Below are 72,089 nucleotides of genomic sequence, written 5' to 3'. Positions count from 1 at the left end.
TAGAAAACCTCACTTATTTACTTCTTTCACACAATAAGCTAACTGTAATGGAAGGGGAAGGTAGTAACTCTTCATCTACCTACCTATCTCAGCTCGTGCACCTAGAACTTGCTAGTTGCAATATAGCAAAAATACCAAACTTATTGATGCGTCTTAACCACGTGAAGTATCTAGACCTTTCAAGTAATAAAATAAGTGGAGATGTACCAAAAAGGATATGTTCACTGGCACGGGACTCAATTCATCTGTTATCCCGTTCAATAATACCTTAGCTATTTTGGATCTTAGTTACAACAGGTTTGAGGGGCAAGTTCCTATGCCACAGTCGTCAACTAAACTCTTGGACTATTCAAATAATACATTCTCTTCCCTTCTTCAAAGCTTCAGATTATAACTTAGCAACACTAGTTATCTTAGGTTGTCAAACAATAATATAAGTGGTCATTTACCACATTCAATTTGTGATTCAACCATGGAAATCCTTGATCTGTCATATAACAATTTTACTGGACCGGTACCATCATGCCTGATGGAAAATGGAGTTTTGAGAATAATAAATTTGGGGGAGAATCAATTCAAAGGGATGTTACCCTCCAATATTTCAAGTGCATGTTCTGTCCAGACAATAGATTTGCATGGCAATAAGATTGAAGGTCAGCTTCCAAAAGCACTCATTGCACCGACTTGGAGGTTCTTGACCTTGGAAGGAATAAAATTGCGGATACATTTCCATCTTGGCTAGGGGGGCCTTTTGAATCTTCGTGTCCTTGTCTTGAGATCCAATCAGTTCCATGGTTCAATAGGTTCTCTTGAAGATGAGAAATCGGGAGATCAATTCGCAAGTTTGCAAATAATTGACCTAGCCTCAAACAATTTTTCTGGTGAGTTGCATCCACATTGGTTTGAAAATTTGAAATCAATGAAGAAGTATAACAATTCAGGACAAATCATTGGCCATTGAATCCTAACAAGTGGATTTTACCATGACTCTGTCACAATATCATATAAAGGGTCTATGGTGACATTTGAAAGGATCTTAACTACCTTAACAGCAATAGACATATCAGATAATGCTTTGGAAGGTAGAATTCCTGTGTGAATTGGAAATCTTTGTTCTCTACATGTACTGAACTTGTCTCACAATGCCGTCAGTGAAGAAATTCCTCCCCAACTTGGTAGCATCGCTGCTTTGGAGTCTCTCGACCTATCTTCAAACATGCTATCAGGTGAGATCCCACAAGAGTTGACAGATCTCACCTTCCTTAGCATCTTGAACCTGAGCAACAACCAGTTGGTAGGTCAGATACCACAATCGCATCAATTCACGACATTCCAGAATAGCTCATTTGATGGCAATGTCGGACTCTATGGACCCCCTCTATCCAAGCCATGTGGCACTCCGACAAATACTCAAACTGAAGAGCATCCACAAAACTCCTTTGACATTGTTTTGTTTCTCTTTGTTGGTGTGGGATTCGGAGTGGGATTTGCAATAGCTATTCTAATGAAGCAAGATTGGATGTGGAGGTGGTTGCATATTTTAAGGATTCTATGAACTTGTCCTGAAGCCGACCAGTTGTTTGCAACTTTGATTTACCAAAAAGGGATGATATAAAAGAGGTTGCTGCTCATACAGTTACGTTATCCTTAGCACATAAAGATAAAGTGTTAGTTCTTGTGTGTATGTAATCTTGTGGAATCTTGTAATTGTTGGTATTTTTGCTTACTACTACTTTCTGGTATTAAATATGTTACAAGTGATCAGAATTATTCATCACAGTGGCATCCTCGAGATGAGAATTAGACCTTTTTTTTTTGCACACATGCATTTCAAATGGAAAAGCTATGTCCCTACCACCGCCGATCTGTGGGTTGGACTAATCGGGGGAAGGAGGTGGTTTTGGGGATCGGCGGCGGGAGCAGCGAGCGGCGCAGGCAGGTAGTGGTGAGGAAGATGCGGCCATGCAGGAGCGTGCGCGTGTGCATGTGTGTGGCGATCGAGGAGGTGCGCTGTGCGGCCGGCCAGGAGCGTGCGCGTTCCGAGATGGGCGCCATGACGCGCAATGGCGCCGGCAAGGAGGAAGACCTCTTGGTGATCAATTGATCCATTCCTCTCACGAGCACCTCAGATTTTGAATTTCCCCCAAATTTCTCCCCTTCTAGGTTTTTCCCGAGATTTGAGTTTTTCGCAAAAAAGCTTTAACCTTGCCGATGGATCTTGGTGAAACGAGTCGAAGCTGCATTTAAATCCTTGTTTCTTTGCTTTGAGATTGGCTCAATTCTGTTGAGTTCTGGAGGTATGCAGTTTTTTCCCTGCACTCCTGTATCTTTTCTGAAACGCATTCAGCGTGCAGCAGCAGTTCTGTATCGTTATTTCAGACCTGCACTTCTTTTAGTTTCTCAGCATTCACCAGTTCTGCTGCTCTATTTCTTTGCTCTGCTCTCAGTTTTATTTGTTCTGCAAGTTAGTCTGTGCAAGAACAGCAGGTAAGCAGATCGACAATGGCTTCGGAGTAAGTGCAGAATCTCAGCCTATCTATTTTCTCAGATTTGTGACAAGTCCTTTTCAAGATACACTGGTAAATCGTTTAAGTAATCATTGCATACATCTTTTTGGTCAGCAGCTCTTTCGCTCCTTTTGACATAGGATCTGTGTTATGTTTCCGTAGTTGTCTGAATTAGCTGCTCTCTCTGCTTTTCAGTTAGTTCAAAGGCTCAAAGCTTCTCTGTATTCCTATTAATTATCAGTACAGTTCTGAACCTGTGTTATGATGTTCTTCTTGCAATAGTGTCGCATGTTTCTGTTGATTCGAGCCCGTACTTGTTTTTAAAAAAGAGTTTGACCTCTGCTTATAAGAAAGCACCATGTTTGATACAAGGCTGGGGTTACCAGTTTAAGTTGATACAAACATATAACAGCCTCGGCAAACACTAAGCAGTTCAAAGCAAGGCTAACAAAACAGGGAACATAAAGCCAAGCTACAGAGGCCCTAATTTTCTCCGATGTCCGACAGCTCCACCACGCTAGGCTTGAAAGACTTCATCCATTGGAGCACCTCCTCCTTCACACTCAGAATTCGCTCCCCGTCTACCTCCTTTAGCAGAATACTCCATTTCTGCAGTAAAGTCAAAGCAACATATACCACATCAGTTGGCGCCCTTGCAGACCTCTTCTCAATTGCCATCTTGTTTCTAGTAGTCCAAATAGCCCAACTAAAACCTGCAAAAACAAACATAAGAAGTTTAACAGGTAACAGCCCCTTGCCCTGTAACCACACCCCAGAAAAATGATCCACCGATCTTGGATATGTAACAAGGTGAAACACCTCCTTAGCAATACCCCAAATTAGTTTAGCCATTAAACACCCAAAAAAGATATGATTCACTGATTCCAGCTCCCCACAAAGACAGCATCTGTCAGTGCCGTTCCACCCCCTTTTGGCCAAGCTATGGGCCACCTGAAGTTTGTTGCTAAAAAATTGCCACAAAAAAATGATTTTCAAGGGAACCTTACATTTCCAAATGATTCCAACCACCCTACTTGCAACCCCCCATCAGACAAAAATCTATACAGGGATTTCGTAGAGAATTAGCCCTTCTTCTCCAAGGCCCATATCACACTATCAGTAGAATGCCTTTCCAAGTTAACCTCATCCAAGTCCTCCAACAGCTCCTTGGCTATGCCGTCCAGATCAGGCAAACACTCTGCTTACACTCAAGCAGTCTTTCAGCTTCCACCCAAACGGAAGGTTCCCACTCGACTTGAGTCCACCACCACTCTTCCGTCGTGGAAACCTGGCACGGTCTGCTGTCTCTGGGAGGGCGTCGGCTGCAGCTACTCGTCCTCAGGCCATCATGTCGTCACAGCTCTCGACCTCAGTGGGTTTGGATTGAACAGTGATGGAATTCACCCCGTGCTGTTTAATCTCACCTCCCTCAGGATGCTCGACCTGAGCATGAACAATTTTAGGGGCTACGACATCCCATCAGTTGGTTTGGAGAGGCTCGTTTTGCTCAGGCACCTCAACCTCTCCAGTTCAGGAATCAGCGGTCAGGTACCTATTGGCATTAGCAACCTCACAAACCTTGTCTGCTTGGATCTTTCCGATCGTTATATATGTACTGATGATGACTGTACCATCAGCGGCGCATCTAATGTCCTCTGGTTACCCGATTTCGAAACCCTAGTGTCAAATCTCAGCAATTTGATAGAGCTTTACTTTGATCTTGCTATGTTTATATCTTCGTCTGCAGAATATTTCTTCGAAGCTCTAGCTAAATCTGTGCCGCATCTGAGGGTTCTTAGCTTGAAGGATTGCAGACTCCATGGTCAGATTGGCAGCTCTCTCTCAAGGTTGAAGTCTCTGACTGTGATCAACCTCAGCAGCAATGACGATATCATCCCGGGTCCATTTCCTGAGTTTCTCATGAATTTTCCCAACTTAAGAGTGCTCCTACTGGATGGTATTAATCTTCAAGGGTGGTTTCCTCGAGGAATGTTTCGATCAGAAAATCTAAGGGTGCTCGACTTGTCCTGGAATTCAAATCTCTCTGGCCACCTGCCAAGCTTTTCTAATGCCGCTTCTTTAGAAGCACTATGGATAGACGGGACCAACTTTACCTATGTTAAATCAAGCTATTGTAGTGGTTTCAAGGCATTAACAGAATTGTCTATTGATGGAAAAATTATTTTCACGGATTTCCTCTATTCATTTGGTATGCTTGCATCCTTGCACGGATTGTTCGTGACACAACTAGATTCACCAAGACAATTGGAGTCACTCTTTTCTTGGTTTGGAGGCATCAAGAACCTGAGAAGCTTGGGGTTCTACTCCTGCGACTTCTCCATGACAATACCTTCATCCATTGGAAATCTCAAAAACTTAACAAGTTTAGTCATTTCTGAGAGCAACCTCACAACACAAACATTATCATCAATTACCAATATTATAGACCTAAAATTTCTCGAAATCGAGTGCTATGATAGCTTCTTTGCTATTCCATCTGCTATTGGGAATATGACTAACTTGGAAAGATTGCACATCCTGAATTTGTGGAGTTCTCGGCCAATAGGACCAATACCACATGAAGTTGGCGCACTGAAGAAGCTGGAATCACTTGTACTACATTATATGGGTCTTTCTGGCAGAATACCAAGTACAATTGCTAATTTGACTCAGTTGACTGAGCTGCGGCTTGAAGGAAATTATCTCAGCGGTACGGTTAGCTCACTCGCTCATTTACACCTAGTTTTTGTAAATAAAAGCTCATTCCGTACTATTTGGAACTCCTAAATTGCTCTTTTTGTTTGTGTTTCCTATACTGATTCTTCTGATCTTGTATCGAACTACAGTAATAGAGCCAGTGCATTGGTGTAGAAATTTGGTTGTTTAAAACCTTATGAAATTTATATTGAATAGTTTGAGTGTGAAAGGATAAACTAGGACTAAATTTCAATGTGCATCATTCATTGTTTTGCGTACGTAGAATGTAATTACTTATGCAAGCATAGTATCTCCTTGGAGGGGCAATGCATTATGTGCTATGGTGATTGCAAAGTGGAAGGGATTCAAGGGGTTATGGTATAGCTATTGCATAATTTTTGGGGGGTTGGTCCAAAATGATTCCTTCTGTGATGCAAATAACCATGCAGTTAATTTATTAGGGCAGTTCAATTTTTCAACCTGGAAACCGAATTAGGACAAACTGGCCCCCCGCGTCGCTCCTCCTTGGGGCGGAAACCTCAATCCCCAGCGCTGGTGCCCACATCACCTCCCTCCCCTGCCTCGCTGCCGCCCAAGCGGGTTGGGTCGCCAGAGGCTCGTGCGCCCGCGAGGATGGCAGTGGCAGTTTTTTTTTCTCCCGCAAAGTTGAGGTCCAAGCAAGCTCCAGTGTGGTGGCGGCTCTTTTGGCTCCGGCGGATGGATCCACTTTTCCCCTGGCCGGATCTACGAGGGGCGGCCATATCCGGTGGGTTGGAGCTTGATTCCGGCAATATCGGCCTGGGCAGCAGCGGTGGAGCTCGAGCCACAGAACCCGCATGGGTGGCGTGGAAGTTGCCCTAAGTGGCGGCCGGCGGCGCCTGGCTCATTGGCACGGAGGCCGCGCGGGCGGCGTGCCCGTGCCTTGCTTGCGAGCTCTAGACGCGGCAGCGCAACAGCAAGCGGGTTGTGCGTGAGTTGGCCAGCAACACACGGTCACACATGGTGAGCGCGGTGGTCGATGACTCGGCCAACCGACGAGGCTTGGCATGGTGACGTGGATCTGGATGGTGTGGTGTTGGAGGCCAGATCTGGGTGTTGGTGGCCGGATCTTATAAGAAGCCGGAGAAGCATGGTGGTGCTGTTTATCCGGCAGTGAGGCCGAGCAGCTGCGCGTCAATTTCGTGGTCTCCATTAAGTTCTTCGTGCCCCTGCTCTGTCTTGCACTCAGTGTTCCGTTGAGGGTGCTCCCAGCTGATGGTGCGCAGCCTCGCTACTGGCGTGACTACGTTCTACGGGGGTTGGTAGGTTGAGGTCAGTAGCCTGTTCGGTCGGCTGGTTCATATCGTTGCTGGTTCGTGAAGAAGTACTGCTGGCTAGTTTGTGTGAGAGAAAAATATTGTTCCGGTTGGAAATTTACGATCGTTTACGACAAGCCACAGCCAAACGAACAGGCTGTAGGTTGAAAGCTCGGACAGCGACGTCTCTGGGCACCGCTTCATGCTTGGAGGCATCCACCCTGCCCAACCCTGCTGAGTTTCAATAGGTGAAAACCTAACCTATTTGTGGGCTGGCGATGGCGGTGTCGTTAGCACCGTGATCTTCCTGGAGGCATCGTCTTGTACATCTTGCATCGTGCTTAGTTCCTCGGCTGGTGGTGCACCTAATTACATCTTGTTGAGAAGTTGAACTACTGTGTTAAGGTGTAAACGAGCTCAACAACGATGACTCATAGTTGTGATTAGTCGTGGACAGTGGATAGAACAAGATCTTAGTGGTAGACTTCGTATTTTACCGTGCGTGGTAGCTGTTTGGTGCTTTGACGAGGTTTTTGTCTCGTGGTTGATCTAAGCTTTCGAGATAAGGCTGAGGTCCTTTGTTGGACGATTTCCATGCCCGGTTTCTTTTATAAACAGGATCAACTCTCCTCTTTTTACTAATATATACGTCGAATGGTTCCAGATCTTTAAAAACCCAAATCAGAAACATCGGTCAGTATCATTTTGAAAATCAAATAAAAAATATACCGAATATATTCCCAATACCTCATAGGAGCTAATATTTTAAACAAATCTTAGCCTTTGGTCTATAAAATACATAAAACATTTAAATGATTAATAATTAATTGAAATATTAGAAGAAAAAAAGGAAAATTAAAGGCGGGAAATCTCGGCCCATAGTTCAGTGTTGGTCTCCTTCATTATCCTCATGCTTTTTTTGAAGGGAAAAATTTCAAGTTCTCCAAGAGTACCTAATATTTTCTTCCTAAAAACATGGAGTTTTACAACTCCTAAAAAGTATTAAAAGAATAAAGAAGACCATCTCCAAGAGTTTCTAATAATCCACTCCTAAAATATAGAAGACAATTTTACATCAGAAATACTATACTATTTATAAATTATCATAACCACTTTTTATATATTCTTTCTCTCTTTACATTTGCTTCTGGAACCCTTTCCTACTCTTTATTCTTTCCACGCTCTTCCACCTTTAGATTGGCCGACAAACACGTTGGGTGAGAGAAGATATGCGTGACTCGGAAGCGCATAACTTTATGCGGAACAGGGTGGCTTTTTCCAAGTTCTAAAAGATTAAAAGGATGGATTATGAGTTGTTGGAGAGAGGTTTTTTCTCATCTTCCTAAAAACCAAGGATTAGGAATGGATTTAGGCAACTCTTGGAGATGCTCTAAAACCGGGTAAACCACCTCCCTGAACATTTAAAACCGTTCATTTTACCTCCCTAGCTCGTTATAAGCGGTTTTCAAAAATGGTTTTGTCTTTTTCTTTTTTATTTATTTTGGCCGAATCTTTGAAAAAATCATAGTAAATTATAGAAAAATCATAAAATGAAAAAAATTCCAATTTTGTTGGACTCCATATGAGTAGATCTACACAGTGAACATATAATATGATATGCTTTAGTACAAATTTTTTTGTTATCGCTTTGGATCTATGCTTTTCTATAATTAATTCATAGCTGCAGTTTCTATAATCCAATTGTGGTGAAATTTTTATGTTGGGCTAATTATTGTATGCTTGAACTGTAGTAAAAATTTCATACTCATTGGATCATGTATAACTTAGTTATAGATTTATTTAGGTGTATACTTGTAAAAAGTATTTAGAAATCCACAGTGTAACTAAATTTATTTTCTTTGTGCAGGAGAAATCCCAACATCTCTTTTCACTCTTCCAGCTCTAGGCTACTTAGATCTTTCAGAAAACCAACTTTCTGGTCCCATAAATGAATTCGATGCTGCATCTTCACGCTTGAAGAATGTATACTTGGAAATGAATAATCTGACAGGGCAAATCCCCCAGTCATTGTTGGTACTCCCAAATTTGAAGCATCTCCATATTGAGGGCAACAACTTAATGGGCTCAGTGGATCTTGCGTCACTATGGGGGAAGAACCTCACTTCTTTATTTCTATCATACAATAAGCTGACTGTAATAGAAGGCGAAGGTATTAATAATTCTTTATCCACCTATCCCTATCAGCTTGTGGAGCTAGGTCTTGCTAGTTGCAATATGATAAAAATACCAAAGTTAATAATGCATGCCAAGCACATGATTCATCTAGACCTTTCAAGTAATAAAATCAGCGGGGATATACCAAGTTGGATATGGGAGAGATGGAATTATGACCTCATGTGGATAAGTCTTGCAGACAACATGTTCACTGGTATGGAACTCAATTCATATGTTATCCCATTCAGTAACACCATGTATAATAGTTTCAATCTTAGCTCCAACAGACTTCAGGGGTTGATTCCTATGCCATACTCATCAGCTGAAATATTGGATTATTCAAATAATAGTTTCTCTTCCCTTCTTCCAAACTTCACGTTATACCTTAGCTCCACTAAGTATCTTATGTTGTCACACAATAATATAAGTGGTTATTTGCCACGTTCAATTTGCCATTCACCTTTGGAAGTCCTTGACTTATCGTATAACAACTTTAGTGGACTATTACCACGATGCTTGATGGAAAATAGTCTGAGCATAATAAATTTGAGGGAGAATCAATTCAAAGGGATGCTACCTTCCAATATTTCAATTGGATGTCCTATCCAGACAATAAATTTGAATGGCAATAACATTGAAGGTCAGCTTCCAAGGACACTCTCTAAATGCACTGACTTAGAGGTTCTTGACCTCGGAAGGAATCAAATTACAGACACTTTTCCATCCTGGCTAGGGGGCCTTTTGAATCTTCGTGTCCTTATCTTGAGATCCAACAAGTTCCATGGTTCAATAGGTCATCTTGAAGATGAAAAATACAGAGGACGACACTTCTCAAGCTTGCAAATCGTTGATCTGGCCTCAAACAATTTCTCTGGAAAATTGCATCCGCAATGGTTTGAAAATTTGAAATCAATGAGGCAGGATAACAATAGTGGAGATATCATATATCATCCAAAGATAGGAGTACTTTACCAAGACTCTATCACAATATCATGCAAAGGGCTTTCCATGATGTAACATCCTAAAATTTGCAATTCTTTTAAAATTAGTAAATATGATTTATTTAACAAAGGTGTGTGCATTAAAAGATAGGGAAATAATAAATTTTGTGGAATTAAAATTTAAAAAAAAGGGTTAGAAACTTTTTGATGCATACATGCTGCTGCATATCATTTTGTGAATGTTTGGAATTTATTAAAGATTTCAAAAAGAATTGAAATTTGAATTTAAAAAATGGATTTGGAAAATTGTAGAAAGAGAAAAAGAAAAGAATCATTTTCCTCTCCCTCACTTTCGGCCCATATGGCCTTTCTTTCCCGCGGCCCGCTCGCTCTTCCCCCTCTCTCCTTCCTGGGCCAGCCCGGCCGCGCCAGCCCAGCATCGCGCCAGGCAACCGCCGCGCCTCCTTTCCGCGCCCAGCCGCTGACCACCTGGCCCCACTGTCAGAGCTGCCCCCTTCCTCCCGTGTCCACGCCCGGTCAGCCGCAACCGCCGCCGAACTGCGCCCGCTCCTCGGCCTCGATTTAAAGGAGCCAGACCCCTCGCGCGCACCCGGCTGCTCCCCGCTCTCGTATTCGCGCTCGCCAAGCACCGAGGAAGCCCGCAACCGCCGCAGCCGAAGGTCGCCGGGATCCGCCATCGCCAAGCTCGGAACCTCCGCGCGAGCAGTCGACTCCGGGCCGCCCCCGTCTCCATTTCTCCCTTGGTGAGCTTCGCCTTGTTCCCCTATCTCTCCCGGTACCGTTATTTTCTCTTTTCTTGGCTTCTTGAGCCCTGGCCGCGAGCTCCGCAAGCCGTGGTCGCCAGCCATGGCGGCCACCGCGCTACCCGCTATTCCCAGCCGCCGTATCGGCATGGCCGAGACCCCCTTCCTCCCCCGCATCCCCTGGTGCGCTCGGATTTCCGTTTGGTGAACCCTAGCCCTAACCGCGCGCGACCGAGACCTCCACGCCGCCGGCAATGGCGCCTCACCGCCGGCGTCACTGTGTCCGGCCGGCCACCTTCATCTCTCCCTCCTCTGATCTAATCTGAACCGCTCGTTTCTAACCCAACGGCCGAGATCAGCCGATACCCCTTCGCGTGGCTGTTTTGCATAAGAGACCCTGGACTTTCCTAAGCCCTAACCCGCAGTCCAAGGCGTAGTTCCCCGAATGCGCAATCTCATTGGGAAAGCGTAAACTTCTCGGTTTAAGTCAAAAGTACGTTTTTAGTATTTACAGAAATGCCATTTGAACTGTTTCACTTATAAAATTGTCGTTTTAGCTCCGAATTGATCCATTCAAATCGCGTTAGCTTCGTAATTCCATAACCTACATGTTGGAACTACTGTTAGTCAAGTTTGGAACTTTTTAATTTCATGATTAGATTTAGTTAAATATATGGCTATAGGAAAACCCGTTTAAATCATAACTTTCGCATTTTAGCTCCGTTTTTCGTGAACTTCGCGTTGACGTGATCGTAGCGAGACGTAGATTATGTTTACAAACATTTTATCTTGATTTCAATACTGTTAGTGTACTGTTCTAATGATAGGAATGTTTGCTTTGCATGAATGCTTTTGGAATGTTGTATGTTGCTGTGTTGGTCACGATCAGACGGTGAGGAAAACGTTGGAGACCAAGAACTCTTCGACGACCAGCAGGATCAGCACGAGTTTGTGAACCAAGGAAAGTATAGCATGGGCCTTCCTTGATATCCTATTTCACTTTAATCAATTACTCATTTGCATGTGTCTAATTTTGATACCCGTAAGGACATCCTAGAGATTGTTTATCTTGTTCCTTGTCTCCTATGGGTTAAATGCATATGGGTAGATTGCTAGTGCTCTAACTAAACTTGATATACATGATGATGAATGATATTATGGAACTAGGAGTTTAACATGATTCTTAACAACTGTTCCATAGGGCTAAGGTGCAAATGACCTTTGTTCATGTTGCTCCCAGTCCTCCATAAGGACTTATCTGTCGGCAAAAGCTGGGACTGACAGTGCAACCGGGAGAGTCATATGGCTCTGACTTTAGCTCAGTAATAGGATCTTTTCTAGCTAGTTAGAGGTTACCTTTTTGGCGCAAATGGGGCTTGCCACGTTGGGTATAGGGCTGCCTCTGTTCCTATGAGTATAGTCGCGATGGATATGTGCCATAGGAAAGGGGGATTCCTACATCTGCCTGCCAAGGAAACCTAGCGGCCCTAACTTGTTAGGGAAACCTATGAAATGACTTCATAGTGTACCCTGCCCGCTCACCTTGGTAGTGACATGGGAGTAATTAACCCGGGCATATGGGGATCACGACTCGCGGTGAATGTGCACCACCTCTGCAGAGGGTAACAAACTGTTATAACAACCGTGCTCACGGTTACGAGCGGCCCAGAAAACTCATAGAATAACTGAATACTTGATGATGTTCTATTAAGATGTTCTATGATGATCTATGATACATTTTACACTGATATATGTTCTTATGGGATTAAATGGGAGCTTAAGCATAACTTGATAATACTTGAGAATAAAAGCTTGACCTACTAAAAATGCTAACTGCAGTAAACCAGAGTCAATCCTTTTTGAGCTTCATAACCCCATGTTAGCTTGCTAAGTACGGAATGTACTTACACTTGTTTATTTTCTTTATTTGGATAAAAATCCCGAATGGGTAACAGATGACAACGGGTATGAGGATTTCCCCGAGGATTTTTAGGCTTGTGGTCAACCAGTTGACCTTCCCTGTGATGGTGTTCTACGAGAGTGTTATCCTTTACTATTCTGCTGTGTTGTGTAAGACTACTTAATGTTATTATTTGTGATGTAAGAGACACCGTGATGAAACTTTATGTGATTTGTCGACTTGTGTGTGTGACTGATTCCTGGGCACACATGAGTATTGTGCATTCAATTTTATCCTTAAAATTGGGTGTGACAAATTGGTATCAGAGACGTGTTGACTGTAGGACGCAAGCCTAGTTAGAAAACGGTCGTTTTTGCATCTTTGCTCCTCTGGTTTCTTGCTTACTGTCTTATTCTTGTTATTTTATTAAAACGTTTATGCTTTTCATACCTTAATCTATTGTATAAAATTGTTGATTCTAATTCTATCTCACTTTAAATCTATAGATGTCTCATAATCCGAAGACTGCTCGACTCAGCACCACCGGCTATCGTGCCATGTTCACCCCGCGTGCCCCACCGGCGGAGAGGGAGATTGTGATCATCTCCGACGATGAGGAGATGGCTAAACCGACGCCTACACCTGCTCCTACACCAGTCGCCGTGCCCATCTATCCTGTTGTAGCTACACCTGAGGAGTCGACGGCTACTTCCCCTACACCTGCACCCTCCCCAGCTGTCCCCGTGGAGGACGAGGAGATTGGCTGGAAGTGCAAGTACTACTTCAAGCCAGCTCCAGAGACAGCCTACTACCACACTCTCCTCACTCACGTGTTGGACGACTACTACCCCGACTTGCACGCCTCCATCAGCTACCACTACGCCGAGTACCAGCATCCATTGGAGGCTACCTTCTGGAAGGTAGAGCTGGTGGTCACCGCTTGGAACGATATCAAGAATGGACATGAGGTGGAGACTGTCCACTGTGCCCCTGCCAAGAGAGCCCATGCTTTGGATGGCATGGAGGATGCAGCACAGAATGCCTACATCCACTACCATGGTCGTCGCTTTGAGGCCATGAGGGAGGATTGCTTCAGGTTCCTTCCTTGAAATGATCATGAGGGTGTTTGGCAGGTTTTGGCTCCACCAGGGAATGACCCAACTCTGGAGGCAACGGTGCAGCATGTCCACGCTATGCAGGGAGTGGATGAGGAAGTCAAAGGAGAACTGCGTGCATCTTAGAGGGCGCAGAGACGTCTTCAGAAACAAGTGGATGAACTTCGAGCACAACTTGGATAGCCTTCCATCTACAAGAAGAAGCGCCGGTCCTTCACCATGATTGACACCGCTCCATAGGTGTTAGGTGCCTTGATCTAGATTACCACGTCGTTAGTTCGTGTTCTTATTTAGTCTTGTTGGTCTTGTGAACTTGGTTGATTAGATGTTTAATTTGTGAACTTGGTTGATTTGGTATTTTGCTTGATTGCTGGAAGTTTGTGGGCATGTCCACAACTTCCTTAGATTGGAACTTTAAGTTTAGAATGAAATCTTAATGCAGATGTTTCGCTTTATCTTATCTCTGCTGTGCTGATTTCTGGAGTAGCCTGTGTTCTTTATCTGGTATCTCGAAATCTGGGATGTTAAAAATTCTGAAATTTTTGTGGAGATAACTAGACCTCTGTATCTTTCAAGTGTCTCTAGAATCACGTCAATAGCTGTTCAGGTTTGGGAGATCTAGCTGACACAAGTTGATGTTCCTGCGCTATCTGGAACTCAGAACAGTTTCGGTTTAGCTCTACTTTTGACTATGTGTGAGTCCGAATCTGTAAAAGTGGTCTAAATTAAAGTTGTAGCTGAAGTCCTAAGCTTTCTAACGAATCTTGGTGCACCTCGGTTGGATCTCTGAAACTCGAGTTATAACAGTTTTACTGAACTGCTGAATATGAATCTTGTCCAGAAAATTCTCAGCATTGTTTCTTATCTTTTGTAAGCTCTCTATAATTGGAAAAATCTCTAAATTTTGCACATTTGTTGGAAAACAGATGGCCGCAAGAGGAGGAAGAGGCAGAGGCTGTGGTCGTGGGCGTGATGCTCTCATAAATCCACCACCGCCACCTGTGACCATAGAACAGATATTGGGAATGCAAGCGCAGCTGATGCAAGCTATGATGCAGTGCTTGGACAATGAACCTGCAAGAGGGCCACCGCCTGTTCAGGTTAGAGATAAGCGTGGAGAGTTTATGAAAGGTCGTCCACCGGTGTTCACCCATGCCTCAGACCCTATGGAGGCAGATGACTGGTTGCGTGCTGTGGAGAAACAACTGAACATAGCACAATGCAACGACCTTGAGAAGGTGTTGTACGCTTTCGGGCAACTCCAAGGAGCTGCTCAGGATTGGTGGGAATCATTCCAGTTTGGACGTCCCAACAATGCTCCTGCTATCACTTGGCAGGAATTCAAGGACAGTTTCCGGTCATACCATATTCCTGATGGACTAGTGGAACTGAAGCAGGAAGAATTCAGATCTCTCAAGCAAGGATCAATGACTGTGGCGGAGTATCGGGACAAGTTCGCACAACTATCACGCTACGCTCCTAATGATGTAGCGGATGATAAGGATAAGCAACGCCGTTTCCTCAAGGGACTATATGATGGACTGCAACTCCAGCTGATGTCTAACACTTACCCTAACTTCCAGTCTTTGGTGAATCGTGCAATCGTGATTGATGATAAGCGCAAGGAGATGGAAGCTAAGAAGAGAAGGCTCCAAGGGCAAGCTTCTGGAAGCAACGCCCACGTGCTTATCCCTAGCAAGGTTTCCAGCAGAGGAATCAAGGACCAACACACCAAGGAAACCGTGGTCAGTATCCTAAGTGGAACCAGTTCTAGCAATGCCCTCAGTACCAGCAACAGTTTGGAAATCAGCGTCCCCCGCAACAGACCAGCAATCCTGCAACACGCCAGGGAGTGCCCAACAATGCTCCTGTGAAGAGTGGTGCACCCAACAATCCCAATGCCTGCTACCGATGCGGAGAAGTGGGTCACTATGCTCATTAGTATCCTAAGAAGCAGAACCAACAAGCACCTCAGAACCAGACCAGCAATCAGAAGTTCAACGCCCGACCACCTCACACAGCGAAGGTGAACTATGTGTCATCTGATGCAGCTCAGGAGACGCCTGAGGTCATGTTGGGTACGTTCAGCGTCAACTCTATTTCTGCTACCATACTTTTTGATTCCAGTGCTTCGCATTCTTTTATCTCCCAAGCTTTTGTTAGATTGCATAGCATACCGTTGTGTGCCATGAAAAACCCCATACTAGTGAATTCCCCGGGAGGTAGTATGCCCGCTTCTTATTGGAGCCCCTCAACTAGCATTTCCTTAAGGGGGGTAGACTTCAAGGTGAAGCTTATTGTGTTGAGAACAGCGGGAATTGATCTTATTCTGGGAATGGATTGGATGAAACAACACCGGGTAGTAATTCAGTGTCAGGAGAAATCTGTGGTTGTGACATCACTCAATGGAGATAGAATCTGTGTAGAAGTGGTGGTGCAAGCTCAGCCTACAGCCACAGTGAACCAGCTAGATGGTGAAGTCAATGAACAAGACCGTGTCGTGGAGGAGTTCCCGGATGTCTTCCCCGATGACTTGCCAGGTATGCCACTTGACCGAGACATTGAATTCATTATTAAATTATTACTTGGAACTACACTAATAGCTAAACGTTCATATAGAATGGGAGTTAATGAATTAGAAGAGCTTAAGAAACAACTAAAAGAGTTGCAAGAAAAAGGTTTCATACGCCCTAGTTCTTCCCCATGGGGGGGCCCTGTGATCTTTGTGGATAAGAAGGATGGTAGTCAACGGATGTGTGTGGATTACCGCTCACTTAATGAGGTTACCATCAAGAATAAATACCCTTTGCCTAGGATTGATGATTTGTTTGATCAATTAAGAGGAGCCCATGTGTTCTCCAAGATTGATCTCCGATCTGGGTATCATCAGCTTAAGATTCAGAACTCAGACATACCCAAGACAGCATTCACTACACGGTATGGATTATATGAGTACACCGTTATGTCTTTTGGATTGACCAATGCACCTGCATACTTCATGTATCTGATGAATAAGGTGTTCATGGAGTTTCTGGATAAATTTGTGGTCGTATTCATAGATGATATACTAATATTCTCCAAGACTGAAGAAAAACATGCGGAACACATAAGGTTGGTCTTGCAAAAGCTTAGAGAACATAAGTTGTACGCTAAGCGGAGCAAGTGTGAGTTTTGGTTAAAGGAAGTCTCTTTTCTGGGTCATGTTGTCTCCAATGGTGGAATAGCAGTGGATCCAGGCAAAGTGCAAGATGTATTGAATTGGAAACCACCAACCACTATAAGTGAGATTCATAGCTTTTTGGGATTAGCTGGTTATTACCGAAGGTTCATTGAAGGCTTTTCCAAGCTAGCCAAGCCCATGACAGCTCTGTTGGAAAAGAATGCTAAGTATGTATGGTCGGATAAATGCCAGGCAAACTTTGAAGAGCTAAAGAAGAGATTGAGTATAGCTCCAGTATTAATCTTGCCCGATTTAAGCAAGAACTTCTCTATATATTGTGATGCATCCCGTTTGGGTCTTGGATGTGTGCTTATGCAAGAAGGAAGAGTGGTTGCATATGCATCTAGACAACTAAGGAAGCATGAGTTGAATTATCCTACTCATGACTTGGAATTGGCAGCTATGGTTCATGCTTTGAAGATCTGGAGACATTATCTAATTAGACATAAGAGTGATATCTATACTGATCATAAGAGTTTGAAGTATATCTTTACCCAATCAGATCTGAATCTGAGACAACGTCGTTGGTTGGAATTGATCAAAGACTATGATTTGGAAGTGCATTATCACCCGGGAAAGGCAAACGTCGTAGCTGATGCACTTAGCAGAAAGAGCTATGCCAATGGACTTCAGATAACATCTATGTCAGCAGAGTTGTGTGCTGAAATGGAGTATTTCAACTTGGGCCTGGTCACTAATGCAATGGAATTGGTGATAGAGCCTACTTTGGAAAAAGAGATACGCAAAGGTCAATTGGAGGATGAAAAACTTAAGGAGATAGCAGAGAATGTAGTGCTTGGAAAGGCACCCGGATTCAGAATGGATGAGAATGGTACTCTTTGGTTCGGGAAAAGGATATGTGTACCTGAAGTGAAAGCTATATGAGATGCAATTCTGCAAGAGGCCCATGAGTCTGCTTATTCTATACATCCCGGAAGTACCAAGATGTACTTGGATCTCAAGGAGAAGTATTGGTGGTATGGTTTGAAGAGAGATGTGGCAGAATATGTGGCTTTGTGTGACACTTGTCAAAGAGTGAAAGCTGAGCATCAAAGACCTGCAGGGTTACTACAACCAATGAAGATCCCTGAATGGAAATGGGAAGAAGTTGGTATGGATTTTATTGTAGGACTACCCCGCACTCAAAGAGGTTATGATTCAATATGGGTAATAGTGGATCGACTCACCAAGGTTGCTCACTTTTTACCTGTCAAGACTACCTATAATGGTGCAAGATTAGCAGAGTTGTACATGGAAAGAATAGTGTGCTTACATGGTGTTCCCAAGAAAATTGTGTCGGATAGAGGCACCCAATTTACATCGCAATTCTGGCATAAAGTGCATAGGTCTTTGGGGACAAAGTTGAATTTTAGTTCTGCTTACCACCCACAAACTGATGGACAGACTGAAAGGATCAACCAAATTTTGGAAGATATGTTGAGAGCTTGTGCGCTTCAGTATGGTGATAGTTGGGATAAGAGTCTGCCTTACGTAGAGTTCTCGTACAACAACAGTTATTAGAAGAGTCTCAAGATGGCACCTTTCGAGGCGTTGTATGGACGTAAGTGTAGAACGCCTTTGTTCTGGAATCAGACTGGAGAAACTCAAGTGTTTGGTCCCGATGTCCTTAGAGACGCGGAAGAACAAGTGAGAATGATTAGAGACAATTTGAGAGTAGCTTAGTCCCGACAGAAGAGTTACGCTGATACCCGCAGAAGAGAGCTGACTTTCGAGATTGGTGATTATGTGTACTTGAAAGTGTCACCAATGAGAAGTGTGAGAAGATTCAATATGAAGGGAAAGTTAGCACCAAGGTATATAGGGCCTTTTAAGATCCTAGAGAGACGTGGAGAAGTAGCTTATCAGTTGGAACTACCTGAGAGCTTGTCCGGTGTGCACGACGTGTTCCATGTTTCCCAATTGAAAAAGTGTTTGAGAGTACCAGAAGAACAAATTCCTTTGGAAGAACTTGCTGTCAAGGAAGATCTTACTTATGAAGAGTATCCGATAAAGATCTTGGAAACTACCGAAAGAGTTATGAGAAGCCGAACAGTAAAGATGTGCAAGGTGTAGTGGAATCGTTATACAGAGGATGAGGCTACTTGGGAAAGAGAAGAGGATCTGAGAAAGACGTATCCCCAACTGTTTGAGTAAGCAATCACCCGAATCTCGAGGACGAGATTCATCTTAAGGGGGGTAGAATTGTAACATCCTAAAATTTGCAATTCTTTTAAAATTAGTAAATATGATTTATTTAACAAAGGTGTGTGCATTAAAAGATAGGGAAATAATAAATTTTGTGGAATTAAAATTTAAAAAAAAGGGTTAGAAACTTTTTGATGCATACATGCTGCTGCATATCATTTTGTGAATGTTTGGAATTTATTAAAGATTTCAAAAAGAATTGAAATTTGAATTTAAAAAATGGATTTGGAAAATTGTAGAAAGAGAAAAAGAAAAGAATCATTTTCCTCTCCCTCACTTTCGGCCCATATGGCCTTTCTTTCCCGCGGCCCGCTCGCTCTTCCCCCTCTCTCCTTCCTGGGCCAGCCCGGCCACGCTAGCCCAGTAGCCGCGCTAGCCCAGCAGCGCGCCAGGCAACCGCCGCGCCTCCTTTCCGCGCCCAGCCACTGACCGCCTGGCCCCGCTGTCAGAGCTGCCCCCTTCCTCCCGCGTCCACGCCCGGTCAGCCGCAACTGCCGCCGAACTGTGCCCGCTCCTTGGCCTCGATTTAAAGGAGTCAGACCCCCCGCGCGCACCCGGCTGCTCCCCGCTCTCGTATTCGCGCTCGCCAAGCACCGAGGAAGCCCACAACCGCCGCAGCCGAAGGTCGCCGGGATCCGCCATCGCCGAGCTCAGAACCTCCGCGCGAGCAGTCGACTCCGAGCCGCCCCCGTCTCCATTTCTCCCTTGGTGAGCTTCGCCTTGTTCCCCTATCTCTCCCGGTACCGTTATTTTCTCTTTTCTTGGCTTCTTGAGCCCTGGCCGCGAGCTCCGCAAGTCATGGTCGCCGGCCATGGCGGCCACTGCGCTACCCGCTATTCCCGGCCGCAGTATCGGCATGGCCGAGACCCCCTTCCTCCCCCGCATCCCCCGGTGCGCTCGGATTTCCGTTTGGTGAACCCTAGCCCTAACCGCGCGCGACCGAGACCTCCATGCCGCCGGCAATGGCGCCTCACCACCGGCGTCACTGTGTCCGGCCGGCCACCTTCATCTCTCCCTCCTCTAATCTAATCTGAACCGCTCATTTCTAATCCAACGGCCGAGATCAGCCGATACCCCTTCGCGTGGCTGTTTTGCATAAGAGACCCTGGACTTTCCTAAGCCCTAACCTGCAGTCCAAGGCGTAGTTCCCCGAATGCGCAATCTCGTTTGGAAAGCGTAAACTTCTCGGTTTAAGTCAAAAGTATGTTTTCAGTATTTACAGAAATGCCATTTGAACTGTTTCGCTTATAAAATTGTCGTTTTAGCTCCGAATTGATCCATTCAAATCGCGTTAGCTTCGTAATTCCATAACCTACATGTTGGAACTACTGTTAGTCAAGTTTGGAACTTTTTAATTTCATGATTAGATTTAATTAAATATATGGCTATAGGAAAACCCATTTAAATCATAACTTTCGCATTTTAGCTCCGTTTTTCGTGAACTTCGCGTTGACGTGATCGTAGCGAGACGTAGATTATGTTTACAAACATTTTATCTTGATTTCAATACTGTTGGTGTACTGTTCTAATGATAGGAATGTTTGCTTTGCATGAATGCTTTTGGAATGTTGTATGTTGCTGTGTTGGTCGCGATCAGACGGTGAGGAAAACGTTGGAGACCAAGAACTCTTCGACGACCAGCAGGATCAGCACGAGTTTGTGAACCAAGGCAAGTATAGCATGGGCCTTCCTTGATATCCTATTTCACTTTAATCAATTACTCATTTGCATGTGTCTAATTTTGATACCCGTAAGGACATCCTAGAGATTGTTTATCTTGTTCCTTGTCTCCTATGGGTTAAATGCATATGGGTAGATTGCTAGTGCTCTAACTGAACTTGATATACATGATGATGAATGATACTATGGAACTAGGAGTTTAACATGATTCTTAACAACTATTCCATAGGGCTAAGGTGCAAATGACCTTTGTTCATGTTGCTCCTAGTCCTCTATAAGGACTTATCTATCGGCAAAAGCTAGGACTGACAGTGCAACCGGGAGAGTCATATGGCTCTGACTTTAGCTCAGTAATAGGATCTTTTCTAGCTAGTTAGAGGTTACCTTTTTGGCGCAAATGGGGCTTGCCACGTTGGGTATAGGGCTGCCTCTGTTCCTATGAGTATAGCCGCGATGGATATGTGCCATAGGAAAGGGGGATTCCTACATCTGCCTGCCAAGGAAACCTAGCAGCCCTAACTTGTTAGGGAAACCTATGAAATGGCTTCATAGTGTACCCTGCCCGCTCACCTTGGTAGTGACATGAGAGTAATTAACCCGGGCATATGGGGATCACGACTCGCGGTGAATGTGCACCACCTCTGCAGAGGGTAACAAACTATTATAACAACCGTGCTCACGGTTACGAGCGGCCCAGAAAACTCACAGAATAACTGAATACTTGATGATGTTCTATTAAGATGTTCTATGATGATCTATGATACATTTTACACTGATATATGTTCTTGTGGGATTAAATGGGAGCTTAAGCATAACTTGATAATACTTGAGAATAAAAGCTTGACCTACTAAAAATGCTAACTGCAGTAAACCAGAGTCAATCCTTTTTGAGCTTCATAACCCCATGTTAGCTTGCTAAGTACGGAATGTACTTACACTTGTTTATTTTCTTTATTTGGATAAAAATCCCATATGGGTAACAGATGACAACGGGTATGAGGATTTCCCCAAGGATTTTTAGGCTTGTGGTCAACCAATTGACCTTCCCTATGATGGTGTTCCACGAGAGTGTTATCCTTTACTATTCTGTTGTGTTGTGTAAGACTACTTAATGTTATTATTTGTGATGTAAGAGACACCGTGATGATACTTTATGTGATTTGTCGACTTGTGTGTGTGACTGATTCCTGGGCACACATGAGTATTGTGCATTCAATTTTATCATTAAAATTGGGTGTGACACATGACCTTTGAAAGGATCTTAACTACCTTAACTGCAATAGACATATCAGATAATGCACTGGAAGGAAGCATTCCTACTTCGATTGGAAATCTGCATTCACTACGTCTACTAAACATGTCTCATAGTGTCTTCACTGGACAAATTCCACCCCAACTTGGTAGCATAACTGCTCTGGAGTCCCTGGACCTGTCTTCCAACATGCTATCAGGTGAGATTCCGCAAGAGTTAACTGATCTCACCTTCCTTAGCACCTTGAATTTGAGCAATAACCAATTGGATGGAAGAATACCACAATCACATCAATTCGACACGTTCCAGAGAGTTCATTTGATGGCAATGCAAGACTTTGTGGACCCCCTCTATCCAAAAAATGTGGCCCTTCGGATATTCCAAGTGAAACACATCTGAAAAACTCCTCTCATGGTGTCGATGCTGTTTTGTTTCTCTTTGTTGGTGTGGGCTTTGGAGTGGGATTTGCAGCAGCTATTCTATTGAAACTAGATTATTGGATCAGTAGGTGGTTCCATATTTTCAGGATTCTATGTTGACTTGAAGGTGCCTGATTGCTATAAAGGAGGTGCAATATGTCATGCACAAACAACTTGGCGGTACTACATATTCTACGGTACCTAATTATACAGTATGGTTTAGGCTATCCTTAGCACATCAAGATAAGTGTTAGTTGTTTTGTGTATGTAATCTTGTGGAACCTAGGTTTGTTTGGCACCTTGGCTTACTAGTACTTGCTGGTCTTGTTACTATATGTTATCAGTGATCATTGCTCATCAAAGTGGTGTCATGTAGATGACAAGTACACATTTTGTCAATGTCCAAGAAACTGCTACTTTGTCAGTGACTTTTGCTCTAAATCAAACCTATTATAAACTAAATGCATGTGTTTCCTTTCCCATGTTTTTTTATCTATTCAGTAGGGAAATCCCCTACCTGATATTTTTTTGCTTTTCAATTAAAAGAAAGAGTGTTCTGTACACAGGTGCAACAAAAAAGGAAAAAGTACAAGGCCATAAGGCCCAAAGGAGAAAAGAAATAAAAACTAAGTGTAATTCTCCTTCCAGTTGATTAGCGCAGCCTGTCTACTTGGCTTGGCCTTTGTGCAAACACGGTCAAGTTCCTCCTTGAACTGTCTTTTCCAGTTGTTGAGGTTGGTCTGCCCATTATCAAAGATGACTGCATTTCTTGTTACCCAAATGATCCAGCATGCCGTGATAAAAATCTCTCTAAAGATTGGACTTCCAAAGGATGTTCTGGCATCAATAATCATATCTAAAGGTGGCAAATTTTGGTTCCAACATATAGGGATGGTGTTCCAACATGCTGTACTGGAGTGGCATTCAAAGAACAGATGCATGCTAGTTTCCTCACAATCAGAATTACATAGGACACAATTATAATTTTCTAGTTCCATGTTCTTCCTCCTTAATAAATTCCTTGTGTTGATTCTATCCCTGAGCAAGAGCCAAAAGAAAAACTTATGTTTACCAAGGTTGCTGGAGGCCCACATCCAGTTGAACAATGGAGAGGTTTCTGTGTGGCCAATCAAAATTTTATAAGCCTTCTTACTACTATATTTGCATGATCCCCAAGAATAGCACCATATGTCCTTTGTATCTGCATTCCAAGTTATGAGGGTTTGCACTTCTTCTAGCTGATTTGTAGCTTGTGTCGACAAGGGTAGGCTAAAAATTCTGCTTACACCTTGATCCAGAAAAAATCGGATGGAACATTTCTTCTTTTTGGTAAAGGAGAAGAGTTGAGGGTAAAGGTCTTGGAGACTTTGATCTGACCATTTATCAGCCCAGAAAAGAACAGTCCTTCCATTGCTTGGATTACAGATGACAAAATCTCTGAATTTATCAAAAAGGGTCATAATGTCTTTCCACCAAAAGGATCCAATTGGACTCCTAGCATGCGGTGGTGTCTGAGAATTGGAGTAGAATTTGGACCATGTCAGGGAGACCCAGGGTATTTCTACCTCATTGTAAAATTTGTCCAAAAATTTCATGAGTAACGCACTGTTCTGACTCTTAATGTCAATAATACCTAGCCCTCCTTGATTCTTTGGTTTACAGGCTGTTTCCCAGGTAGCAAGACAAGTTCCTCTTCTGTTGATGTCACCCTTGCTCCATAAGCAATGTTTTCTATAAATATCAATTTGCTTAATTACTTGAACTGGGATTTTGAGACTGCACATGTCAAATGTAGGGAGCTAAAAATACAGATTTCACTAAAATGAGCCTTCCATCATAAGATAAGTGTTTGCTGACTCTAGAAAGCCTTTTCTCTATCTTTGTCAAAAGAGGTGTGAATTCTTGCAGGGTAGGCTTAGTTATTCCAAGTGGTAGCCCCAAATATGTGAAGGGCATAGTTCCTATGCTGCAACCAAAAGTTCTTGCTAAATGTATGGCCTTTTATCTATTAAGTTAATAGGTACCAAGAATGACTTCCTAAAGTTCATATGTAAACCACTAGAATCAGAGAATGATCTTAATAAGCACTTGAGGTTAAAAAGGGTTCTAGCATCCCCAGGCAAGATGAGAAGAGTATCATCAGCATATTGTACAATTGGGAAGTCACCTCCAAAGGTGTCACTAAGAGGGTGCTTGAGGATGCCCATCTGCCAAGCTTTGTTGACAACAGACTGTAGAAGATCAGCTGCTAAAACAAACAACAGGGGTGAGAGTGGGTCACCCTGCTTGACCCCTCTTTTACATTCAAATCTTTTTCCTAGAATACCATTCAGTAGAACAGAGGAAGAACCTGAGCTCAAAATGTTATGAATCCAATTTATCCATCTTGAAGAGAATCCTTTGTATTTAAGAATTTACAATATAACCTCATGCTCTAGTTTATCGAAAGCTTTTTCAAAGTCCAGTTTGAGAATTATGACTTCCTTTTTTGAGTGACAACAGAGATGAAGGAATTGGAATGCCCATGCTAGACAATCTTGGATTGTTCTTCCCTTGATGAATCCATATTGATTGGTGTGTACTAGTTGCAGGATCACAGATTGCATCCTAGCTGAAAGTAACTTTGTGATGCACTTAAGGGTGTAATTAAGGAGAGAAATGGGCTTGTAATCATCAATTGTTTCAGGGTTGTTCTTTTTTGGGATTAGGGTAATGATGGAGGAGTTCACACTCTTTAAGTCTATATTCTGATGATAGAAATCTCTGAACAATCTTAGAAAGTCACCTTTGATTATGTCCCAACTCTTTTTAATGAACAGTCCATTAAAACCATCTGGTCTAGGGGCATGGTTGTTTGGCAGAGATTTGATGACAGCCTCAATTTCAGTTTGACTGAACTCTGTGTCTAGATAGTCAAGATTATGCTCTGTCATTAATGTGCTGAGATCATAGTGCATGTTAGAGAATTCACATATTCCTAACCTTTGCTTATAAGATTCCCATAGCAAATTTGCTTTTTGTTCATGCTCTGTGACAACAGAATCATCAGGTTTTGTAAGAGAAAAAATGAAATTTCTCTTATGTGCTATAGTAGCCATAGTGTGAAAAAAACTACTATTTTCATCCCCAAATTTAACCCATCTAACATAGTTTCTTTGTTTCTAGTAGATCCTTTTGGATTCTAGTAAGGATGCGAGGTGACCCTTGACCAGCCTTTTGAAGGCCTTTTCTAGATTTGAGAGTTGTCTTTGCTCCTCAAGACCATCCATGAGCAAGAGGACCCAGTTGCAATTATAAATGAGCTTGCTTAGCTTAGAAAGGTTCTTGCTCCATTTTCTCAGACCAGCTCTGACATGTTTGAGCTTTGAAGACAGATTTTTGGATGCATTGGCATATACTGGAGAATTATTCCAATGAAGAACCACAGTATTTAGAAAATTAGAATGATTGAAAGCATCTAGGCCCCTAGTTAGGTTTTGGTAATTAATGACAATACAAGATTACTATGACTAACGTGTATTTTGCAGAGGCAATTAAGTTAGGTCATGGTAATGGAGATCAATTGGGCAATCGAGGTTGTCATGCCCCTACGATGGAAATCGTTTTGGTTTTCAAAGGATGGACGACAAGGTTAAGGATGACTAGTTCTAAGTGTCGATTGGAGTTGGAGTGACACTTAGAGTAGTTTAGGACTTTGTTTTTCCCTTTGGCCATACTATTAAGGGGGGTATGGACGGGTAGCTTGACCTAGGTGAGTCTAGTGAGTTAGGTGTGGTGCACACTTGTTAAAACTAGCTCTAGGTAGCTCCTACGAATGCCTAAGATCCATTGGAGCAAACTTGATTCACATATGATTGAGAGTTGGAAGTGAATGGAGGGTCAAATGCTGACCGGACGCTGGCTCTAGTGCGACCGGACGCTGGCCGCAGGGTCTGGTCAGTTCATTTGATCAAGCAGACTACGTTCGGTGCGATCAGACGCTGGAGAGGTCAAGTGACCGGACGCTTAGAGGCAGCGTCCGGTCGACTCCAGTAAGGTTCTAGAGAAGGGAATCTGCGACCAGACGTGTCCGGTCAGTGCTGACCGGACCCTAGGGGTTCAGCGTCCGGTCAAGTCCAGTAAGGTTCCAGTAAGGGTTTATTGCGACCGGACGCGTCCGGTCAGTGGTGACCGGACCCTGCCAGCGTCTGGTCAACACATTATCACTGGAATGCGGGTTGAACTGACCGGAGCGTCCGGTCAATATGACCGGAGCGTCCGGTCACCCCGTAGAAGCTCATAACGGTTCGTTTTTCAGGCTGCCTTATAAATAGAAGCTCCACTCATGTGTGGAGTTACTTTTGCTCATTTCAACAGCTGAGAAACACGTTTGTGAGTGCCAAGAAGAGCAAGGTCCTAGTGAGGTGATTGAGATTTGAGAATCCAAGAGAGTAGCCTCATTAGTGAATCAAGAGTAGCCAAGTGTGCATCCATCTTCTCATTAGGCTTCGAGTGGTCAAGTGAGAGTTCGTGCTTGTTACTCTTGGTGATCGCCATCACCTAGATGGCTTGGTGGTGATTGGGAGCTTGGTGATCACCCGGCGGAGCTTATGGGTGACCCAACTCAAGTTGTGAGCGGCTTTGGGTGATTCGCCATGACGGAGTGTCAAAGAATCAACCCGTAGAGAGCACTTGATCCTTGCGCGGATCAAGGGGGAGCTACACCCTTGCGTAGGTGCTCCAACGAGGACTAGTGGGGAGTGGCGACTCTCTGATACATCGGCAAAACATCACCGCGTTCTTCTCTCTCTATTTACTTTGAGCATTTACTTTGAGCAATTCAATACTTGTCTTTACATTCATAGAATTGCCATGCTAGAGTAAGTTTGGAACATAGGTTGCAAGTCCTTTGTGCATTAGACTAATAGAAACACTTTTCTAGGCACAAGGGGTTAATTGGGCTAACCGTAGGATTTGATTATTGCAAGAAAATTTAGAATTAGCCCAATTCACCCCCCCCCCTCTTGGGCATCTTGATCCTTTCAATTGGTATCAGAGCCTCGTGCTCACGTTTTTAAGCTTAACCGCTTAGAGCAAGATGTCTCACGGGGATGGACCTCCTCCTATCTTTGAGGGAGATGACTTTCCATATTGGAAAATCCACATGGAGGCATACTTAGAAGCTCTAGACGTTGGTATTCTTAGAGCCGCCTCACAAGGCTTCCCAAAACCTCGGGATGCTACTAACCTACAAGGCGATGAGGTTAATTATGAAAAATGGAATGCAAAGGCTCACAACACCATCTTTAGAGGCCTTTGCAAAGATGTGTTCAACCGCGTAAGGAACCACAAAGACGCCCATGCACTATGGTCGGACGTTTGTGCGCTCCATGAGGGAACCAAGAGTGAGCATGAGGAACGCTATCATCTTGTGATTAAAAAGCTAAATTCATTTGAGATGCTTCCCAAAGAATGTGCTAATAAGATGTATTCATGCTTGAATGTTCTTGTAGAGGAAGTCAATGGGCTTGGACTTACTCAAATGTCACCATCCGATGTTGTGAGAAAGATCTTGAGTGTCCTCCCCATTGACAAATATGGGCATATTGTGACCGTGCTACATCAAGGTGATCTTTCCACCGCTACACCGACACAAATCTTGGGAAAGATCAATGCTCATGAGATGTACATGCACATCACACCACAAGATGGCTCATCCTCTAACAAGAAGAAAGAGAAAGACTTAGCATTCAAAGCTAGCCAAGAGAAGGGCAAGGCAAGACTTGAGTATGAAAGCTCAAGTGAAGATGAAGTTGATGATGAAAGTCTTGCTCTCATGGTGAAGAAGACCACCAAGATGCTAAAGAAGCTCAACAAGAGTGGCATCAAGTTCGATGGCAAGAAGAAGAAGTTCTTCACAAGCTCAAGAAGAAAGCCTATCTCCGAGATGGATTGCTATAATTGTGGCGAACTTGGCCATCTCGCTCATCAATGCACAAAGCCCAAGAAAGACAAGTTCAAGAATAAGAACAAGGGCAAGAAAGATGAATCAAGCAATGAAGATGAAGATGAGAAGAAGAAGAACAAGCCATACAAGAAGAGAGATGGCAAAAAGAGAGACTTCCACAAGAAGAAGAAGAGTGGAAAGGCCTACATCGTCGGTGATTGGCTCACGAACATTGATTCATCAAGTGGATCATTCAATGATGATAGTGACAATGAGAAGGTGGCCGCCATTGCTATTGATCTTTCATCTTCACCGCCACCATCCCCATCATCCTCTACACACATATGCCTTATGGCCAAGGGTGAACGCAAGGTATCAAATGATGGTGATAGTAGTGACGATGAGCAAGCTAGTGATGATAGTGATAGCGATGATGATGATTCACCTTCATATGATGATCTTGTCAAAATACTAAGAAAATACACTAAGATCATTAGAAAGAGTAGAGCTACAAATGAAAAGCTTGATGCTAAAAATAATTCACTCTTAGCAAAGTGCGACACATTAGAAAAGGCTAATGATGAGCTTAGAGAAACTAATGATGCTATATCATCCAAACTCAAGGAGCTCAAATCTTCTAAGAAAGAGCTTAAAGATAAACATGATAAACTTGAGTGGGTGCACAATGAGCTCATCACTAGCCACAACAAGCTAAAAGATGAATACACTACTCTTAAGATCAATCATGATACTCTTGTTATTGCTCAAGAATTTTTACCAAATGAGCCACATGATGCTACTAACCATGTTGTTAAGATTGATATAGCCACATCATGTGATGATTTGATTGATGAGAGCATTGAGCAAGGATCTAGTGGCAAAGGCAAGCAAGTGGTTGAGTGCAATGACTATGATGAATATGTCAAACTCAAGAACACAAATGAAAAGCTCATGAAAGATCTTGAAGAAATGAAAAGCCACAACACCATTGTGCTAGAAACTCTTGATCATGACAAAGAGTTGATTCTTGAGAATGAGAAGCTCAAAGAAGAAAACAAGAAGCTCAAGGAAGAGAAGAAAGATGATGCTCTAAAGGAAGAAAATAAGAAGCTCAAGTTGGAGAAAGAGCATCTCAAGATTGAGTTGAGCAAGTTTGCTATAGGCAAGCACCTCCAAAGTGAGCTACTCATGAACACCGTCATGAAGATGGATAGAAGTGGCATTAGATGTGTGGCAAGTGTAGAGAAGAAGAAGGCTCAAGTTCAACAACAACAATCAAAGCCAAAGCCAAAGCCAAAGAGATGTTTTGAGTGTGGACAAGAAGGCCACTTTGCTCATGAGTGCCAAACTCCACCGCCACAACCCTTGCCCAAGCATGCTAGACCCTTTGCCTTCAATGCTCACTACATGCTTAGAAAGGACTCTAGTGGAAAGATGAAAGTCATGTTCTTAGGACCCCCTAACAAGAATAGGCCTAAGAAGATTTGGGTGGCTAAGTCACTTGTTGAGAAGGTGAAGGGCCCTCCACAAGTTTGGATTCCTAAAGCTTGAATCTCTTGTGTGTATGTGAACTACAAGACCGATGGAAGTCATTGGGTTATTGATAGTGGTTGCACTCAACATATGACCGGTGATCATCGTATGTTCACCTCACTAGATGAAGAGGTAGATGGTCAAGAGAAAATAACATTTGGAGATAACTCAAAGGGCAAGGTTAAAGGATTGGGCAAAGTGGCAATATCAAATGATCATTCCATCTCCAATGTGCTCTATGTTGCTTCATTGAGCTTCAACTTGCTATCCGTTGGACAATTGTGTGATCTTGGCTTCCAATGCTTGTTCACCGAGAAGGAGGTTGTTGTATCCAAGGTAGATGACAATCAAGTGATATTCAATGGATTTAGATACAACAACTTATATCTAGTGGACTTCTCCTCCGAGGATGCAAATTTGAAGACTTGTCTATTCACCAAAACAACACTTGGGTGGCTATGGCATAGAAGACTTGCTCATGTTGGGATGAGCTCACTCAAGAAGCTTATGAAGAATGATTTGGTGAGAGGGTTGAAGGATGTGAAGTTTGAAAAGGACAAGCTTTGTAGTGCATGTCAAGCCGGCAAGCAAGTTGCAAATACTCATCCAACCAAAGCTTTCATGTCAACCACAAGAGTGCTAGAACTCCTACACATGGATTTATTTGGACCAACAATATACAAGAGTTTGGGAGGGAATCTCTATTGTCTTGTGATTGTTGATGACTATTCAAGGTATACATGGGTATTCTTCCTTCCTGACAAATCCAAAGTTGTATCTTGCTTCAAGAAGTTTGCCAAGAGAGCTCAAAATGAATTTGAAGTGAAGCTCAAGAAGATAAGAAGTGACAACGAAAAAGAATTTGACAACACAAACATTGAAGCTTATTGTGATGAAGTTGGGATCAAGCATGAAGTCTCCGCAACTTATACTCCTCAACAAAATGGTGTAGTTGAGAGGAAGAACCGGACCTTGATCACTCTTGCAAGGATAATGCTAGATAAGTACAACACCCCCGAAGCTCTATGGGCGGAAGCAATCAACACCGCATGTTATGCATCCAACCGCTTATTCCTTCAAAAGTTCCTTGGCAAGACTCCTTATGAGTTGCTCAATGGGAAGAAGCCGGACGTCTCCTTCTTTAGGGTGTTTGGTTGCAAATGCTACATCTACAAGAAGCGGCAACACCTAGGGAAGTTCCAAAGACGTTGTGATATTGGTTTTCTTGTTGGTTACTCATCAAAGTCCAAAGCATATAAAGTATTTAATCATGCCACCGGCTTGGTTGAAGAAACATATGATGTGGAATTTGATGAATCTAACGGCTCCCAAGGAGCACATGAGAATCTTGATGATGTAGGTGATGAACCATTGAGGGAGGCTATGAAGAATATTTCGGTGGGAGATATCAAGCCAAAAGATGATGAAGATGATGTACAAGTCATTGATCAACCTTCTTCATCAAGTGTGCCACAAGATGGTGAAAAAGATGGGAGAGTAGAAAATGAAGATACTCATATCTCCCATGAGCAAATGGTGGTACAAGCACAAGATGTTGATGCTCCACAACCTCCTCCTCAAGTGGTCAATAGAAGAAATACACCTCTCCTACAAGATCATCCACAAGATCTCATCATAGGGAGTCCATCAAAGGGTGTAATGACTCGATCTCAAAAACTTGCTTCATTTATTGCTCATCACTCTTTTGTCTCTTGCTATGAGCCTACTAAGGTAGAAGAAGCTCTTAAAGATCCGGATTGGATCAATGCCATGCATGAAGAATTGAACAACTTCACTCGCAATGAAGTTTGGACTCTTGAAGAGCGACCAAAAGGTGCAAGAGTCATTGGAACAAAGTGGGTGTTCCGCAACAAGCAAGATGATCAAGGTGTTGTTGTGAGGAACAAGGCAAGACTAGTTGCAAAGGGGTTCTCTCAAGTTGAAGGTTCGGATTTTGGAGAGACCTTTGCACCGGTTGCAAGATTAGAAGTCATCCGTATCCTTCTTGCATATGCATCACATCATGAAATGAAACTATATCAAATGGATGTGAAAAGTGCATTTTTAAATGGCTTTATTAATGAACTAGTCTATGTTGATCAACCTCCCGGGTTCGAAGACCCTAGATATCCTAATCATGTTTATAGGTTGTCCAAGGCACTATATGGGCTTAAGCAAGCCCCAAGAGCTTGGTATGAGCGCCTTCGGTACTTCCTCATTGAGAAGGGCTTCACCATTGGGAAGGTCGACACCACACTATTCACCAAGAAGCTCGATGGGCATATCTTCATTTGTCAAGTATATGTTGATGATATCATCTTTGGATCATCAAATGAAGACTCATGCAAAGAATTTGGTGATTTGATGTCGAAGGAGTTCGAGATGTCCATGATTGGTGAGCTTACATTCTTTCTTGGTTTTCAAGTCAAGCAAATGAAAGAAGGCATCTTCATCTCTCAAGAGAAATACACAAAAGATCTTCTCAAGAGATTCAAGATGGATGAATGTAAGCCAATCAAGACACCAATGCCTACCAATGGACATCTCGACCTAGATGAGGGAGGTAACCCGGTTGATCAAACTCTCTACCGTTCTATGATTGGTAGCTTGTTATATTTAACCGCATCTAGGCCCGACATCATGTTTAGTGTGTGTATGTGTGCTAGATTTCAAGCTAATCCTAAGAAAACACATTTAATTGCCGTAAAAAGAATCCTTAGGTATCTTAAGCACACACCAAGCATTGGCCTTTGGTATCCTAAAGGAGCTATATTTGAATTAGTTGGCTATTCCGATTCAGATTATGCCGGATGCAAAGTTGATAGAAAGAGCACATCCGGAGGGTGCCATTTGCTTGTTAGATCACTTGTGTCTTGGTCCTCCAAGAAACAAAATAGTGTGGCTTTGTCCACCGCCGAAGCGGAATACATTGCCGCGGGTGCTTGTTGTGCACAAATTTTATACATGAAACAAACTTTGCTAGACTATGGTGTAGTTCTAGAAAAAGTACCTCTTTTGTGCGACAATGAAAGTGCGGTAAAACTTACAAATAATCCGGTTCAACACTCTCGCACCAAGCACATAGATATCCGCCATCACTTTCTAAGAGATCATGTTGCTAAAAATGATATATCACTAAAAGGTGTAAGAACCGAAGATCAATTAGCGGATATCTTCACTAAACCGCTAGATGAGGCTATACTTTGTAGATTGCGGAATGAGCTCAATGTACTTGACTTTAGCAACTTTACTAAAAATTGAGCTTGTGTTGTCCCTTGCATTTATTGTAATATACAACATGTTTAATTTTTGGCAATGCATATAGGGCTTGTCTAACATGGTTAAGATAACCGCCGAAAAGCGTGTGAAAAAGCTTAACCTTGGATCAAACCTGACAAGCAACTAGATTTACTTACAAAGTATTGCATATGCATGGATGTTGTTTAGTCATTTTGTTCCATTTGCCCTCTTATTGCCTATTTTCTTAAAAAAATTATAGCTTAAGGCAAAATATTTTGAAAAAATATGAGGGTTTGAGAGAGGTCACTCACATCAGTCCCAATTGGTGTTTATTTGGATCTTATTCAAGTTGGGACTTGATTGGGAACAGGCAGCGCGAATGAACTTTGAAGATTTGCTGGAAAAGGATCACCGGACGCTGCTGTTCAGCGTCCGGTCAGTTCACAGGAGGTGAACTGCTGTTGAAGGTGTGACCGGACGCTGCGTTTGAGCGTCCGATCAGGAAGGGATCCAGCGTCTGGTCGTTTGAAGGAGAATCAGGCTGAGCTGACCGGACCCTGACTGCGTCCGGTCATGGACCACCGGACGCGTTCGGTCGTGATTCCAGAGGAATTGGACCTCTCTGGAATCGACCGGACGCTGGGTGGTAGCGTCCGGTCGCTACCACCGGAGCGTCCGGTCAGTGGATCTCATGCGGCTTCAGGACTATTTTTCCGTTTCCTTTCTTGTCGCGTTGGGGGACCTATTTAATCGCATCTGCCGTACCCTTGCCCCGCATCTCGCCGTGACCTAGCCCGTGCCCTAGCCGCCACGCCACCACAGCTCTTCCACGCCGCCGAGCTTCCTTTGTCGCCGGAGTACTGCCCGCGCTCGCCCCTGCTCCTGCTCCGCGACCGCACGCCGAGCACCTCACGCCAGCCTCGCACACCACCGCACCTCCCTGCGCGCCCAAGCCACCGCGCGCCACCACAGTGCCGCCTGCAGCGCCATCCAAGCCCTAGCCCTTGCCTCCTCGTTCGTTGGTAAGGCCAAACCCTGGCTTTCATTTTGCCTTGCTTGTGATCTAGATCGATTGCAAATCACTGATTTCAAATAATCCAGGGCCGCCGGTTCATCGAAGTTCTTCGCAACCCTAACTCAGCCGGTTCCGAGGTTTCAAAATTAGGTATGTCAAGTTAGGGAATAGTCAGTCAAATAATCCAGCTAAGTATGTCAAGTTAGGGAATAGTCGATCAAAATTAGGTGTGGCACCATTATTAGGTGTAAGCCCGTCTCAAACGCCATAAGCTTTTTGAAAAAAAAACATCAGAGGCGTTGAGACAACTATGGAGTATTATTGTGAATTTAGAAGCGGGAAAAGGCAACAGATATGATAGTTCCTCTGTGTATGAAAAGAGAAAACAAGACTTTGTCTCGGTGCCCGAAACTAAACTTTGTCGATTGAAGTGATTTCTTTTAAAAATTGTAATACTCACAGCCAAAAACATAACAATTGAAAATCACATTCAAATTCGGATATAGTGATTCTATTTTCTATCACCAAATTAAGTGTACCTAAATATTGAGCGAATAGCCGCCGATTAGGACCTTATGAAGAAAAGGAAAGGGGCCGTGCATGGAGTGATGATTAATGTTAATGTGGTCATTCAACTGTTTCCACTGAGTGAAATTAAACAAAGAGAAAGTAATACACTAGTGGAGTGCTTTCAGTTCACGATCCACCACGCACATGAATGTGCAGCATGCCATTGTGGGTGTAATGCGCGTGCGATGACTGACGATGACTTGGAAACTTGAACAAGACTATCAACTTCAATTACAAATGCAAATATGCCATCCTTGTGTTACCAGCCAGACAGTAGCCTAGCATGCAAAAATGGCTTCCAGTTGCATTGGTTGGACGCCATTGCTGCTCTGTCTCGTGCAGCTCCTCCACTTCCACACACAATAATTGCACTAACTTGGAGGTTCTTGACCTTGGAAGGAATAAAATTGCGGATACATTTCCCTCTTGGCTAGGGGGCCTTTTGAATCTTCGTGTCCTTGTCTTGAGATCCAATCAGTTCCATGGTTCAATAGGTTCTCTTGAAGATGAGAAATTGGGAGATCAATTTGCAAGTTTGCAAAATAAGTAGAGACATACCAAAATGGATATGGGAGAGATGGAACAATGACCTCACAGTATTAAACATTTCACATAACATGTTCACTGGCTTGGAACTCAATTCCTCTGTTATCCCATTCAGTAAAACCTTGACTATTTTGGATCTTAGCTCCAACAGGCTTTAGGGACAGGTTCCTATGGCAAAGTCATCACCTAACATCTTGGACTATTCAAATAATGCATTCTCTTCCCTTCTTCAAAACTTCACATTATACCTTAGACATACTAATTATCTTAGGTTGTCAAACAGGCTTTGGAAGGTAGAATTCCTGTGTCAATTGGAAATCTTTGTTCTCTACATGTACTGAACTTGTCTCACAATGCCCTCAGCGAAGAAATTCCTCCCCAACTTGGTAGCATCGCTGCTTTGGAGTCTCTCGACCTATCTTCAAACATGCTATCAGGTGAGATCCCACAAGAGTTGACAGATCTCACCTTCCTTAGCATTTTGAACCTGAGCAACAACCAGTTGGTAGGTTAGATACCACAATCACATCAATTCACGACATTCCAGAATAGCTCATTTGATGGCAATGTCGGACTCTGTGGACCCCGTCTATCCAAGCCATGTGGCACTCCGACAAATACTCAAACTGAAGAGCATCCACAAAACTCCTTTGACATTGTTTTGTTTCTCTTTGTTGATGTGGGATTCGGAGTGGGATTTGCATAGCTATTCTAATGAAGCAAGATTGGATGTGGAGGTGGTTGCATATTATAAGGATTCTATGAACTTGGCCTGAAGCCGACCAGTTGTTTGCAACTTTGATTTACCAAAAAGGGATCATATAAAAGAGGTTGCTGCTCATACAGTTACGTTATCCTTAGCACATAAAGATAAAGTGTTAGTTCTTGTGTGTATGTAATCTTGTGGAATCTTGTAATTGTTGGTATTTTTGCTTACTACTACTTTCTGGTATTAAATATGTTACCAGTGATCAGAATTATTCATCACAGTGGCATCCTCGAGATGAGAATTAGACCTTTTTTTTTGCACACATGCATTTCAAATGGAAAATGTATGTCCCTACCACCGCCGATCTGTGGGTTGGACTAATCGGGGGAAGGAGATGGTTTTGGGGATCGGCGGCGGGAGCAGCGAGCGGCGCAGGCAGGTACTGGTGAGGAAGATGCGGCCATGCAGGAGCGTGCGCGTGTGCATGTGTGTGGCGATCGAGGAGGTGCGCTGTGCGGCCGGCCAGGAGCGTGCGCGTTCCGCGATGGGCACCGGCAAGGAGGAAGACCTCTTGGTGATCAATTGATACATTCCTCTCACGAGCACCTCAGATTTTGAATTTCCCCCAAATTTCTCCCCTTCTAGGTTTTTCCCGAGATTTGAGTTTTTTTGCAAAAAAGCTTTAACCTTGCCGATGAATCTTGGTGAAACAAGTCGAAGCTGCATTTAAATCCTTGTTTCTTTGCTTTGAGATTCGCTCAATTCTGTTGAGTTCTGGAGGCACGCAGTTTTTTCCCTGCACTCCTGTATCTTTTCTGAAACGCATTCAGCGTGCAGCAGCAGTTCTGTATCGTTATTTCAGACCTGCACTTCTTTTAGTTTCTCAGCATTCACCAGTTCTGCTGCTCTATTTCTTTGCTCTGCTCTCAGTTTTATTTGTTCTGCAAGTTAGTCTGTGCAAGAACAGCAGGTAAGCAGATCGACAATGGCTTCGGAGTAAGTGCAGAATCTCAGCCTATCTATTTTCTCAGATTTGTGACAAGTCCTTTTCACGATACACTGGTAAATCGTTTAAGTAATCATTGCATACATCTTTTTGGTCAGCAGCTCTTTCGCTCCTTTTGACATAGGATCTGTGTTATGTTTCAGTAGTTGTCTGAATTAGCTACTCTCTCTGCTTTTCAGTTAGTTCAAAGGCTCAAAGCTTCTCTGTATTCCTATTAATTATCAGTACAGTTCTGAACCTGTGTTATGATGTTCTTCTTGCAATAGTGTCGCATGTTTCTGTTAATTCGAGCAGGTACTTGTTTTTAATAAAGAGTTTGACCTCTGCTTATAAGAAAGCACCATGTTTGATACAGGACTGGGGTTACCAGTTTAAGTTGATACAAACATATAACAGCCTCGGCAAACACTAAGCAGTTCAAAGCAAGGCTAACAAAACAGGGAACATAAAGCCAAGCTACAGAGGCCCTAATTTTCTCCGATGTCCGACAGCTCCACCACGCTAGGCTTGAAAGACTTCATCCATTGGAGCACCTCCTCCTTCACACTCAGAATTCGCTCCCCGTCTACCTCCTTTAGCAGAATACTCCATTTCTGCAGTAAAGTCAAAGCAACATATACCACATCAGTTGGCGCCCTTGCAGACCTCTTCTCAATTGCCATCTTGTTTCTAGTAGTCCAAATAGCCCAACTAAAACCTGCAAAAACAAACATAAGAAGTTTAACAGGTAACAGCCCCTTGCCCTGTAACCACACCCCAGAAAAATGATCCACCGATCTTGGATATGTAACAAGGTGAAACACCTCCTTAGCAATACCCCAAATTAGTTTAGCCATTAAACACCCAAAAAAGATATGATTCACTGATTCCAGCTCCCCACAAAGACAGCATCTGTCACTGCCGTTCCACCCCCTTTTGGCCAAGCTATGGGCCACCTGAAGTTTGTTGCTAAAAAATTGCCACAAAAAAATGATTTTCAAGGGAACCTTACATTTCCAAATGATTCCAACCACCCTACTTGCAACCCCCCCATCAGACAAAAATCTATACAGGGATTTCCTAGAGAATTAGCCCTTCTTCTCCAAGGCCCATATCACACTAGTCTCGTCGCCCCCATATCATCAGTTCACCTCAGTTTGTTCTTGTTTTTGCTGTAGCAGTATGTCTGTCTGAATGTCTTTCGAGTTTTTGCTCTGTAGTACGTCGTCAGCCAGTAGTAGTGCATTTGGTTCCTCTTTGTTTGCAGCTTGTTTTTAGTACACAAAAGTTTTTTTGTTTTTATTTTCAGCTTGTGGTTAGCTTCTACAGTGTGCTTGTCTTTTGTTTCAGACCTTGCTTATTTTGCTTCTACAGTGTGGTTTTAAGAAACTAGGGTTAATCTGTCACTAGTTGGCTTATGTGACCTTGATGATTAGAAGAGAGGTGCTCTGGTCTAGTTTGGCATGTGTGCCGCAACACGGTTACAGGAACAGGCTCGAGTAGCCAGGTCATGGCATGAGTGGTGTGGCATCGATGTAGGTTTTGTAGCTCCAAACTCAAACCAAGAAAGGTAAGAGTAAGCGGCGACGAAGAGTTGTGAACGGACAGGGGAAGAGAGTGAGAGGGAATAAAAAAAAGTTTGCTCTTAAATAAAGACTAAAACATAGAAAGTATAGATATACGTGTATATGTATACATATAGATATAGATTTGCAGCTTCTGAGCTAAGTATGTCAAGTTAGGGAATAGTCGGTAAAAATTAGGTCTGGCACCATTATTAGGTGTAAGCCCGTCTCAAACGCCATAAACTTTTTGAAAAAAAAAAACATCAGAGGCGTTGAGACAACTACGGAGTATTATTGTGAATTTAGAAGCGGGAAAAGGCAACAGATATGATAGTTCCTCTGTGTATGAAAAGAGAAAACAAGACTTTGCCTCGGTGCCCGAAACTAAACCTTGTCGATTGAAGTGATTTCTTTGAAAAATTGTAATACTCACAGCCAAAAACATAACAATTGAAAATCACATTCAAATTTGGATATAGTGATTCTATTTTCTATCACCAAATAGCCGCCGATTAGGACCTTATGAAGAAAACGAAAGGGGCCGTGCATGGAGTGATGATTAATGTTAATGTGGTCATTCAACTGTTTCCACTGAGTGAAATTAAACAAAGAGAAAGTAATACACTAGTGGAGTGCTTTCAGTTCACGATCCACCACGCACATGAATGTGCAGCATGCCATTGTGGGTGTAATGCGCGTGCCATGACCGACGATGACTTGGAAACTTGAACAAGAGTATCAACTTCAATTACAAATGCAAATATGCCATCCTTGTGTTACCAGCTAGACTGTAGCCTAGCATGCAAAAATGGCTTCCAGTTGCATTGGTTGGACGCCATTGCTGCTCTGCCTCGTACAGCTCCTCCACTTCCACACACATGCCGCCTCCGCCTCCGGTGTCCATCCTCATGGGCATGCCAACCTCACTCGCCACCACTCTGCTCCTTGGCTATGCCGTCCAGATCAGGCAAACACTCTGCTTACACTCAAGCAGTCTTTCAGCTTCCACCCAGACGAAAGGTTCCCACTTGACTTGGAGTCCACCACCACTCTTCCGTCGTGGAAACCTGGCACGGACTGCTGTCTCTGGGAGGGCGTCGGCTGCAGCAACTCCTCCTCAGGCCATCATGTCGTCACAGCTCTCGACCTCAGTGGGTTTCAATTGAACAGTGATGGAATTCACCCCGTGCTGTTTAATCTCACCTCCCTCAGGATGCTCGACCTGAGCATGAACAATTTTAGGGGATACGACATCCCATCAGTTGGTTTGGAGAGGCTCGTTTTGCTCAGGCACCTCAACCTCTCCAGTTCAGGAATCAGCGGTCAGGTACCTATTGGCATTAGCAAACTCACAAACCTTATCTCCTTGGATATTTCGGATCGTTCTAATGATATTGAAGACGCAGAAGACGACTATGATATCGATGCCATCTCCGTTGCACCTAATTATGGCCTCTCGGTACCCTATTTCCTCAACATAGTGGCGAATCTGAGCAATTTGACAGAGCTTTACCTTGATCTTGTGAGTATATCTTCATCTGTACAAGATTCCTTCAAAGCTCTAGCTAAATCTGTGCCACATCTGCGGGTTCTTAGCTTGGGGTACTGTGACCTCCAAGGTAATATTGATAGCTCTCTCTCAAGGTTGAAGTCTCTGGCAGTGATCAACCTCAGTGGGAATGATGGTATCACCCCCGGTCCATTTCCTGAGTTTCTCATGAATTTTCCCAATTTAAGAGTGCTCCAACTTTCTTGTATTAATCTTCAAGGGTGGTTTCCTCGAGGAACGTTTCTATCAAAAAATCTAAGGGTACTCGACTTGTCCTGGAATCCAGATCTCTCAGGCCACCTACCAAACTTTTCTAATGCAGCTTCTTTAGAAACACTATGGATATACTCGACCGACTTTACCTATGTTAAATCAAGCTATTGTAGTGGTTTCAAGGCATTAACAGAATTGTCTATTGATGGAAAAATTATTTCCACGGATTTCCTCTATTCATTTGGTATGCTTGCATCCTTGCGCAGATTGTTCGTGACACAACTAGATTCACCAAGACAATTGGAGTCACTCTTTTCTTGGTTTGGAGGCATCAAGAACCTGAGAAGCTTGGAGTTCGACTTCTGCGACTTGTCCATGACAATACCTTCATCCATTGGAAATCTCAAAAACTTAACACGTTTAGTCATTTCTAAGAGCAAGCTCACAACACAAACATTATCATCAATTACCAATATTATAAACCTAAAATTTCTCAAAATCCATTGGGATGATAGCTTCTTGGCTATTCCATCTGCTATTGGGAATATGACTAACTTGGAAAGATTGCACATCCTGAATTGTTGGAGTCCTCGACCAATAGGCCCAATACCACATGAAGTTGGCGCACTGAAGAAGCTGAAATCACTAGTACTACCTTATATGGGTCTTTCTGGCAGAATACCAAGTACAATTGCTAATTTGACTCAGTTGACTGAGCTGCAGCTTGAAGGAAATCATCTCAGCGGTAGAATACCAAGTACAATTGCTAATTTGACTCAGTTGACTGAGCTGCAGCTTGAAGGAAATCATCTCAGCGGTAGAATACCAAGTACAATTGCTAATTTGACTCAACTGACTGAGCTGCAGCTTGGAGGAAATTATTTCAGCGGTAGAATACCAAGTACAATTGCTAATTTGACTCGGTTGACTGAGCTGGGGCTTGAAGGAAATCATCTCAGCGGTACGGTTAGCTCACTCACTCATTTACACCTAGTTTTTGTAAATAAAAGCTCACTCCGTACTATTTGGAACTCCTAAATTGCTCTTTTTGTTTGTGTTTCCTATACTGATTCTTCTGATCTTGTAATGAACTACAGTAATAGAGCCAGTGCATTGATGTAGAAATTTGGTTGTTTAAAAGCTTATGAAATTTATACTGAATAGGTTTGAGTGTGAAAGGATAAACTAGGACTAAATTTCAATGTGCATCATTCATTGTTTTGCGTACGTAGAATGTAATTCCTTATGCAAGCATAGTATCTCCTTGGAGGGGCAATGCATTATGTGCTACGGTGATTGCAAAGTGGAAGGGATTCAAGGGGTTATGGTATAGCTATTGCATAATTTTTGGGGGGGTTGGTCCAAAATGATTCCTTCTGTGATGCAAATAACCATGCAGTTAATTTATTAGGGCAGTTCAATTTTTCAACCTGGAAACCGAATTAGGACAAACTGGCCCCCCGCATCGCTCCTCCTTGGGGCGGAAACCTCAATCCCCAGCGCTGGTGCCCACATCACCTCCCTCCCCTGCCTCGCTGCCGCCCAAGCGGGTCGGGTCGCCAGAGGCTCGTGCGCCCACGAGGATGGCAGTGGCAGTTTTTTTTTCTCCGGCAAAGTTGAGGTCCAAGCAAGCTCCAGTGTGGTGGCGGCTCTTTTGGCTCCGGCGGATGGATCCACTTTTCCCCCGGCCGGATCTGCGAGGGGCGGCCATATCCGGTGGGTTGGAGCTTGATTCCGGCAATATCGGCCTGGGCAGCAGCGGTGGAGCTCGAGCCACAGAACCCGCATGGGTGGCGTGGAAGTTGCCCCAAGTGGCGGCCGGCGGCGCCTGGCTCATTGGCACGGAGGCCGCGCGGGCGGCGTGCCCGTGCCTTGCTTGCGAGCTCTAGACGCGGCAGCGCAGCAGCAAGCGGGTTGTGCGCGAGTTGGCCAGCAACACACGGTCACACATGGTGAGCGCGGTGGTCGATGACTCGGCCAACCAATGAGGCTTGGCATGGTGACGTGGATCTGGATGGTGTGGCGTTGGAGGCCAGATCTGGGTGTTGGTGGCCGGATCTTATAAGAAGCCGGAGAAGCATGGTGGTGCTGTTTATCCGACAGTGAGGCCGAGCAGCTGCGCGTCAATTTCGTGGTCTCCATTAAGTTCTTCGTGCCCCTGCTCTGTCTTGCACTCAGTGTTCCGTTGAGGGTGCTCCCAGCTGATGGTGCGCAGCCTCGCTGCTGGCGTGACTGCGTTCTACGGGGGTTGGTAGGTTGAGGTCAGTAGCCTGTTCGGTCGGCTGGTTCATATCGTTGCTGGTTTGTGAAGAAGTACTGCTGGCTAGTTTGTGTGAGAGAAAAATACTGTTCCGGCTGGAAATTTACGATCGTTTATGACAAGTCACAGCCAAACGAACAGGCTGCAGGTTGAAAGCTCGGACAGCGACGTCTCTGGGCACCGCTTCCTGCTTGGAAGCATCCACCCTGCCCAACCCTGCTGAGTTTCAATAGGTGAAAACCTAACCTATTTGTGGGCTGGCGATGGCGGTGTCGTTAGCACCGTGATCTTCCTGGAGGCATCGTCTTGTACATCTTGCATCGTGCTTAGTTCCTCGGCTGGTGGTGGCACCTAATTACATCTTGTTGAGAAGTTGAACTACTGTGTTAAGGTGTCAACGAGCTCAACAACGATGACTCATAGTTGTGATTAGTCGTGGACAGTGGATAGAACAAGATCTTAGTGGTAGACTTCGTATTTTACCGTGCGTGGTAGCTGTTTGGTGCTTTGACGAGGTTTTTGTCTCGTGGTTGATCTAAGCTTTCGAGATAAGGCTGAGGTCCTTTGTTGGACGATTTCCATGCCCGGTTTCTTTTATAAACAGGATCAACTCTCCTCTTTTTACTAATATATACGTCGAATGGTTCCAGATCTTTAAAAACCCGAATCAGAAACATCGGTCAGTATCATTTTGAAAATCAAATTAAAAATATACCGAATATATTCCCAATACCTCATAGGAGCTAATATTTTAAATAAATCTTAGCCTTTGGTCTATAAAATACATAAAACATTTAAATGATTAATAATTAATTGAAATATTAGAAGAAAAAAAGGAAAATTAAAGGCGGGAAATCTCGGCCCATAGTTCAGTGTTGGTCTCCTTCATTATCCTCATGCTTTTTTCGAAGGGAAAAATTTCAAGTTCTCCAAGAGTACCTCATATTTTCTTCCTAAAAACATGGAGTTTTACAACTCCTAAAAAGTATTAAAAAGAATAAAGAAGACCATCTCCAAGAGTTTCTAATAATCCACTCCTAAAATATAGAAGACAATTTTACATCAGGAATACTATACTATTTCTAAATTATCATAACCACTTTTTATATATTCTTTCTCTCTTTACATTTGCTTCTGGAACTCTTTCCTACTCTTTATTCTTTCCACGCTCTCCCACCTTTAGATTGGCCGACAAACACGTTGGGTGAGAGAAGATACGCGTGACTCGGAAGCGTGTAACTTTATGCGGAACAGGGTGACTTTTTCCAAGTTCTAAAAGATTAGGAGGATGGATTATGAGTTGTTGGAGAGAGGTTTTTTCTCATCTTCCTAAAAACCAAGGATTAGGAATGGATTTAGGCAACTCTTGGAGATGCTCTAAAACCGGGTAAACCACCTCCCTGAACTTTTAAAACCGTTTATTTTACCTCCCTGGCTCGTTATAAGCGGTTTTCAAAAACAGTTTTGTCTTTTTCTTTTTTATTTATTTCGGCCGAATCTTTGAAAAAATTATAGTAAATTATAGAAAAATCATAAAATGAAAACAATTCCAATTTTGTTGGACTCCACATGAGTAGATCTACACAGTGAACATATAATATGATATGCATTAGTACAATTTTTTTTGTTATCGCTTTGGATCTATGCTTTTCTATAATTAATTCATAGCTGCAGTTTCTATAATCCAATTGTGGTGAAATTTTTATGTTGGGCTAATTATTGTATGCTTGAACTGTAGCAAAAATTTCATACTCATTGGATCATGTATAACTTAGTTATAGATTTATTTAGGTGTATACTTGTAAAAAGTATTTAGAAATCCACAGTGTAACTAAATTTATTTTCTTTGTGCAGGAGAAATCCCAACATCTCTTTTCACTCTTCCAGCTCTAGGCTACTTAGATCTTTCAAAAAACCAACTTTCTGGTCCCATAAATGAATTCGATGCTGCATCTTCATGCTTGAAGAATGTATACTTGGAAATGAATAATCTGACAGGGCAAATCCCCCGGTCATTGTTGGTACTCCCAAATTTGAAGGATCTCAATATTAAGGGCAACAACTTAATGGGCTCAGTGGATCTTGCGTCACTATGGGGGAAGGACCTCACTTCTTTATTTCTATCATACAATAAGCTGACTGTAATAGAAGGGGAAGGTATTAATAATTCTTTATCCACCTATCCCTATCAGCTTGTGGAGCTAGGTCTTGCTAGTTGCAATATGATAAAAATACCAAAGTTAATAATGCATGCCAAGCACATGAGTTATCTAGACCTTTCAAGTAATAAAATCAGCGGGGATATACCAAGTTGGATATGGGAGAGATGGAATTATGGCCTCATGTGGATAAGTCTTGCAGACAACATGTTCACTGGTATGGAACTCAATTCATATGTTATCCCATTCAGTAACACCATGTATAATAGTTTCAATCTTAGCTCCAACAGACTTCAGGGGTTGATTCCTATGCCATACTCATCAGCTGAAATATTGGATTATTCAAATAATAATTTCTCTTCCCTTCTTCCAAACTTCACGTTATACCTTAGCTCCACTAAGTATCTTATGTTGTCACACAATAATATAAGTGGTTATTTGCCACGTTCAATTTGCCATTCACCTTTGGAAGTCCTTGACTTATCGTATAACAACTTTAGTGGACTATTACCACGATGCTTGATGGAAAATGGTCTGAGCATAATAAATTTGAGGGAGAATCAATTCAAAGGGATGCTACCTTCCAATATTTCAATTGGATGTCCTATCCAGACAATAAATTTGAATGGCAATAAGATTGAAGGTCAGCTTCCAAGGACACTCTCTAAATGCACTGACTTAGAGGTTCTTGACCTCGGAAGGAATCAAATTACAGACACTTTTCCATCCTGGCTAGGGGGCCTTTTGAATCTTCGTGTCCTTATCTTGAGATCCAACAAGTTCCATGGTTCAATAGGTCATCTTGAAGATGAAAAATACAGAGGACGACACTTCTCAAGCTTGCAAATCATTGATCTGGCCTCAAACAATTTCTCTGGAAAATTGCATCCACAATGGTTTGAAAATTTGAAATCAATGAGGCAGGATAACAATAGTGGAGATATCATATATCATCCAAACATACTGGGACTTTACCAAGACTCTATCACAATATCATACAAAGGGTTCACCATGAGCTTTGAAAGGATCTTAACTACCTTAACATCAATAGACCTATCAGATAATGCACTAGAAGGTAGTGTTCCTATGTCGATTGGAAATCTAGTTTCACTACATGTACTTAACATGTCTCACAATGCCTTCACGGGAGAAATTCCACCCCAACTTGGCAGCATAATTGCTTTGGAATCCCTGGACTTGTCTTCAAACATGTTATCAGGTGAGATTCCACAAGAGCTAACTGATCTCACCTTCCTTAGCATCTTGAATTTGAGCAATAACCAATTGGATGGAAGGATACCACAATCACGTCAATTCGAGACGTTCCAGGAGAGCTCATTTGATGGCAATGCAGGACTCTGTGGACCCCCTCTATCCAAAAAATGTGGCCCTTCAGATATTCCAAGTGAAACACATCTGAAAAACTCCTCTCATGGTGTCGATGTTGTTTTGTTTCTCTTTGTTGGTGTGGGCTTTGGAGTGGGATTTGCAGCAGCTATTCTATTGAAACTGGATTATTGGATCAGCATGTGGTTCCATATTTTCAGGATTCTATGTTGACTTGAAGGTGCCTGATTGCTATTAAGGAGGTGCAATATGTCATGCACAAACAACTTGGTGGTACTGCATATTCTACGGTACCTAATTATACAGTATGGTTTAGGCTATCCTTAGCACATCAAGATAAGTGTTAGTTGTTTTGTGTATGTAATCTTGTGGAACCTAGGTTTGTTTGGCACCTTGGCTTACTAGTACTTGCTGGTCTTGTTACTATATGTTATCAGTGATCATTGCTCATCAAAGTGGTGTCATGTAGATGACAAGTACACATTTTGTCAATGTCCAAGAAACTGCTACTTTGTCAGTGACTTTTGCTCTAAATCAAACCTATTATAAACTAAATGCATGTGTTTCCTTTCCCATGTTCCTTTACATTGATGGCAGATTGGGCCTGCATACCACTCACCAAATACGGTAACAAGAGGTATATATAATTAGGATTGATGAGGAAGTATATATCCCGGGTGTGTCATTAGGCTTGTGGTGACACCCAGAAGAGAGTACGCTATATCATCTGTGAATGTCAGTCAAGATTATGCTACTAGCTAGTACTTTCCAAAAAAAAAAAAGTATGCTACTAGTAGAATTGCAATGGCTTGCAAGATAGAAGTGGGTTCCGTGGGAAGCATGACATACTGGGGGATCCTGCTCCTGGATGAAGGCGCATGTTTTCCTTTCTTCTCATGAGTAACATGATGTATGGAGTGTATATATTAACCTTCCAACTAGGCTATAGATTCTGTCATTTATATGGGTTGATTATTAATACTCGCAATATGACATTCGCACCTAGTACAGAGCATTGACATGCAGAATATGAAAGATCAGTTGAGAATCTTTCTCATATTCATTGTAAGAAAAGCATCCAGTGTGAACCACAAGATCTCTCAACAGGCCTTTTGTAAGAAGTAGGGAGTCTAGGAACTACCTTTTGTATGAACCACAAGAATGTATTTTCCTTGAAACAGTCAAGTATATTCTTGGTAGTACACTGTAATAATGAAAAACCTTACATGCTAACCTCCCGACATGCAGTTTATTCCTCAACGAAAGACATGCCTAAACTAAGGTTCAACACGAAAAACAGCAGTACATTATATATATATAAAAAAAACAGCAGTACAGCCTACAGGCACTGTGTAACTGTGTTACATCATGAACTTTGTTGTTTCAAGATGGTTACATGAGGAAGTCCCTGGGGTCTGTGACGTACCCCGTCAGGGCCGAGGCGGCAGCGGTGTAGGGGGACGCCAGGTAGATCTGCCCTTCCTTGTGCCCCATCCTGCCTGGGAAGTTCCTGTTCGTAGTGGACACGCAGACCTGCATCCAGGTTACCAGATCCATATGTTAAATTCATCTCATCAAAGCCGCACATGTCAACATACTAGAATTTCAGAGTACTTGTTTTCCTTCACAGACTGAAGGACTTCAATCAATGACAAAAAGTTCTACAATACTTGTACTTTCAACTGGCATTGATAGCATCTATACACGTAGAGAAAAAAAAAAGAAAGGAAAAAGAATATGCATCCCCCAACAGGAGGGGGGAGGGGTCTAGTAGTAATAAGAAGGTGCTAGTGCTAAATCTGCACAGGGTGCATTATTGTTTAGTGATTCCAGCCATAACTATTCAGTAACAACATTAGAACAGCAACCTAGCACATAACTGAGATGGAGGTACAGTTATGTACCCAAGTAAGCATAATTTGCGCATCAGTTAGCCAGTCAGAGTGTGAAATTTGTATGTGCACAAGATATATTTTATCATTTGATAGTTCTTTGATTTTTAAGGTAACAGGCAGAGCTTATCATTCAATAGTTAAGATAACATAGCAACATACTAATTTGTGCACTAGAACCATAGTTCCCCACCCTAGGTATATACTAAGTACCATGCCTATTATATAGAAATGCTTCTAGATTTGCATGTGATATTTACCATAGGTTCATTCATCCGTGCATATGTATCACGAGGGCCACCCAAACAAGCACCACAGCTAGGACTTGCTGGTGTATCACAACCAGCCTCCTCAAATATCTGGGAGCAAGTTTTGCCACCAGATCCTGGTACAGGGAGGCTATATACGTCCATCCACACCTGCAGAGATTTATCACAATATTTCCAAATTATGAAGAAGTCTACACTCTACATGGTGATCACATTGGAATATTTTTATTCTAAATGTCACCTTTTGTGTAGCAGGGACAAGAAATGTGGGAACTTTAACCTTCTTTCCCTGGATTAAAAAGAAAAAGTTTCAAGTAAGTCAAGTAGCCATGGGATAGGAGGTCTGAAAGATAACAAGTACGTACACCATGATAGGATTCAAGCTTCTTACCGAGGCTAAGAACACCTTTGCAGCAGCAAGGAAGTCCTCAGTCTTACCACCAGTGCAAGAACCAATATAGACTCGGTCGATCTTGACATCCTTGCATTCTCTTGCTAGAGCACGGTTGTCGGGCGAATGTGGCTGCAGATTCAAGACAGTTATTATTGCTTCGTTTTTATAGGAAAATCAACAAAAGATGAAGATTGCAAAATACTACATCAACAAACCTTGGCAACTACTGGCTCCAGTTTTGATACATCGAAACGGTAGTCACTAAAAAATCTGGGAACAAAGGCAATCAAATAAAATAAGCAATAAATCATGCGCATGCCGTATCAGATGATCACACAGAGGCAAATTTGGAAGCAAAGAAATGACTTCATCTTTGATAGAGGACGTCCCTCCTTTAGTTCTTGGAAGAGGCTATTCATGGAGGAAGCGAAAATGCAAGCTTTGAGATTCAGTGATGCTAAACGACCGGTTCTCTCTTTGTATAGACTCCCTAGCTTAGTTTCTTCTTCTTCCGTCATCCTTAGACCTGTTGCTCTTTCTGTTTTGGTGTCTGTTGTATAGTTGTACAGGCTTGTTCCTTTTTCCTCTTTTTTATTTAATAAAAAAAAATCTTACAGTGGGGGCTTCCCCTGCTGTATTCTCGCTCAAAAAAAAGATGATCACACAGAGACTACAGAGCCAAATGTCTGGACGGAAAGAACTAGACAACAAATTATACTTCTTGTATGTGCATAACATAATCAACTTTTAAAGACAAGAGATAAGAGAATATGGAAAAACTAGTGGTGTATCTTTTATCCATTTACTTTCGAAGTTCGATGTTGTCTAACAAGGACTCGTGATCTGTAAGGCAAATAACTATAAAACTGAAAACATGCACATAGATGCATACATAACATGAGCTAAAGGTCAAGAAAAGCAGGGACAGCCTATAGTCACCTGGCCTGAGCATCACTGTAGACAGGTTCATAATCAATTGATGTCTTACCCTGCAGTATACCAGCATAACAACAATGATGTCAGAACTATTCTACAAACTAAACAGTAGAAGCTCATTTTTGCAAATTGTTCTGAGCACTCTCTCAAAGTTATTGGAATGTTATGAAAGAAAAGCATATTGGTCCAGCTTTATTATGAGCATTTCAAGGGGACTAGTTTTGTACCTCAAGGTATTTAAATGTAGTTTCATCAGCAGGCACAACACCGTTCTTTCCACCAGCTTCAATAACCATGTTGCATAGTGTCATACGCTCTTCCATCTAGCAAGTGTGTGAAAAGGACTAAGTTCAATGTTACGAAGTGTGGCAATTAATTAAGATAATCTTGAGCAGGAAACGCACAGTTAGACTTTCTACAGTTGATCCAACAAACTCCATTGATTTGTAGGTTGCACCAGATACTGAAATCTCACCAATAATCTGTAAGTAGCAATTAACAAGAATAAGAAGTCCCGATTACAGGTAGATCCTAAGAAAGGAACAAATTTAGCACAGCTTGTAAGCTTACTTGCAAAATCAGATCCTTCGCAAGTAAATAAGGCGGCATTTCTCCGTCTAATACAAACCTGATAGTAGGGGGCACCTGAAATGAACATTAAAACAGATCAAAACACTGCATTCTTTTTCTGGAGTTGACTGAAGCCGTGAAGCGTATCCAGTATCCACAATATATGACAATGCGATAAGATAAATATAACTGATGTATAAGTAGTGCTAACTGAAATACTGGATGCAATACGCAATATTTCTATTATTGTTATCCTTTGATGAAATGCAAGTCAGTGTAACAACAATAATATTTTATTGATTCTCATCTATCTTGAACTTTGATTTGTAACATATAAAAAAATTGTCACTCTCCTGACCGATAGAAGAAATAGAGGTACAGTTCAGTTTGCGTATACCCTGTCTTTTTTTCTTTTCTTTTCTTTTCTTTTATGATTTTGGTTCTGTAAGACTGATTTCAAAATTTTACCTTCAGAGAGTAACAAGAACCATGGGCATACCTTGAGAAGAGCTTTTCCAGCGCCCAACACAAAACCTGCATCGGTGTTTCCAATTCCGGTTGCAAATTGACCGAAGGCTCCAGCATTGCATGTATGAGAATCAGTACCCAGGAGAACCTAGACAGCAATTGGAGCAGGTTAGCGCTCCCCAACATGCTGATGTTGTACAATCACAGGTGACCTGTATACTTGAAAAACAGCAAGGTACCTCGCCTGGTCGGCAGTGGCCTTCCTGAGCAAGTGCGACGTGGCAGACGCCTTTGTAGTCTGGATTAGCCTGCAAACAACTCTGAAATGTAAACTGTTCCGGAAGGGCGAAAAACTAGAAGGAACCTAAACTTTAGTACTATGAGGCAGAGAAGCTAAGATATGAATGAATTGAAATGAACCGAGAAGCAAAGGAGTGGGAGGCATACCTTGAAATTGCTGAGGTCCTTGATGTCATAGAAGTACTTGATGTTCTGCTCCACACAGAAGTCCCTGATGATATCGACATTGCGGTTGGCGCGCTCGTCGCTGGTGAAGATGTAGTGGTCCGGGATGATGACGACCTTCTCGCGGTCCCAGACCTTGGCGTCCTCCCCGAACTCCTTCTTGAAGATGCCGATGGTGCCGGGCCCGCAGACGTCGTGCGTCATGAGCACGTCGACGTCCACCCACACGTTCTCCCCGGGCTCCAGCGCCGCGCGCTCCGACGCCCGCGCCAGGATCTTCTCCGTCATCGTCATCGCGCTCTTCACCTGGAGAGGGGCAGGCGGGCGGGGCGGCCGCGCGAGTTCGTGTGTGTGAATCGAACGCGGCGCGCAGAGCAACAGCGACAGCAGTTCGGGATTCAGGGAGGAGAGGGGGGCGTACCGAGCCGGTGGACGACGGGGCGCGGGGGGCGCGCGCGGGCGAGGCGACGGCGCGCACGCGGCACGGCTTGGTCCGGCGGCTCGAGCCCGCGCGGTGCTGCGACGGCGACGGCGCGGCCAGCTCCTTCTGGGACGGGAAAGGGAAGGGGGCCGGTCAGTAACGGGGCGCGAAGGGGCGAGGAGGGAGAGAGGACGGACCTTGTGGGCGAAGGCCGCGGAGGCCTTGGCGGCGGTGGAGATGGAGGAAGCCATGGCGTGGCGGCGCGCGGTCGGCCGGGTCAAGCGAGAGAGAGGGAGGGATTGGGGCGGGGTGGTGCGGCGTGTGGGCCCGTGAGGGTCACCGGGTGAGGTGGGAAGTGGGCGAGCACGAGGCGGTGGTAGCTGCGACTGCGAGTGGGACCAATATATAACGGTCGGTAAAGGGCTGAGGTGGATGGGTGGGGTTTGCAAAATGAGCACGGCTTTGATGTCGGTATATGACCCATTGAGCTATGTGCTGTTTAGGCTAGCTTTGACATGACATGGAAAAATGGCATTTAGGCCTTGTTTAGATTACCTCAAAGTTTCAAGTTTTTTCATTCTCTCTCTCTATTACATCAATTTTTGGACGCATGCATGGAGCATTAAATGTAGGTAAAAAAAAGTAACTAATTGCACCGTTTTGTTGTAAATCACGAGACGAATCTTTTGAGCCTAGTTAGTCCATGATCGGACAAAGTTTGTTAAATACAAACGAAACGTACTACAGTGTCCAGATTGCAAAAATTTGCAATCTAAACAAGGCCGAGTGTTTCCTCCCTCGAAATCGTTGAGCTTCACTGTTTATATTCCAATATTTACCAATTGTTACAAAACAGTATAATCCGGTCATGGACTTTGTACTAGAAACATGTGTATGATTTTACTAATTGTCGAGCATAAACTTACATAGTATTCTCTCCAATTCTAATTATAAAAAAATTGAATTTTAATATATATATATATATATATATATATATATATATATATATAAAAGTGTATAACAAAAGCTACACATCTAGAAAAACCAAAACAACCTATAATTTGGAACGAATGGAGTAGTATAATCGGTCTATATAAAAATGCATCTCGCATTGACAAACATATAGAGTAGGTGAGAAGATTATAGGGATACCAGGAGTGCTTGGCTGCACTTCTTGTCGCTGCTACAATTGTTAGCCACAAGAAGTGGAGCCTAACAAAGCTATTTATTCATGTAGTTATGGAGAACTAAATGTTTACAACCGATGATCAATTATGGTTTTTACCCTCTCGATCCAAAATTATAGGTTGTTGTCCTAAATCAAATTTCTTTAATTTTGAAAGTTTATAGAAAAGATATAGAAACATATTTAACATCAGATTACTCTTATTGATTGCTTTCTCATTTCATTACATATATATGTTCTAGTACTGCATTTATTCAAACTTATAGGTGTAAACATATATTCTTTAAAGACGTGGCTAAAGTTGGAGAAGGTTGGTTTAGTACAAAGCCAAAGTGACCTATAATTTACGACTTATTATATATAGAGTAATAATTTTGTCAACCGGTTCCAAATTTCATCAGAACTACCTTAACAAAAAAAAGAACAAATCTACTGAGCTATTGCTAACAGCCATGTGTTCTCTTTTGCTAGCTAATTATTTGGTTCATCTTTTGGAACTCATGGTTCCTTGGCCACTACTCTCCCCAATTGGCATTTGCAAAAACTGCTGGAAAAGCAGCATTTGCAAACTTGGTCCATGTCCACCCACTTGTGTTCTCTTCTTCCCACGTATGCTAATTTGGCAGCCCACTGAAGCTCAGCCCAGCGCAACGACGCAGGGTTTGAACGGCCCACTTTAGGACACCGGAGCCCAAGGTGAAGCCATTTGGACTGAGCTGAGCTTCAGTGGGCTGCCAAATTATAGAATCTCAGTGTTCTAGAAATTCAGTCCAAGGGTTGCTTGGAATGCAGGATTCTAGAAACAAATGAATAGAAAAAAAACATAGAAATAGAATTCCTAACATCTGAATGCTATGGATTAAGAAAATATAGAAAATTGAAAGATCAAATGTTTGAATGGAGTGCAGAAAAAACACAGGAATTTGATAAGAGGGGCACAATGGAAATTTTCTATGAGATTCAACCCCTTGATAGAATTCCTCCAAAATTTTTGTGGAACAAGCCATTTCATAAGAATCTCGTAGGATTTGCAGGAACTCAATCCTTTATTCCAAAAGAGTCATTGTGTAGAGATGTTCTAACACATCCTAGTAGATATGAATAGGGATGAAAACGGTACGGGTATTTTTCGACCGTATTCGAAACCGAATCCGTTTAGAGGGGTTGAGATCTGTCCGTATCCGAGTCCGGATATCCAACATCCGATACCATATCTGTCGATGTTTGACCACCGATAGCCTGCCACGGGGGTACCCAGGGCAGTATGTTTGGGCTTCAGCGTATGCGGAACTCGACGGTAAATGCAAGAGACAGTTGATTTATCCTGGTTCGGACCCTCGATCGTTGATCGAGTAATAGCCCTACGTCCACTCGGCGTTAGCCTTTGCATTGGATTGATTGTCAAGTGTTGTGTTGCGTTATGTTGTGTCTCTTCTGCTGGACCTCCCTATCTAAGGAGCCCTGTCCTCCTTTATATAGTCAGGAGGCCAGAGTCCTAGTTGGTTTACAATGTAGAGTCCTAGTAAGATTATAGGATAGTATTACTACTAGGATTACATGGGAGGAATTCTAATCAAACTAGATCTCCTCTCTTCCTTGCGGTGTATCCCATGGGTCCCGCATCGATAAGCCCCCGAGCACTTCATGGTTGAACTCCAGAAGCCTTGTTTTGTTCCTCCAGGTCTTGCCGAGCAGGAACAAGCATCGTCCGAGTACTTTCTTGAGTGAAACCATGTAGCGCTTGTTGGGATCTTCGAGTGGTGTTTTTTTTGAAGAAAAAGTACTCCCATCGTGTATCCCCTGAGCCTCTTGCTGTTTGGAACAAGGAGCTGGAGGGTCTTGTCTTGAAATTGCTCTGATTCTTTGTCGAAGGGCTCCCGAGCATATACCCGGGTTCTTTATCAAAAAGAACTCGGATATAAATCGGTCGGGTTTTTTTGCCGCGAGGCCTTGAAGTGGTTTGTCTTGAATAAATCTTCTTGGTGACGTGCATTTTTTCGAAGAAAAAAGTGCATTCATTGAGTGTAGCCCCCGAGCCTCTTGCTATTTAAAACAAAAAGTTGGAGGGTCTTGAATCTTATGTTGTTTGAAAACTCCTGTCTTGAAGAAGTCTTCTGAGTGATGTGTGCTTTTTGGAAGAAAAAGTGCACTCGCTGAGTGTAGCCCCCGAGCCTCTTGCTATTTGGAACAAAAAGTTGGAGGGTCTTGAATCTGAGTTGTTCAAAGAACTGAAACCCTCTTCTGAGGATATGTAGGATCTTGTAGACATTCTCAAGGGTGTATCCAAGTAACCCATGAACTGCAGTAGGCTATCCATATACCATTGCAAGTCAACACAGTTGCATCACCGAGTACTTTCCATAATTAGCTTGCGTGCTTGATGTCTTCTTGCATGCTGCTGTGTAAACAACTCGGTATTTGTAGATCGTTGTCTTGACAAACTTTCTTGATTTGTCGAGTGCTTATCTGGCTTTCATCTACGCCGTGTAAACAACTCGGTTTTTGTAGATCGTTGTCTTGACAAACTTTCTTGATTTGTCGAGTGCTTGTCTGGCTACCATATGCACCGTGTAAACAACTCGGTTTTAGTAGATCGATGTCTTGACAAACTTTCTTAATTTGTTGAGTGCTTGTTTGGCTTTCATATGCACCGTGTAAACAACTCGGTATTTGTAGACCATTGTCTTGACAAACTTTCTTTATTTGCTGAGTGCTTGTCTGGCTTTGTTCTAGTTGTAGAAACGTCTTAGGATTGGTTCGGGTGTTAGCTTATTAGCTACCCTCATCGGCGGGCTCAAGCATCTTTTGAGCTCTTTTGCTCTCAGCCGGTATGCTCAGGCGTGATTTCAGCCATTTTGCTTTTTGGATCGAGTGTTAGCTTATTAGCTACCCTCATCGGTGGGCTCCAGCATTTTTCAGCTCTTTTGCTCTCAGTCGGTATGCTCAGGCATGATTTTAGCCATTTTGCTTTTTGGATCGGTGTTAGCTTATTAGCTACCCTCATTGGTGGGCTCAAGCATCTTTTCAGCTCTTTTGCTCACAGCTGGTATGCTCAGGCATGATTTCAGCCATTTTGCTTTTTGGATTGAGTGTTAGCTTATTAGCTACCCTCATTGGCGGGCTCAAGCATCTTTTCAGCTCTTTTGCTCTCAGCCGGTATGCTCAGGCATGATTTCAGCCATTTTGCTTTTTGGATCGGGTGTTAGCTTATTAGCTGCCCTCATCGGTGGGCTTAAGCATCTTTTTAGCTCTTTTGCTCTCAACCGGTATGCTTAGTGAAAACAACTCAGGTTAAGTCATAATAAGACATATGCTGTCGAGGAACACCATCTTTATTGATCATGAACGTTGATCTCTTGTGGGTTGTATATATATTCTTCCTTGAGTTGTTTTCATGCGTAGAATCTTCTTAGTTGGCTGATGTGCCATGTATTGTTGACTTCTTTTTCATCTTTAGTTATCAACTTGTACATGCCTGGTTTGGTGACTTTTGTGATAATAAAAGGTTGTCTTGGTTGTTTCTATCCGGGAACCTCTCTCGTGTCTTCTCCTCTGCAGTAATCATCTTTTGTACTGTGCGTCTGAATTCTTTATTATTTTTTGGGTTTCTTTGCAGAAGTCCTGAAATTGCCACCTAGCCATGATTCCGTGAGAGAAAGCTTCGATTACTTCTCATTCGGTGATGTCATGTACTTGAGCACGTAGTTCACCAAATCGTCGATAGTAATTTATGAGACTTTCGCCTCCTTTCTGCTTGAGTCCTTTTAATTCTGCATGGGTGATGGGGTGTGTAATGATACCCGTGAAATTTTCACAGAAAACTCTTTGCAAGTCCTCCCAATTTCTAATTGACCCTGGATTTAATTTGTCGAACCATTGGAGGGGGCATGGTTTCTAGGGCCATGGGAAAGAATAAGGTCTTGATATTGTCGTCTCCTCCGGCTAGTTCAATCGACTACGAGTAAATCCGGAGCCACTGCCTTGGTTCGGTCTTGCCATCATATTTAGAGTGGTTGGACGGCTTGAACTTGTGAGGTAGTTATATTGAAGCAAGTCTGTTTGCAAAATAGGGGAATCTATCGTGCGTTCCGGCTTCTGTGTATTCTGATTCAGCACCTCCTTCTAGCCAACTGTTGTTTTGGTGAGAGTAGTTCTACGGGGTTGTCTGAATAGGTACTTTGCTTCTGATCTTTCTTGGTTGTTCGACTTGGTAGTTTTGACTATGGTCCCTTCTACTTTCTCTGTTATGACTTCCACTTGGTCCAAGTCTCTCGAAAGCGGACTTCCTTTGATTTTGATCTTCCTTCCTATGAGATGTTGACCTAGCAGGTAGTCTTGAGCAGGTCCTTCCGTCGTGCGTCCTTAGGGCTGCTGACTGGAGGAGGTCCCAGAGCTGTTCCCGTTTTTCACTGGGAAGTGATGTTGCTCCGAGTTCTTCTAGTGCTTCTTGGATTCTATTGTAGAGTGTATTCGTTGCACGTCTTTCTTCGACTTCTTATTCTGATTTTCTTCTGTCGTACTCAGCCAGACTCATATTTTATCCAAGCTACCTTGCGCTGCCTAGCGCGGCGTTGGCATTCTTGTTTCAATTTGTTTCTTCTTTCTCTGGCTTGCTTCTGATTCTCGGTCTCACCATTGTGCCCCTGGATAAAGGGTGATATGTTGGACTTAGATTCATCCGATGACCTAATGTCGGGTGCTTCTGGGAGAACCAATGGTGATCGAGGACGGCGAACCATGAATACTTATCGTGCGTGAATTGTTCTGTTATCGGTGTTGGTTTCCACACTATCAGAGTTGTTGATGACTTTAGTAGAGGCTTCAAGGTTGTAAATTGAGTCTCCTTGGTAGGGTAGAATTGCTGTCGTCATCGTGCCGACTAATTGGGTACCGCTGTCCTTAGGAACAGAACCTGGCTAGTGGACGATGCAGTCTTGAGATGTTATAGTTAGTACGAGACCTTCCTGAGCCCCTTTTAGTGGCATTCTAAGCACCGGATCGAGGGATTCTTCGGGCCATGCCTGATAAGATCTCACCATGTTGTGGAGTCCGAATGGAAAAGGGCTTGACTTCTTGAAAGAACTCTGAGTGTATTCCGAGTTGAATTCTTGATAGATCGAGGTCGTGTCCTAGAACCCCGCCGGAAAAGAACTCGGTTTCCTAAAAGAACTCGGGTAAGACTCCATCTCGGATGCGGAGCCTGAATTTGAGTCGGATGCGAAAAGCCACGAAATCTGAGTTGGATCGGACATCACGAGCTACGCGAATCTTCCGATGAGTTGATCTGTCGTAGTTGCCGAAATAAAAAGGTCTTCATGGTGATCCGGATCTTTGAGGAGATGGCTTTAGAGCTTGCCATCGTCACCTGCCTCTCAGATCCATGAACCGAAGATGAAGGTTGATTCCATCAAGAAGATCATGTTGTCGAGGTCTGTCGAGCTCTCGGATGCAGTTTCGCCGAAAGCCCCTACCTGGCGCGCCAGCTGTCGATGTTTGACCACTGATAGCCTGCCACGGGGGTACCCGGGGCAGTATGTTCGGGCTTCAGCGTATGTGGAACTCGACGATAAACGCAAGAGACAGTCAATTTATCCTGGTTCGGACCTGTTGATGCAAAAGTGGATCTACAAACACAAAGGGCTAATACCCAAATCGATATCCAAAGTATGCCAGTCGATTTGACCTGTTAATCGACAAGGATGAAGATACGAGCACTTTGGTCCTGACAACAGCGATACGCCCGGAAGTCACGGCCAAGAGGTACTCACGCGGAACTCGAGAATCACCGAAGGTCGCACTGAAGCAATGCAGCTCGCCGAATCAATGAGAACTCGTAAAAAGGAAAAAATATGCAAATTGACGAAGTCGCCGAAAAGTAAGTAGATGCAAATAGGAGTAAAAATTGGTTTTGATATTGATTGATTATCTATTACATTGCCCCTCAATCTATATTTATACCCTGATCTAAAGAGACATAACCAAATATAACTAGGACACCAAGTCCATATCTAAGGAAACACGTGACTCTTACATGAATCATACCCTAACAAATATAGAAAAGGAAATCAACTCCTATCTATTTCCCTGTCCGCCTCAATTACGATGGAATTTTCACCGACCTCCTTTCCATCGGCATACTTCCTGTTTCATCGGTAGTAGTCTTCAAGCCTTCCTTCATCGGCATCGACAATAACATCTCCAACCTTATCGGCAACGCCCGAGTTTAAATCAACCTTTCCATCGATCATCACCATTCATCGGCAACCATCTTTACAAGCTGATTTTCATCGGCTGTCAGCGTATACAATAACTTTCCTCCTGCCGATTAACCCACTCTGATCATTTTGACACGTGCAAAAAATAGTGTCAACACATGCCCCCCAATTTCGGAGTATAAAACCATTAATGCTCCGAAATTTACTCCAGATAACGTTTGCCTTCGCCCAATTACCGTAACTCATCCTCCAAGCCAAAACTTGATCTGTTATCAAATCTAATCAAATCTAGTCCTGATTCACGCACCTTAGTAAATATCACACAATTTCCAACCACTCTTGCCCTGATTATGGTTAAGATACCGAAACAATAATCCATCGGCAAGATCCTAACATAATAATACCACCATTTTCAGAATTAAAATATCCTGTACCGAGATCTCTTCCAAGTCATGATTACTTACCATCAAATCATCTGTACAATCCCTTGATTATCGTGCAAACAGTTACCATATCCATCTGAACCACCTCGACCCACATGCGCGCGGCATAGAGATAAGTCCAAAATACCCCTACTCCGAGCGGCTTATAAATAGATTTCTCTGGAACACTCGTCTTCTACCCTCAGACTCCAATCTTTGGCATTCTCTCTTTCCGGCGGCGACTCCGACGAACAACTGTGCGGCCTCAACCAACAAGAACTTTTCTCCAGCGTCAACCTCGAGTCTCCAGCTCGTGCCCCCATCTACCTCAAGATAATGGCAATCAACTTCGACGTCCCTGCGGTTCGTTCCACTTCTGTTACTTTTTACCTCGATTCCTCTAGTCTTTGCGAGTTCATACAGTTGGTAATTTTTTCTCTTTTTCTTTGTTCTTCAGATCCTCTAAACTTAGGAACTTCGCAACAAATTAGTTATTCCAACCAATCAGCCGTATTTCCAATGCCTAGGACCAATGGGCAACCCAGATCCAACTGATCTGATTAATGTAGAGGTTAACAGAATCCCTTTTAGAGCCTAAAATTTCTCTCTGAATTTATGGAAAGATACATTCCGATCTTGGCCCAAAACCACCAAAGGGTGGAAAGATTGGTACTTGAGGGTCAACAGGTCAATGCAAGTACACTAGGCAGAATGGAAGCTAGACTAATGCATTAGGCTATCCATTGCCGATATGCAAAAGAACGAGTCAATGATGATTGCAGCTGCTTACTTCTGGTCAGACACAACAAACACTTTTATGTTTAGACATGGCCCAGCTACTCCCACACTTGCCGATGTCTACATGCTCACTGGCTTGGACATTTCAACTGCCGATGAAGGCTCCATCTATGGTAGAAAATCTGAATATAGGGTGAATACCCACAACATCGGCGGTTGGACAGGATATATTCAAGAATGCCAGAGGACCGGGACAGTTAACCAGAAGGAACATGCCACATTCTTGAATATGTGGTTAGAAAAATTTATCTTCTGTGGTCGATCAGTAGGACCAACCAACGCCTTCCTCCCCGCGGCTGAACTCTTGGCCAATGGTGTAAGGTTCCCTCTTGGCCGATACCTTCTGAGCTCCACTTATCATCTTCTTCATCAAGTGTCTTAGAAACTTTTGCTTGGCGAACCCATCGGCAACTTAGGAGGCCCGTGGTGGTTTATCAACATGTGGCTGAATGCCCATATGCACAAACATTTGCAATAGGACTTCTTTGCCCAACAATTCCCACGAGAAATTGCTGAAGACCACGTGCTTGGGGATGAGGAATCGGCAACACGCTCACCCCTCAATTTTGGTGAAGCCATAATTGTCCTCCCTAGAATAGAGGCCAATGAAGACCAGATCAGCAGATTCTTCCAAAGCTTCTACAATGGTCTTTCTCATGATCATAGGGCCTGTGTATCTTATATTGACGAAGAAAACAGATTCCCCCTTCTTTTCAACTTTGTCGATGACACTCTGAATCAGGATAATAAACTCATGATGGCCATCATTACTCCTAGGGCAATCCTAGTAAACACATTTGGTAGCGGGAAAAACACCAATATCACGTATGAATTTTACAATCCATCGGCAGTATCCCGTCAATTGGCTTTTGGGCAACTGCCAATCAAACTTTGTTTTGCCGATGTGATCAAACCCAGAGAAACAATCACCTGCGGAACAGATTAGAGCAGGGTAGTGCGACTTTCCCCCGATGCCGATACTACAGATGTCGATATATCCATCTAGACGCCAACATCTTTCATCACCGAATCATATAAGCAATGGTGGCGAGAGTGGAGGGAACAACTGTTTGCAACATCTGCTCACACATATCGGCACATGATCGACCCTGAATACGCCATCCCCGATGACGCAGTAAGTTTCTTTTAACTCCCTTCTACTTTTTCCTTTCATATATCGGTAACTAACTTTCTCGCGATAGGTTAACAACCCAGCACCATCTATGAGCAAAAGTGGGAAACCCTTCGATCTTCGGCCTGTTTCCCCGATATCACCGATCGGCTACAACGCCCCCACCTTAGCTGCTTTGACTCACCAGAAGATTCGTGCTAAGACCATCACCTCCAAGTCCAAATTGGCTACAGCTAGGGCCACCCCATTGGCTGCTGCTACAACTCTGATCAAGGCATTCAAGGTAACAACCCTATTTATTTCTACTCATGCCGATCACAAACTGTATTAACATTAATCATCAGGGTGTAAGAGCCGCTGCTGGATCATCATTGGCAATTCCTCTGACATCAAGCACCACTACCTCTGACAAACCTTCAGAGGTATTCCTTTGATTTTACATTTTATCTGTTAAATATCATACCTTACACTTGTTTTGCAGCAACAAATGGGTACATCGGCAAGCGTACCAGATGTTCAAGCTTCACAACCAACAAGTGCCGATGCCCCCTAGCCAACCATTGCTGAGGCCCAAGCAAAGTGCAAAGCCTTAATAGATGCCGAGGCACAGCCAAAACGACAGAAGTCCATGCCGATCCCCACATCTACCCCAATGTCTGCAAGCCGGCCAGAATCAATCGATGCAACTGAGCAAGTAGTTAATCCTTCTATATAGGACATACCATCGGTCATCATACCCCAAGGGCCAACCACCGATGAGGCCACAGAGGATATCCCATCGACAAGCTCAGCCGATCCTCCACATGGCATACTCCAGGCTGCTTCCTCCAGCCAAGTACAGGAAATTGCCTTGAAACAGGTAAGCCGATTGACCTAGTCGATTTATAATATTCATACTTATCCTTAACTGACCTCTTTTTCTTTTTCTCAGGAACAAGACTCCCCAAACAGCCTATTTTCCTTTGCCATTGACGTTTCTGATGATGATGGAGAGGAAACAAGTTCTTCCCTTGCACTGGGAACAATATCTGCAGAAATTAAGTCCATGTTGGAAGCTCTCCTGGACTTGTTACAGCAGGATACCGCCCAACTGGTAGATGACTCGGACCCCGCAAAGGCAATTTTCAAAACAATCCGTGGCCAGGTCCCTGCTGATGTTGAAGAAGCACTCTTCCCAGCAGCCCATTTAGAAAGTCGCCAACTACAATATCAACGGGCTGTTCAACGCATTGCCGATAGAACAGCTCAGGCTCAACTCAAAGAAGAGATGCTACAACTGAAATAGATTGCCGATGAGAAGCACAAGGGCATCGGCAACTTGCAGACTTCGGGCGCTGAACTTAAGCAGAAAATCTTAGATTTATTGGCAAAGAGGATGGCTCTATTGGCTAAATTGAAAGAAGTCGAGGCAGCCTTAACTCATACCCAACAAGAAGAAAGCTAGCTACCCGATGCCATCAAAGCCCTTCAGCAAAAAAGAGACATCCAGGCTCGCAAAGCCTTGGCCATGAAGAAAAAAAAACTCAAGCCTGTGGAGGGTGCTGCCGATGAAGACATCAAAGAAATGAAGGAAGCCGACCAGATTCGCCTGCGTGTGATATTGGCTATCCAATCCTTGTTAAACTTGTAAATCTTATCTATTGCATCGGCACTTTATGAGACATTGACATCCTTGTATAATTCTAGCCGATAGGACTGTTATTGGCACTTATACTTTTATGCATCCATCCAGATACTAGGGTAATATTTCTTCAAATATTTTCCATTTAATGCTCTGGGAAACACAACCCCTTCGAGGGTTTCTAGAATATATGCGTTACCAGGAACAGACTGATTTATCCGATATGGACCTTCCCAGTTAGGAGACCACTTTCCAAACTTTGAACTTTTAGTCCCAATCGATAAAATCAATTTCCAGACTAGATCTCCATCGGCAAACTCCTTTACCTTCACCTTCTTGTCATACCATCTGGCTACTCTTTTCTTATTTTCTTCGATGCTAACTAAAGCCCTTAACCGATGACCCACCACATCTTCCAACTCATCCTTCATAAGAGTATCATAGTCATCGGCTGTCAGCTGATTTTGAGAACGTATTCGCCTAGAGCCAGTTTTAATTTCCCAAGGCAATACTGCGTCGTGTCCATATACTAACTGATAAGGCATTACTTTGGTTGCACCATGATATGACATCCGATATGACCACAAGGCTTCATTTAATACTGTATGCCATCTCTTAGGATTTTCTTTAATTTTGCGCTTAATGAGTTTGATGATCCCTTTGTTAGAAGCCTCAGCCTGACCATTAGCTTGAGCATAATATAGAGAGGAATTTAAAACTTTAATTCCCATACCTACAGCAAACTCATCAAATTCTCCCGATGTAAACATAGTACCCTGATCGGTAGTGATAGTTTGAGGAATACCAAATCGGTAAACAATATGCTCTTTCACAAAATCGATCATATTAGCCGATGTCACCTTTTTTTAAAGGAATTGCCTCAACCTATTTTGTGAAATAATTGGTAGCAACCAGAATAAATTTATGTCCTTTGCTCGATGGCGGATAAATCTGACCGATGAGATCGATAGCCCATCCCCGAAACAGCCAAGGTTTAATTATAGGGTTCATAGCCGATGCAGGCGCTCTTTGAATATTACCAAACTTTTGACACCCCTAACATCCTTTAAAATATTTAAAACAATCTTCAAGAATAGTCGGCCAATAGTATCTATTCCTTCTGATCATCCACTTCATCTTGAAAGCCGATTGATGCGCTCCACACACTCTATGAATTTCACCCATCAAGCTTTTCGATTCATCACTGCTAACACATCTGAGTAAAACTCCATCTATAGTTCGATAATATAATTCATCATCGAGGAGCACATACTTGGTAGCTTGGAACCTTATACGTCTTTCAACCTTTTTATATGGATCCTTTAAATAATCGATAATCTCCTTTCTCCAGTCATCGATATCGACTGCCGATGTTAGCACTTCCTGAATAGGCTGATACCCTGAAGCATGCTGAGCTAGTCGATTAGCCTCCTCATTATGCAGTCGAGAAATATGTTCAAGACGAAAATCTCTAAACCCTTTCAACAATTGCAAACATCTTTCATAATACGAAATTAAAACTTCACTTCGGCATTCATAAATCCCAGCCAATTGATTTATAACTAGCATAGAATCACCAAAGATTTCAACAGCATCGGCACGTATCTCTTTCAGCAATTCTAACCCTTTTATCAAGACTTGGTATTCAGCCTGATTGTTTGTCGATGTAGCAACAATCGGCAATGAAAACTCATACTTCCTTCCTTGAGGTGAAATCAACACAATGCCAATACCTGCTCCTTCACCACATGTGGACCCATCGAAGAAAAATGTCCAAGGAGCAACCTCTAGAGAGTCCACTGTATTACAATGCTGAGTGACAAAATCAGCCATAACTTACCCCTTAACTGCCTTAGTCGATTCGTAATGTAGTTCAAATTCTGATAATGCTAAAATCCACTTGCCGATTCTACCACTTAATATCGGCATCGACAGCATATACTTGACTACGTCGTCTTTGCATATGACCGTACATTCGGTAGATAACAAATAATGTCTTCATTTGACACAAGAAAAGTATAAACACAGACATAATTTTTCGATGGCCGAATACCTTGTCTCAGCATCCACTAATCTTCTGCTCAAATAATAAATAACACGTTCTTTCCCTTCAAATTCTTGAATAAGAGCTGAACCGATAACGGTATCATCAGTTGACAAATACAACCTGAAAGGTTTCACGTGTTGAGGTGGAACTAGCACTGGAGGATTTGTTAAATATTTCTTAATTTTATCTAGGGCTAACTGCTGCTCAGCTCCCCATATAAATTCCTGATCGGCTTTTAATTTAAGTAATGGACTGAAAGCCTTGATCTTACCCAACAGATTAGATATGAATCTTCTAATGAAATTAATCTTACCGATCAAAGATTGCAATTCAGTTTTATTGGCAGGAGCAACCACCTTGTTAATTGCATTAATAGACTTCCTACTGATTTCGATGCCCCGCTGATGCACCATAAAACCCAAGAATTGACCTGCCGATACACCAAATGCACATTTATTAGGATTCATCTTTAATCCATGCTTCCTTATGTACTCCAGTATCTTTCGTAGATTGGCTAGATGTTTTGTGATATCTCCAGACTTAATCACTACATCATCAATGTAGATCTCCACTAATGTGCTGATGTATTCATGAAAAATAAAGTTTATAGCTCTTTGATAAGTAGCGCCGGCATTTTTCAAACCAAACGTCATGACTATCCACTCAAACAACCCTACATGACCTGGACATCTGAAAGCAGTCTTGGGAATATCTTCTTCAGCCATGAATATTTGATTGTAACCTGCATTACCATCCATGAAGCTGATAATTTAATGTCCGGCTGCAGCATCAATCAACAAATCAGCAATCGGCATTGGATAGCCATCCATCGGTGTGGCTTTGTTAAGATTCCTGAAATCAATACAAACACGAAGTTTTCCATTTTTCTTATAAACAGGAACCACATTAGAGATCCACTCTGCATATCGACACTGCCGAATAAACTTTGCCTCAATTAATTTAGTTATTTCGGCCTTAATGTCAGGAAGTATATTTGGGTTGCATCGGCGCACTGGCTGCTGATGTGGCCGAAATCTAGATTTGATAGGTAACCGATGTTCAACTATCGATCGGTCTAATCCAGGCATCTCAGTATAATCCCAAGCAAAACAATCTTTATACTCTTTTAATAAATCAGTTATTTGCTGCTTACACTTGGAATCTAACTTAGCACTAATAAAAGTAGGTCTTGGCCTATCGCCATCACCAATATCTACTTCTACTAAATCATCTACCGATGTGAACCCTTGACCTAATTTTTCATCATCGGCAAACCTATCCATTAAAACTCTTCTTCAGAACCGATTGCTTGGATTGGTAGAATTTCATAATCAGCAACTCTAAGGAACTCTTTTTCCCAAACTTCTCCTGATATGTATTTAGTTCGCTCATAAGTATCTGATTCTACCGATGCGATGATATAAGAAGAATCACCAGGGACAAACTCAATCTTATCCCCAATCCACTGTACGAGGCATTGATGCATTGTAGAAAGAACACAACAATTAGCATGAATCCAATCCCTCCCTAGAAGAAGATTATATGCACCCTTGCCATTAATAACAAAAAACGTCGTTGGCAAGGTTTTGCTGCCGATGGTCAATTCAACGCATACTGCCCCTTTAGCCGGTGACACATTGCCTTCAAAATCCTTCAGCATCATATCGGTTTTGGTCAAGTCTTGATCTCCCTTACCAAGTTTTCGATACATCATATAAGGCATAATATTAATCGCAGCCCCTCCGTCGATAAGTATCTTAGATACAGGCTGCCCATCAACTCTGCCTTTCACAAACAAAGCCTTAAGATGCTGTCTCTCGTCATCGGTAGGTTTCTCAAAAACAACCATCATTGGATCTAGTGTCAACTGAGCTACTTGATCAGAGAGAACAACTTCTTCCTCATTATCAGATAGTGCCAAAAACTCCATCGGCAATATGAATACCATATTAACATCTGTCGATGGACCCTTATTTTTGTGTTTTACCTGCCACTACTGATGACTGGACCTCTCATTGGAGGAATTTTCCTCTCGATATAAATCCTCCTGATGCTCATGTTGCATCCTCCTTTTCTGTGTCTTTGTCAGACCCTCCGGGCACCATTGAGGAAACTTGGTTTTCCAAACCGGCTGATAACAGGTCCTAGTTGATTCTACACGGTGTATATTAGGGTCCCTGTAGAATATTTCTTCATCAGGAACTCTTGCGTTTGCCATCTCCTCAAGCTCCTCTTGACTCCTTGGAAAATATCCAGCGCGTTTACTAAGCCTTTCATGTACACTAAGTCTATCCCCCAGCCGATCATGCACTGATGCTCTGCCTCTGATCGGCTCATTGATAAATAAACCCTGATTGCCAGGTTGAAACCTCCTTTCTGACCGATTGACCCCCATAATAACCATTGCACTCAGGGCAATTTTCAACAGTTGGCAATTTAATACCTTCTTCCTAGCAATGGATGAAAAACGGGCACCTCCAATGATTTTTATGCCGATACCATTCTTTCCGACGTCTCTCTTCTTGCTGTTGTCGATATTGGTCCTTACGCTGACACCAACCCTCCTGCTGCCTTCGATGGGTAATCACAATGCCAGGTCGAGGAGGGTTTTTGGAACTACTGCTTTCTCCTAGCAAACCCTTACTTTTTGCATCATCGGTAGTTATCCGATGTTGGGGATCCACTGATGCGTTTTTCTCAGCAGCCTCTGACGTCAATACCTTGGTCTTCCCTTTGGCCTCCAACATATTTGCTGGAAAAGGGTGTTGATCAATTTTCATCGGCTTCTGGGCCTTGGAAGTACCAAACTTAATTCTCCCAGATTCAATAGCCGATTGTAACTGTTGCCTGAACACCTTGCACTCATTTGTACTGTGTGAAGTTGCATTGTGCCATTTGCAGTACAAGATCTTCTTCAACTCTTCTATCGATAGGATCACATGATTAGGTGACAGCTTAATTTGGCCCTCTTGAAGCAGAAGATCAAATATCTTGTCGGCCTTGGTGATATCAAAGGTAAACTTTTCTGGTTCTTTCTGACCAAAGGGACAAGATATCAGCTTTTTATTCTTAACCCACTCAGCTAAGCCGATAACTGGTTCTTCATCAGAATCAGAATCTCCTACTTCTTCAACAAATGATACTTTTTTACTCCAATTCTTTTTAGGTTCAAAAACCCTAGTATCTTGATCAGAGATCCTTTGCACAAGATGACTGAGGCTTTCAAACTCCTGAGAAGCATATCTGTCTTTAAGATGTGACAATAACCCTTAGAAAGCCAGATCGGCAAGCTGCCGATCATCCAGCACCAGGCTGTAGCACTTATTTTTTATATCTTGTAGCCTTTGCACAAAGCTTTCTACCGATTCATCATTACACTGTCTTAATTTTACTAAATCGGTAAGCTTCTTTTCATGAATTCCAGCAAAGAAATACGTATGAAATTGTTTTTCTAGATCAACCCAAGTAATAATAGAATTTGGTGGTAATGAAATGAACCATATAAATGCCGATCCAGACAAAGATGATGAAAATAATTGAACTCTTAATTCATCTCTGCTAGCTGCCTCTCCACATTGAATAATGAAGCGATTGACGTGTTCCATTATTGATGTATCATCTTGCCCAGAGAATTTAGTGAAATCTGGTATCTTGTACCGATTTGGGAGAGGAATTAAATCATATGCAGGAGGGTATAGAGTCCGATAAGAATAAGTATTGACCTTGGGCTTTATCCCAAACTAATCCTTCATAATTTCTGCTATCTTATCGGCCCAAAAAGCATCAGCCTCCTGCTGACGAACTGGCTGAATTTCTACAGGAGGTACCTGCTGATATCCCTCCACATATCTTTGTGGCCCACGATCTCCAGCAATCGACATATTTGCCGTTACTTGTGGTCCATTAACCTGTTGGAAAGGATTCATCGGCTGAGCTGCCAATGCTTGATTCTAGAAACCAGCTTGCATATGACATTGTTGAATCCCTGCAACCTGCTGATTTTGCTGAACTGTATGTTAAACATGTAACTGTCCTGACCAACCATTATTAGAACTCACCGGTACAAAACTTACCGATGGCTGGTAATTTGCTGACATTGTTGGATAATTATAACCAGCTTGAGGCATGAACTGAACCCCAGTTTGACTCATAGCAGGGGCTTTCTACTGCATCGGCAGTAAGCTTGCCGATGAACTTGAATTGGGTGTTTGAACCAAAGGCATCTGGAAACCTCCTGGAGTTGGTTGCACAGTAGTTGCTGTGGCATATGAGACACTTGAGCCATCGGCGAAACAGCCGATGGTATAGGAGCTTTTCCTACTGCATCAAACCCTTGAGGTAACCCAGGATTAAAAGCAGATGACTCCGGAGGCATACCATATCCCCACCAATTAGCAGAAATCTGGCTATTCTGAGACACAGGGCTTGACATAGCTGATGCCGATAGATCTGTATTAAGCTGAACTCGTCCTCCTGGTAGTACCGGATCTGATCGTATCGGTGTAGATTGAATATTAGGTAAGCCTGTCGATACTGGAGGAGGAGTAACTTCTGTACCCACAACGGCCGAGGGAGCCGATGGAGTATTGATAGATGCCGGCTCTGGTTGGTGATAGGCAGGCCCAACGTAATGCGGTGACGCTTGTCCTTCTTTGAGAGTTCGAACCACAACATTATGAACAGTATTGGACAGCACATTGAAATGATTAATCAAAGCATGATTTACTGCAGAATTAACCATCTCTTAAAGTTTACCAGGATTGGAGTCAAAGGTAACCTGCCGAGGCAACGACAAATCTTGCTTCTGGATGACTTGTCCACTCTTGTTCAGGCTAAACGATTTTAGACAAAGCTGCCTGTATTCTTCTATAGCCTTTTCCATAGCCTGCCTCTGCTCTTCCTTAAGATCTTCTTCTGATACCGTGATAATGTTCCCTGAATCGATCTCGGAATTAAACATATTGATCGGAATGATTGGTCCCACCGAGCATGCCAAAAGATGTGTTGATGCAAAAGTGGATTTGCAAACACAAAGGGCTAATACCCAAATCGATATCCAAAGCGTGCCAGTCGATTTGACCTGTTAATCGACAAGGATGAAGATACGAGCACTTTGGTCCTGACAACAGCGATACGCCCGGAAGTCACGGCCAAGAGGTACTCACACGGAACTCGAGAATCGCCAAAGGTCGCACTGAAGCGATGCAGCTCGCCGAATCAATGAGAACTCGTAAAAAGAAAAAATATGCAAATTGATGAAGTCGCCGAAAAGTAAGTAGATGCAAATAGGAGTAAAAATTGGTTTTGATATTGATTGATTATCTATTACATTGCCCCTCAATCTATATTTATACCCTGATCTAAAGAGACATAACCAAATACGACTAGGACACCAAGTCCATATCTAAGGAAACACGTGACTCTTACATGAATCATACTCTAACAAATATAGAAAAGGAAATCAACTCCTATCTATTTCCCTGTCCGCCTCAATTACGATGGAATTCTCACCGACCTCCTTTCCATCGGCATACTTCCTATTTCATCGGCAGTAGTCCTCAAGCCTTCCTTCATCGGCATCGATAATAACATCTCCAACCTTATCGGCAACGCCCGAGTTTAAATCAACCTTTCCATCGATCACCACCATTTATCGGCAACCATCTTTACAAGCTGATTTTCATCGGCTGTCAGCGCATACAGTAACTTTCCTCCTGCCGATTAGCCCACTCTGATCATTTTGACACGTGCAAAAAACGGTGTCAACAGGACCCTCGATCGTTGATCGAGTAATAGCCCTACGTTCAGTCGGCGTTAGCCTTTGCGTTGGATTGATTGTCAAGTGTTGTGTTGCGTTATGTTGTGTCTCTTCTGCTGGACCTCCCTATCTAAGGAGCCATGCCCTCCTTTATATAGTCAGGAGGCCAGAGTCCTAGTTGGTTTACAATATAGAGTCCTAGTAGGATTACAGGGTAGTATTACTACTAGGATTACATGGGAGGAATCCTAATCAAACTAGATCTCCTCTCTTCCTTGCGGTATATCCCGTGGGTCCCGCATCGACAGTATCCGAATACTCAAATCGCATATTTATGTTGTCGATATCCAATCGTATCATATCCGACATAGTTAACACTATCCGTATTCGAATCCGAATCCGGACAGAAATATAAAAACAAATGTAATATCGGTGATATCCGTCCGCATCCGATCCGTTTTCATCCCTAGATATGAACCTTAGTTTTAACTGACCGTTATGTTATGCTAGCTAGCCGGCTTGCATCACCATATTTGTGACCGAAATTAAGACATAAACCCATCAAATCTACTACAAAAATCTATATCTATATCTATACCTCTATACCTTAATAATAAAGAGATAAAATTTCTCTCCATCTATTTTTTTGTCCAGCCATCCCTTAACTAACCACATATAGCCCTTCTCTTTATATAACTAGGAATCCTAATTCAATTAGATCTCTCTGATTTCTGGTGAATACGAATCTTAATCCAAATTGGAAAAATATAATAATATGGACCACTAGGAATCTTAATCCAATTAGATCTCTCTTACTCCAAGTAACCGGAATAAGAATCTTAATCCAAATACAAAAAATATAAGAATAGAAATCTAATAAAAGGAAAGAAGGGTAGAATTTCTTTCTTTAGTTTCTTTTCTGTTCAGCGAGGAAACCGCCCACACCTGTCAAAATAAAACAGAAAAAATACAAGCCTACTCGTACACTTGGGGGGGGGGAGCAAAATTACAAGCCTAGCCAGGGATCGTACCCAGATCCCATATATATAAGTTAAATAAATAAATAATAGAAAATCGTATAAATACCACACCACTTGTTTTATATGATCTATAAAAAAAAATATTCAACGAGTACTTAACACCTTAGAGTTTACGGGACAAAAGAAGTGTAAAACTATGGCATTGCATATATTAGATTAATCTGCTTATTATATATATAATATTAAAATATCTAATGTCCATGTTAGAGAAATTCGCATCCATGCATGGTAGAGAGTGTGATTCAAAATGAAATGAAATTGACGATGCAATCACTGTGTAGAGTCTGATTCTAAGACAAAACGTGTCTATACGTGTCTGTAGGCCTGAGCATAATTAACCAAAACCGAAAGAACCAGAAACGAAAAATTTGGTTCCTGATATTGAGCAACCGCAATAACCGAAGAAAATTCGGTTTGACAAATTTTTATTAGTCCTTCAAAAGAGTCACCAAACTCGATATCTACCAACACATGGATACTATAAAGTTAAAGTTATGATATCATTATGAGTACATCTTTGTGCCTTATGACTAAAGAAAAAAATTCTAGCGAGACTTGTTTTACCTTAACATTAGATAGTTTTTTCCGTTGCAACGCACGGATATATTTGCTAGTAATAATGAAGATGCAAAATTTCCGACTATTTTTTTCGTCCATCCATTATTTTC

General features: G+C 42.8%; 2 protein-coding genes and 1 pseudogene across 3 annotated transcripts; 2 read left to right on the top strand and 1 right to left on the bottom strand.

Annotated features, from left to right (window-relative positions):
- Positions 1–2,044: 2,044 nt before the first annotated feature.
- Positions 2,045–22,290, top strand: LOC136465035 (receptor like protein 22-like; annotated as a pseudogene).
- Positions 22,291–39,067: 16,777 nt separating this feature from the next.
- On the top strand, positions 39,068–46,497 carry LOC136465034 (receptor like protein 22-like). The gene is made up of 2 exons (XM_066463935.1): positions 39,068–40,982; positions 44,136–46,497. The coding sequence occupies exons 1-2, from the start codon at positions 39,068–39,070 to the stop codon at positions 45,998–46,000; spliced, it is 3,780 nt and encodes a 1,259-aa protein (XP_066320032.1). The 3' UTR covers positions 46,001–46,497.
- A 448-nt stretch (positions 46,498–46,945) lies between these two features.
- On the bottom strand, positions 46,946–51,556 carry LOC136462546 (3-isopropylmalate dehydratase large subunit, chloroplastic-like). 2 transcript variants are annotated; one of them, XM_066461641.1, is made up of 14 exons: positions 51,400–51,556; positions 51,203–51,328; positions 50,764–51,087; positions 50,556–50,624; positions 50,348–50,464; positions 49,849–49,923; positions 49,683–49,760; positions 49,506–49,601; positions 49,282–49,331; positions 48,558–48,612; positions 48,340–48,471; positions 48,190–48,237; positions 47,940–48,098; positions 46,946–47,320 (listed from the first exon to the last, which is right to left on the bottom strand). In XM_066461641.1, the coding sequence occupies exons 1-14, from the start codon at positions 51,451–51,453 to the stop codon at positions 47,180–47,182; spliced, it is 1,524 nt and encodes a 507-aa protein (XP_066317738.1). In that variant the 5' UTR covers positions 51,454–51,556; the 3' UTR covers positions 46,946–47,179. The 2 variants fall into 2 exon arrangements, with proteins under 2 accessions (XP_066317738.1, XP_066317739.1); XM_066461642.1 differs by having other exon boundaries at positions 51,203–51,325; positions 51,400–51,552.
- Between the last annotated feature and the right edge of the window lie 20,533 nt (positions 51,557–72,089).

The sequence above is a fragment of the Miscanthus floridulus genome, chromosome 7, assembly GCF_019320115.1.
Source record: "Miscanthus floridulus cultivar M001 chromosome 7, ASM1932011v1, whole genome shotgun sequence".
Classification (NCBI taxonomy): Eukaryota; Viridiplantae; Streptophyta; class Magnoliopsida; order Poales; family Poaceae; genus Miscanthus; species Miscanthus floridulus.
The sequence above is the reverse complement of the archived record's forward strand: the minus strand, read 5'-3'. Positions and strand labels throughout refer to the sequence as shown.

What these genes read in the sequence shown, in the direction of transcription:
- LOC136465034 (XM_066463935.1), top strand. Translation starts at nt 39,068, where the DNA reads ATGGCTTCCAGTTGCATTGGTTGGACGCCATTGCTGCTCTGCCTCGTA. An exon ending in TGAAGGAAATCATCTCAGCG is followed by an intron (nt 40,983 to 44,135) that starts GTACGGTTAGCT and finishes TTCTTTGTGCAG; the next exon opens with GAGAAATCCCAACATCTCTT.
- LOC136462546 (XM_066461641.1), bottom strand. Translation starts at nt 51,453, where the DNA reads ATGGCTTCCTCCATCTCCACCGCCGCCAAGGCCTCCGCGGCCTTCGCC. An exon ending in CTACATTTAAATACCTTGAG is followed by an intron (nt 49,332 to 49,505) that starts GTACAAAACTAG and finishes GGTATACTGCAG; the next exon opens with GGTAAGACATCAATTGATTA. An exon ending in CACGGATGAATGAACCTATG is followed by an intron (nt 47,321 to 47,939) that starts GTAAATATCACA and finishes ACCTGGATGCAG; the next exon opens with GTCTGCGTGTCCACTACGAA.